This window comes from Lolium rigidum, chromosome 6 (genome assembly GCF_022539505.1).
Source record: "Lolium rigidum isolate FL_2022 chromosome 6, APGP_CSIRO_Lrig_0.1, whole genome shotgun sequence".
NCBI classification, from domain to species: Eukaryota; Viridiplantae; Streptophyta; class Magnoliopsida; order Poales; family Poaceae; genus Lolium; species Lolium rigidum.
In genome coordinates this window covers 307,024,716-307,096,648 of record NC_061513.1, presented here as the reverse complement: position 1 = coordinate 307,096,648, position 71,933 = coordinate 307,024,716, and the positions used below count along the sequence as shown (strand labels likewise).

Sequence of the window (71,933 nt, the reverse complement as noted above, 5' to 3'; positions counted from 1 at the left end):
GGCATAGATGCATGCTGGATAGCGGTCTATGTTCTTTGTTGTAATGCCCTAAGTAAATCTCATAGTATTCATCATGATATGTATGTGCATTGTTATGCCCTCTCTATTTGTCAATTGCCCAACTGTAATTTGTTCACCCAACATGCTATTTATCTTATTGGAGAGACACCACTAGTGAACTGTGGACCCCGGTCCATTCTTTTACATCTGAAATACAATCAACTGCAATCTCTGTTCTCTGTTGTTCTTCACAAGCAAACATCATTCTCCACACCATACGTTTAATCCTTTGTTTACAGCAAACCGGTGAGATTGACAACCTCACTGTTAAGTTGGGGCAAAGTATTATGATTGTGTTGTGCAGGTTCCACGTTGGCGCTGGAATCTCTGATGTTGCGCCGCACTACACTCCTTCACCAACAACCTTCACGTGGCCTTCATCTCCTACTGGTTCGATAAACCTTGGTTTCTTACTGAGGGAAACTTGCTGATGTACGCATCACACCTTCCTCTTGGGGTTCCCAACGGGCGTGTGCTTCACGCGTCATCACGGAGCTCGAGGCCGGGGGAGGTGGAGTGGGAGGTGAAGGTGGAGGTGGAGGCGCAGCAGCCCGGCCGCGTCCGGCGCTGCTCATGGCGGATCTGCTAGGGCTGAGCGAAGCGGCGCTACGGCAGCGGCGGCTAGGCTTTTGTGGGGAGGAGATGAGATGCTCGCGCCCCTGTTTATATAGGTCGGAAGCAGGGCGACGGCCGCGCCACGCGTGGCATCGCCATTACTATGTGCGCAGAGGTAGGGGACGGCCATGCGGCACGCGAGGCATCGCCATTAAAGCGGCCGCAGACTGCCGAAGCGACGCCCCGGCGCCAGTACTGGCGGAGAAGACGCATCGACGCTGCGTCACTGCCTGGTGGGCCAGACAAAACGTCCGCCAGACGCGAGTGGACACTTTCCGCGTCCGCCGAGCGTCCGCCAGAGACGCATCCCAGGCGCATATTTGGGTCAGGTTTGCATCTCCGCGGACGACCCGGTCACTTTGCGTCGTCCCGCTGGAGGTGGTGCCTGACGCATTTCCGGTCACGGCGGACGGAAACGATCGTTGAGCGACCGTTTGCGTCGCGCCGCTGGAGATGCCCTAAACTTCAGGTAGCCCACGGCCACATAGAGGGCATGCCGTTTTATTTCACTTAATGAAATAACCTAATCTTGAAAATTCATTACAAATTTGTTCATTTTCAAAATCATTACATAAACTAACATTTTCGCATGGGGTGAGCAACTACTTAATGCAAGAATTTGCCGGGCAACAAACTTCTTTCGAAAGTGCTTAACTGTTGAGAGGTGAGTCATTCCAACTCTAGAGTCACAACCCCTCGCGTCGCCTAACCTAGGCGACTCGGGGGCGATCTCCGCCGCCGGCCGCCTGCCATCCCCCTCCGCGCCCTCTCCCCCTCGCCGCCGCCGGAAGACCCGCGGGGCAAAGCCCTGGCGGCGACGGCGGCGGCGGGGGCTCCGTCCCTTGCGCGGCGGCGACTCCCCTGGTGGCGGCGGCGTGCGTCTCCGGCGGCTCCGACATCGAGCTGCCGTGGCTGTGCGGCGGCGTGGTCGTCTCCACGGTGGTGGATCGGCTTCCTGCGTGATGGGATCGCCCTCCTGGCGGCGGATCTTCGGACCGCCGGTGGTGGGGGCCCCTAGGGTCTCGGGAGGCGCTGCCGAGATGGTGGAGGCGGCGTCACGTCAATAAAGGTGCTGGAGCTCGGTCCCCATCTCGGCAAGGCCACGTGTGGCGGCGCCGGCGAGCTGCTGGCCTAGTTTCCTCTCGGATCGGTGGATGCGGGGAGCGTGGTCTCTCCGGGCGGGGTCGTCTCGTCGACTCGCCGTGGAGCTTTGGGAGTCGGAGTCGGAGGGCCGTTGTTACTCGCTGTCTTCCCCTCGGCCGGCCGTGGAGGCGAGGGAGTGGAAGGGGACGGTACAATCGCCTTCCTCGTTAGGGTTTTTAGGGTCTTTTTCTTGAGATGCGGCCGTCGCGTCGTGGAGCTTTCTCCGGCCGGCCATGGTGGCGGGGGGAGGAGGTGGCTTGACGTGGCGTCGATGGTTGGGACCTACCTGCTCGGGGTCCGTGGTTTGGAGGTTCTTCTTGGTCTCCACCGGCTCCCGCCTGCCCGATGGTCTGGAAAAGATTATTAGCTCTCACCCCTCGGGGTGGGCACTCCTGCGGTGTTCAAAGCCCAATGTGGCGAAGGTGGCGGCGGTGACTCGATGGTGTCTGAAGACGGGCGGCTTCCGGGTTCGGTCTCTGTACTTGGGTGGTGACGATGAGGACGATGGGCTTGATTGCGATTTGGGAGTACGGTGTGTGGTCGATCTTCTGGGTCCATATTGTATTTTCCTTTTTTTTGTGGAGTCGTTTGTAATCGGTTTCGCCATTGTTGAATACCATCGGTTGTTATCTCAAAAAAAAAAAACTGTTGAGAGGTAATATCGGGGAGTAGTAAACCGGTCTCACCTACTACCCCGTTGTTCGTAAAATCAGCCAAGTATCCTTAAATAAATGATAAATTATTATCGCTTTCTCCATGTACATGTTCAGCCGCATTCGTGGGGATCACTGCCAATCATCACTCTCTTCATTTCCTCTAACTGATTAATTGATCTACTAGATTCGAAAGATGAAGATAATGTTAGGGACTTAGGGTTTCTTATTCCACTAGCAAAATTAATAGGTCTTGCTTAGCCGGAACACCTAAGTGTACGTTTTGTAGTAGCTTGTACTTCAAGGGCATCAGATCATTGCAGGTTCATCTTCCTAGCAACGTTTGCTCACTTGAAAAATGTAGCATACCTAAGAAATGATTTATCTAACGAGTCAAATCCGTTCTGAAATAAGGAAATGTGTGGATCTCATCTTCTACCCTTCTCTTATTCGCATTTTCTGCTTACTATTGAAAGAAAAGAGCATGGCTCCTTAGACCATAGCATCATGCAAAAATATTATTTTTAAAATTACTTTCCAGAAAAAGTTTATTTTGTGTGAAACTTCTAAAAAGTAGTTTTGTGGAAATCGTCCACCGAGCTGGACGAGCAAGGCGAATTGAATTCCATGGGGTTCGGTGCTCTGCTGCTGTTGCATCGGCATGGCTCGTTGCAGGATTTGCTTAGCGTCTTGTCCCGTCATGCAGCGAGTGCATGCAGTTGTAGCTGTTGTGGGCAAAGCATGCGTGCCCTATCACTGCAAAGTACGAAGATATTTCTTTCGATCTCTTTTAATTAAGCCAGATTTAGTATAACTATATACTACATTTAAATTAATTAAAAAGGACAGGAGAGAGTAGCCTAGATACACAGTTCTCTACAGATGGTTGGGCTATAGCATCTGTGTTGAACGGTGTCGCGCATGATGTACCCACTAGGTTTAGAGCATCTCCACTCAACTTCGCAAAGAGCCAAAAACTTAGAAATAGGGGGTACCGACCATAAAAATTGGTTTCAGTCGCCGTCCCTTGGTCTTTTCACCGGCGCGGCCAAATTATCATGTGGCGACCCCAGGCCGAACACAATCCACGAGGGTTGGAGATGCGTCGGATGGACAAAATAACGCCGCGGGCCAGCCCTGTAGGTGAGATTAAAAGAAATTCCTCCTCACATCACTATTCCCACCTCGCGACGCCATCCTGCGACGCGGACCAAGACTGCAACCACCTCTCGCCCTCGCTAGCTGGTAGTCTCGCCCTTCCTACCTCGCGACACCCTTTTATTGTGATTCAAACTTGTTAAATTATTTGTGTGCTTTGTTAAGCTTAAATTATTTGTTTACTATGTTGAACTTATTGAATTATTTCTTTGATTTGCTAAATTTGTAATAGATTATTATAGTTCGTGGGCAGCCTGCTGTCGAGCGGCCTCTTCTGCCTTCGGCGCAGCTGCGAGGGCAGCTTGCTGTCGAGCGGCCTCTTTGTTGGCCGTCGGCTCGGCGACCTCGTCCGTCGTACGCTTCTCCATCTCGTACCACAACCGCCGCTCTTCCGCCATGAACTGGCGGCCGTGCTTCTCCAAGGCCACCGACCAGAAGAAGAACTCGACAATGGTGGGGTCGATGGGCTCCTCGTGTCCTCTGAGAACGCACTCCCGCGTGCTCTGGAGTGACTCGTGGAGAATGCGCTGCTCCGCCGTGGTGTGGGCGTGAAGATGGTCTTCGTCGGCGTCCTCGTCCTCCCAGCCCCCCATTAGTCCTTTCCGCTCACCACGGGACTCGCCGGGTATCTCTCAAGGGCGGCCTCACTGATTTGGGACCACGTGATGAGCGGGCAGTGGGAGGGGGAAGGAGGCGTCATGGTCTATGGATGTGTGGCCGTGCCCACGCGGTCAACAAGCTCATTTTATAGCGCGGCCACCTAGGCGGGAAAACGGTGGCGCGTGCATGAAGAACGCGGCGGGAAAACGGTGGCGCGGGCGAAAAGGACGCGGCCGTTTCCCGCGTGCACAACTGTTTCCCCGTGCGCCAGCTAAACTCCGGTTAAGGTCATAGAAGAGGTAGTAAGGCTAAAGCAATACATGGGAGCATCAAACAAAGTGTCGCCTAGGTAACTACCAAAAGAACCACTAAAGTGACTCAAACCTCATTTACAACAGGCTGAGATTCAAACACATGAGTACTATATGGGCATACTTATTGCCAGCGTGTGGAACGTGTGTGCACTAGGGCTGGACGGTGCACCGTGTATAGTGGGTTACGTTCGGTGTCCCCGTACACCGAGTACTAGGATAGGTTCAGTGTGCCCGTACTCCGAAATCGACAACGACCAATCTTTTTGGTGAAATACTACTAGATTTGACCAATAATTGAGCATTGCTTCTCATGAGACAGGGAAGAGCCTCCGTCCCGATCAGTGTCTACTACTATAAAACAATGTGACGAACGGAAGGCTGAGCGCGTGAACACAAACCCAGCTAGCTTGCTTGACACTATTTTTTCAGAGTAAAGGAGTATCACAAAGAAGACATCTTCGTTTTGTAGGATCATGGCGCGCCGCTCCCACTGCTCTTCTTCTTCGGCACGAACTCTGGCGCTTCTAGTCCTGGCTGCCCTTTTCATCTGCTGTTGCGTGCCAGGTAACAATATGTCCGGTCTAAGCTTAAGCTATGTAGTTTATTGGCCATGGACTCATGGGCACGCACAATAGCATCGTAGCAACTGGCTTCAAGTTTGACATTCGATGCAGTTGGTGTATACGGAAATCGCGGGGTATCGGCGCCACCGTCGCCCAATCCCGGGGGGTTGGTCAATTCGGATCCGTGTCCAGAGTGTGGGGGCCGACACTTCGTTCCTCCGCCGCCGCCGCCACCACCGACGGGCGCCCGTGCACCGCCGACGGGTGCAGCTCGGCAGGGACGTCGACTCCGTCTCTTGGCCATGAAATGAGAAGACCGGTGCGGCGGTGAGCAGGTGGACGCTGCCGTGCTGGTGTGTCGCGCTGCTTGCCATGCTTGACTGCGGCAGATCCGATGCTAAGGAACTGAAGAAATAATGGTCACCATCAAATGTATTATTCAGTATTATTTTGTAAGGCATCTATTATCTATCTATTATATACTAAAAGCAAGATACGGATGTCTAAAATAGAGACACTACGTTGATCCACATCATCGTAATTATTTTAACCATTAGATCTGTAATTTTAATGGACAAGATTTAAAAAAATTACGTACATGTACCAACATATATTTAATAGACTTACACGTTTGACACCTACGTGCGTCCATAGAAAAAAAAGTCTCAAGACATTACACATAAAGCACCAGGCTTTTATCCTCAAGAGAGAAAAAAAACGCCATCACGTATTCAACATGGAAAGGGAAACTGCAATTTCCTTTCCTGTTAGGATACTATAAGCACCCCGTCACGTTATTTTTGAACCTTTATAGCACATCACCCTTATTCATGTCAAAGGGAAAAAATTACGTACATCTACCAGCATATATTTAATAGACATACACTTCTAGCACCTATGTGCGTACATAGAAAAAAAAAGTCTTGAGAAATTACACATAAAGCACCAGCACCTATTAGGTTGTTACCCTCAAGAAAAAGAAAAAAAAAAACACCATCACATATTGGACATGGAAACAGGGACGGAGACAAGGGGGGGACGAGCTCCCCCCCCCCCCCCCCCCCCCCCATGCTTGTGATTTTCATTGAGAGATTATCCATGATAGCTGCTTATTTAAGCTAATTTAGCTAGCTTAGCCCCCCTCATTGAGATGTCACACTAGCTTTGCCTCCCCCAAGATTGGATTCTGGCTCCGTCCCTGCATGGAAGGGAAAATTGCAATTTTCTTTCCTGTTAGTATTCTATAAGCACCGTTACCTTATTTTTTGAAGTTTTCTAAGCACATCACGCTTATTGCATGTCGAAGGAAAAAAAAATTAGCTTCCGATTAATTAGAATATTAATCCAAACTAATTTTAGTAATTTAGCGGTAAAAAGTTATGAATTTTAATCAAAATGTAGAATGGCTAAAATATACAAATCCAATATCACTACTGCAGAAATGTTTAGGAAAAATGAACTGATCAATATGCAGTTATCCACGTATGGAAAACCAGAGCTATATCTGATCTTCGGTAGCCTTTCACTCTGCGCTCTTTTAGAAAAGCAGACAGATGACCCGATACATGTTGTTTGGAATCTAACAAAGTGGTTCAAATAAAATAATTTACAATCTTAGAATAGAAGTAATAATATCATATCTATCTTTGTATTTAGCTAGACTATAGAACTTTATATAAGGTAATGTCAATATCTTTGAAATAATTTATACTATCATAGATGTGCAATCACCTTATGTGGATATACAATCTTAGTTATTTTAAATTTGTGGGCACATGATTATTACATATTTTTGAAAATAACAAAATAATAACAATATTTTCGACTAGCACATATAACTAATGTCGAACTAATATTGCTGCCGGAATTTTTCGAAAAAATAAACTGCTCAATATGCGGTTGTCCACGTACGGAAAAAACCCAGCTGTATCCGATCTTTGTTAACCTTTCACTAAGCCCTCTTTTAAAAAAGCAGACAGATGGTACAACATAGGTTGATCATTGAAATATGATTGTACGTTCTTTCAAATCTAACAAAGTGATTCAAACAAAATAATTTACAATCTTAGAATAGAAGTCATAATAGTACATCTATCTTTGTATTTAGCTAGACTATAGAATTTTGTATAAGGTAATGTCAATATTTGAAATAATTTATACTATCGTGGATGTGCAATCACGTTATGTGGATATACAATCTAAGTTATTTTAAATTTGTGGCCACATGATTATTACATATTTTTCAAAATAATAGAATAATAACAAAACAAGATACGGAGGTCTAAAATAGAGACACTACGTTGATCCACATCATCGTAATTATTTTAACCATTAGATCTGTAATTTTAATGGACAAGATTTAAAAAAATTACGTACATGTACCAACATATATTTAATAGACTTACACGTTTCACACCTACGTACGTCCATAGAAAAAAAAAGTCTCAAGACATTACACATAAAGCACCAGGCTTTTATCCTCAAGAGAGGAAAAAAACACCATCACGTATTCAACATGGAAAGGGAAACTGCAATTTCCTTTCCTGTTAGGATACTATAAGCACCCCGTCACGTTATTTTTGAACCTTTATAGCACATCACCCTTATTCATGTCAAAGGGAAAAAATTACGTACATCTACCAGCATATATTTAATAGACATACACTTCTAGCACCTATGTGCGTACATAGAAAAAAAAAGTCTTGAGAAATTACACATAAAGCACCAGCACCTATTAGGTTGTTACCCTCAAGAAAAAGAAAAAAAAACACCATCACATATTGGACATGGAAGCAGGGACGGAGACAAGGGGGGGGACGAGCTACCCCCCCCCCCCCCCATGCTTGTGATTTTCATTGAGAGATTATCCATGATAGCTGCTTATTTAAGCTAATTTAGCTAGCCCCCCTCATTGAGATGTCACACTAGCTTTGCCCCCCCCCCCCCCAAGATTGGATTCTAGCTCCGTCCCTGCATGGAAGGGAAAATTGCAATTTTCTTTCCTGTTAGTATTCTATAAGCACCGTTACCTTATTTTTTGAAGTTTTCTAACCACATCACGCTTATTGCATGTCGAAGGAAAAAAAATAAAATTAGCTTCCGATTAATTAGAATATTAATCCAAACTAATTTTAGTAATTTAGCGGTAAAAAGTTATGAATTTTAATCAAAATGTAGAATGGCTAAAATATACAAATCCAATATCACTACTGCAGAAATGTTTAGGAAAAATGAACTGATCAATATGCAGTTATCCACGTATGGAAAACCGAGCTATATCTGATCTTCGGTAGCCTTTCACTCTGCGCTCTTTTAGAAAAGCAGACAGATGACCCGATACATGTTGTTTGGAATCTAACAAAGTGGTTCAAATAAAATAATTTACAATCTTAGAATAGAAGTAATAATATCATATCTATCTTTGTATTTAGCTAGACTAGAACTTTATATAAGGTAATGTCAATATCTTTGAAATAATTTATACTATCATGGATGTGCAATCACCTTATGTGGATATACAATCTTAGTTATTTTAAATTTGTGGGCACATGATTATTACATATTTTTGAAAATAACAAAATAATAACAATATTTTCGACTAGCACATATAACTAATGTCGAACTAATATTGCTGCCGGAATTTTTCGAAAAAACGAACTGCTCAATATGCGGTTGTCCACGTACGGAAAAAACCCAGCTGTATCCGATCTTTGTTAACCTTTCACTAAGCCCTCTTTTAGAAAAGCAGACAGATGGTACAACAAAGGTTGATCATTGAAATATGATTGTAGGTTCTTTCAAATCTAACAAAGTGATTCAAACAAAATAATTTACAATCTTAGAATAGAAGTCATAATAGTACATCTATCTTTGTATTTAGTTAGACTATAGAATTTTGTATAAGGTAATGTCAATATTTGAAATAATTTATACTATCGTGGATGTGCAATCACGTTATGTGGATATACAATCTAAGTTATTTTAAATTTGTGGCCACATGATTATTACATATTTTTCAAAATAATAGAATAATAACAATATTTTCGACTAGCACATATAACTAACGTCGAAAGGGAGTAAATGAGAGAATAAATTTTCAAATAATTTATGCTATCATGGATATTCAATCACGTTATGTGGATATACAATCTTAGTTATTTTAAATTTTTGGGCACATGATTATTACATAATTTTCAAATATCACAATAATAACAATATTTTTGAATGGTACATATAACTAACGTCGAAAGGGAGTAAATGTGAGAATACATTTTTCACAAAGTAACATAAGAACACTTACAGTTTTCCTTGGTTTCCAATTAACAATGATAATTTTTTATATCATTCGAAGAATACAATTGGTTTGTGTGTCCCATTCGAAAAATCAAACATCATCTGCCATTGATTAGTGGATCCTCATGATCACTAAGAGCACACCATATGGATTAGAAATGTTAACCTCACATAAGAGATGATGATCCTAATGATTACTAGGAGCACACCGTATGGATTAGAAGTGTAACCTCACCTAAAATATGATGATCCTAATGAGTACTAGGAGCACACCGGATGGATTAGAAGTGTTAACCTCACATAAGAGATGATGGCTTGCTCAGGTACAAAATTTAATTTTGTGCAGTGTTTTATTATGATGTATTGACATATATGTTGATTCCCTGCCCAAAATAATATCACAAAATGATAACTTATATGCCGTGTCCAATTGATAGTAAATTTAGCTTTGCATTTACATTATATGCACTAGTAGAAAAACGTCCATTCGTACCGGTTCCAGAGGAGCATTCGTACCGGTTTTGCAACCGGTACAAATTATTCGGCACTAAAGCCCCCCCTTTCGTACCGGTTGCTTACGAACCGGTATAAAACGGGCCTCCACGTGGGCCACCAGGAGAGCTCAGGGCTAAGGATCTTTGGTACCGGTTGATAATACGAACCGGTACCAAAGGTTCCCCCGCGGCGGGGAATTTGCCCAAATCTCGCCGCGGCAGAATTGGCTTTTTAGGGTTTTGGAGAGGTTTAGGGATATCGGTTTGATTCATATCGCGTCGATGCACCGGAAACGCGTTTGGGTTTAGGTAGTACATGAAGATCAAGATGATGCATAGCAAGTTGGTGCATATAATATAACACACATGTTATTGCATGAGATCGCAAATTAAGTAGCACTATGCATGAAGATCGATCTTCATGCATAGTGGTGCTCTCCGAGGCGTACTCTATATATGTCTATTACATGTAGCATAGTGGTACTCTTCGAGTCAACTATATATGTAACATGTACATCTTCATTCATAGTGGTGCTCTGCGAGTTGTGGTATGACGTCCCGAAGGAAAAATCCCGCCAATTCCTCGCCTATTGCTATGAAGCGGTCATCGATTGAGAGCTTGTTCCGCTTTCTTGCCAACTATAAAAGAATAAGATACAAATGAATACATGAAACAACTATTACTGAAACTCAGCACAACTTATGATAACGAAACAAATTTGTGAAGATTGTTTTTGTACCTCTTTATTTCTTTCATTATTCGTTCTCTCGTTGACAATTCTGCGGATGTACTCGCAAACGAAGAATCCACGAGAGATCGGTCCCCGGAGGTTGTTGCGGGCATTTCTTTACAAGAATATAATTCAATCAAACAATAGTCAAGTATGATAATTAAAAGGTGTGTGGACCTAGGTAGTACTACTTACTTTCGCACGCCATCGCAGCTTCGGTGTCCATTCACGGGACGTATCTTCCTTGATGAAAGTTTGCCATACGCTGCTCGACAAAAGAAAATGCATAAAAGAGTCATACGCTGCTCGACAAAATTAACGAAACAAACCGATAAGAATTAAAATTACCTTCTGAGCATTAAAAAACAAGACAAGTATAGATCCTTTTTTTTGCTTAGTGAGTCCAAGACTTCAACTTCTCCGATTTCCAAATTGATGACGAGAAGAATAAAGTGAAACCTACGCACGTTTCAATATGTAGTGTCATATATATAAGTCATTAGTTAAAATTTTGACATACGGTGAGCAAAATATAATGTGTTATAAGACAGTAAGACTCACTCGAAGTTGTAAGGCCAAAGTATTAGCTTTTTGTCACGTTGTCGCTTCAAAAACCTTAGCAAAGTCTGCGGTGTATCCTTGTTATAGAGGGGATTCTCTATGGTTTTGACATGCATTGTGTTCGGGTCAATGAACCCAATGTCCGTGATATCGTCCCTTTTGCATTCGAGCATCTTCGATCTGCATAATATAGCGCACAAAAGATTATAATCTGCAGACAATGAACGACTTCTCAAATTAAATAAATAAATCACTTACGGACAATAGCAAGCGATGATTGATTTGTCGAGGGCCCGGAGATTGTATAACCGAAAGAGTTCGGCGAAGTCAACGTTCACACGAGTACTCCTGGAAGTAGTGCTCTTCCCTAACTCGCACCATGATAGTCTCGATCCCTTCCTTTGAGGCCTTAAGGTACCACGAATGCAAGTTACGCATACATGTTGGTACCTTCCCGAGATTCTCGACCAAATCTTTCCCTTGAACAAACCGATATGCTGGTTCAGCTAAGGCGTAATCGAGTTGCGTCTTGTCGAGAACTTTGAACGGTCTTCCCGTCAAACACCTTGAGAGGGGCGACCGATTGAACGGGTTGTTGTCCGAGCTGGTAGACACTTGTGTATCCCTTTTATCTCCACGATACCCGATTGAACGGGTTTTGTCGCCTCGATCATCTTGTCATACGACCTTTCAATAGAACGCGCATAGTCAGATGGCAGCGATGGTACAGGGTCATATAGATTGTCAACGGTACGCACAACTTTCTCCCGATCTAGTGTCTTCTCGAAAGGTATCTCTGGCACTTTCGGTGCAAAAAATTTCTTCACCTCGGCCTGAACGGCCTCCGCGTTTTCCTCCGGAGTTTTTTCCCAAGGTAACTTCTCAGGAGGCGGCAGTTGTTTCTCCTTTCTAGCTTTCTTCCTAGGCGGCGTACCGTTCCGCTTAACGGACGCTGTCTTACGCAGAGGATCTCGAGATGGTGGACTCACGCTGGGGTCCCTCTCAGGTAGGTGTGGACTTGGCTGCTCACCAGGACTGCCACCGGGAGGAGTCGATGGCATTTGCTGCTCATGTGTAGGAGTCGGTGGCCTTTGCAAAAGGACGACGTACTTCTTCGGCCATAGGGCGAAACCGTGCTTGACATCGGCCGGTGTCCTCTCATCTTCACCTCTAGGAATATCAAGCTCCACTTTTTCAAAACCCGAAACAACTTCATCCACCCCGACACGAACACAACCAGGTGGAATGGGCATATGATGGTGCATTGCTCCATCTTCACTTGGGTACACATAGCCGACAGCCACCTTAACGAGACGCGGTCCGATTAACATATGTAGCTCGCAATCTGTCTTCTCCGTGACATAATCCACGGGGTAGCTTCCTCCACATCCGTCAAGATGCGAGGAACCGACACCGCTTCTTCGGCTGAGATGGGGCAGCATCGGCTTGTGGATCCTGTAGAAACACCGGCTGATCAGGTGCCCTCTGATTTCTCTCAAGAGCCTCCACCCTAGATAACAACTCCGTTACAATGTCGGCGTCCTTCTTCTTCTTTCGCGAACGGCTTCTATAAGTGTCGCGCGCTGTCCGGCCACGCTTCCTTCATGGTGAGACCTGGGCGAGCTCGTACCCGTCCAACATGTTCGGGGTTCCCCGGAAGCGAGTGTCGGCTCGTCATTCTCTCGATCGGGAATGTACTCTCCCTTTCGACCTTTTCAATTGCATCTACAAGCTTCGGTACAATTGCCTCAATTTTTTCCTTCCATTTCCCTTCGCAACGATCAACCCTGTCTTTGGGTCCAACCCTGCCCCATGAGCGAACAACCGAACTTGGACCGTTCGGGCCAGTCCCATGTCACGTGGAGTGATTCCATGATCCATCAGTTTATTCTCAAACGCTGTCCACTTCGGAATGGCACTCTTGTAGCCACCTGACCCCAAATGATGCGGAAGTTTTTTCTTTGCAGCATTTTCGGTATTTTTCTTCGATCGGGACACAAAAGTAGACGATTTCTTATACTCCTTAAATGCGGCCCAGTGATCTTTTAGCTTCACAAGATTATCATCGAATACTGGATCTTCATTCTTATATTTGTCCCATAAATTTTTCTTGAAGCTGCGGAATTGTATGGCCATCTTCTTCCATGTCCATTCCTTGACTTTATTCTTCGGCCTTCCGTCATGTCTTCCGGTAGGCTGAACTTTGTCATGAGCGTGTCCCAAAGAAATTTTTTCATCGCGTCGTTGACATAACTAGCACCACTCTCCGGGTTCTTCGGCTTATGCCACTCTTGAATGCTTGATCGGTACATGGTCCCTAACAATAACTCCGGATTGACTTGTAAATTTGCGGCAAAACTCCTTGGGCTCCACCGGTTCACCATTATCCTTGAATGCCGTGAGGGCTAACCTGCCCTCGCACTTTAGCACCCGCGTCGGGCCTCGTTTTGATCTAACGGACTTGCTCGATGATCCGGAAGGCTAAAAGAAAAAATTATTCGTTAATAAGTGCAATACAAATAAATGAATGCATCTAGGGATGAACATATAGACTAATTGATACATAGATATACACCTCGCCGGAGTTTGTGATGGACACTTCGTTGTCTCTTCTAACTTGTTCAGACTCAAGTCCCTCGCCAAAATCATTCAGAAAGTCTTGGAAATCGTTGTCATCTCCATCGTCGGGTTCCGGACCACGGGCACTCTCATAGATCAATTGCTGCACCGCTCCTTCCCCCTCCTCATCTCGGACGAAGGTGCCGTCCTCCATACCTCAATGTCACTGCAAAATTAAGAAAGCAATTGTATTTCATTCATCATGTCATGATCATATAACGGATTGCTAGATGGATAACAATTGAAATGAAGAAAGCAAAAAAACCCTAACGGACCGCCACGGCCACGGACACGGTGTTCCCCCTCCTCCTCTCGCTCTTCTCTCTTTTTCTCGACCCTAACCCTAACACTCGGCGCTCCTCCTCTCGCTCTTCTCTCTATGTCGCGGCGGCACCGCCACGGACTCGGCACCGCTACGGACCCTAACCCTAACACTCGGCGCTCCTCCTCTCGCTCTTCTCTCTATGCCGCGGCGGCAATTGGTGGTCTTGGTTTGCAATTTGGAGTTGGTTTGTGAATATTCCAAAATTTGGGGCAATCTAAAATTTGTTTCAAAGTTGCCACTTTGCATGCTTATATTAAGAGTTTGACTTTGAATCAGCGAGGGGAGCGGCTGCCGGCGAGGCACCGCGGCAGCGGCGGCGGCGAGGGCAGCGGCAGGGGCGGGGGCAGCGGCGGCGGCAGGGCGGCGGCGGCGGCGGGGCGGGGGCGGCACCGCGGCAGCGGCGGCAGCGGCGGCGGCGGGGGGCAGGGCGGGCGCGCTAGCTGGTGGCGGCGCGGCGCGGCTTTCCTCGAACACCCTGCGGGCGTGCGTGAGGGAGGCCGGCGGCGACCGTGGCGCGGCAGCCCGACGCGCGCGCGGGCTCCTCCTGGCGAGGCGCGCCGGCCGGGGAGGCGAGGGAGGCGAGGGAGGCGAGGGAGGGAGAGGAGGGGCCGGGTGCTCACCTCGGTGAGGGCGACGGCGGCGGGGAGAGGTGGAGCGGCGCGGGCGACGCGGCGACGACGGCGGCGGCTTCAGTGAGGTCGACGGCGGCGGCTACGGCGAGGGCGGCCGCTACGGCGACGGCGACGCGGCGACGGCGGCGGCTACGGCTACGGCGAGGGCGAGGGCGACGGAGCTCTGCGAGGTTGGCGCGCGCGCGGAAGAAGAAAGTTGCGAATTTTTGCCTGCGGCTAAGTCTTTACTAGGGGAAATACCTTTGGTACCGGTTGGTACCACCAACCGGTACGAAAGGTCTTTCGTACCGGTTGGTGGTACCAACCAGTACCAAAGGTTTTGTTTTGTTTTTCTTTTGCTGTTTCTTTTGTTTTTCTTTTTCTTTTCTTTTTCTTTCTGTTTCTTTTGCTTTGTTTCTGTTTCTTTTCTTTTTATTTTCTGTTTCTTTTCTTTTGCTTTTCTATTTCTTTTTTCTATTGCTTTTTTTTTTCTGTTTCTTTTCTATTCCTGTTTCTTTTTCTTTATTTTCTATTTATTTTTTCTATTACTTTTCTTTTTCCTTTCTTTTCTATTTCTTTTCTATTTATTTTTTCCATTGCTTTTGTTTTTCTTTTCTATTTCTTTTCTATTTCTTTTCTCTATTCTATTTCTTTTCTTTACTCTCGCCACGACGCCGTCCGCACAGGAAACTTTCCCGTCCCGACGTCGCGCGGGAAACTTTCCGGCCACGACGCCGCGCGGGAAAGAAAGGGCGGGAATGAAATTTTATTACGATTGAACTCGAATTAAAAGTACATAGCTTAACTGAAAATTAAAGATACATGACCAAATTCTACTGGAGTCATTCGGTCATACTCGTGCCTAGCCCTGTAGTAGTCGCCACCTTGTAGTCGTCGTAGTCGCCGTCATCATCGTCGGCGGCATCGGGGTCGCGGTACTCGAACGTCGGCGGGTGAGCACGCGTGGGCTGGGACCGAGGGTAGCGCGGGCGGGGGCCACGGTAGGCCATGACGCCTCGGAGAGTCCGGCCGCGCCACCACGGCCGACGGCCGGCCTCGTTGAAGTTCGGAGGAGGCGGGCCGCCCTCCTCGTGCACGGCAAGCGCCCTCTCACGCCGATTGATGAAGAAGCTTTCCCAAGTCGGGCTGTAGTCGGGATGCCACTCGGGGATTCCTCCGCTGCTCCGGCGTGAGCTCGAAGTAGTAGTGGTTCGTGATGGCCATCTCGCGCGCCACACCTAGAGGGACTGGAGGGACCGGTACGCCTCCGACGCTTAGCAACCAGCCGGTCGGGACGCGGTAGCCCGGCGGGCGAGGGGTAGTTCGAGGCGCAAAGCGCCTCCGCCTCCCGGGGGTTAGAGATGCGATGGAAGCCATGGGAGAGAATGATGAGGTTTGCGAGATATGAGTCTAGATGTGATATGTAAATGGTGGCCAAGCCTACATATATATAGTGAAAAAATGGCGGGAAGACGGAGGCGGGATCCGGTGGAAAGCGCGGGAAGAAAATAGGCGGGAAGACGGATCGAGGCAAACCTTTAGTACCGGTTGGTGGGTGCAACCGGTACTAAAGCTGTCGGCAGGATAAGGACGCGTGGGTAACCTTTAGTACCGGTTGGTGGGTGCAACCGGTACTAAAGCTGTCGGCGGGATAAGGACGCCCTGCTCGATGAGATAAAGTATGTAGCGCACGACGCCCTGTCGGTGGGATAAGGACGCGTGGGTAACCTTTAGTACCGGTTGGTGTACGCAACCGGTACTAAAGCTGTCGGCGGGATAAGGACGCCCTGCTTCGATGAGATAAAGTATGTAGCGCACGACGCCCTGTCGGTGGGATAAGGACGCGTGGGTAACCTTTAGTACCGGTTGGTGTACGCAACCGGTACTAAAGGCTGTCGGCGGGATAAGGACGCTCTGCCTATAAAAGGAGCATCGATAGACCATGGGAAGCAGCTCAACAAGCCAACATGGATGGAGAGTTTCATCACCATGGATGGAAGAAAGGGTTGGGAAATCTCCCGTGGCGGAACTTGTCGAAGATGCCCTTGGTGCACACGCCCTATGGCATCTTCGGAAGTTCCGCCTCGGAAAAATTTCCACTGCAAGCCCGTGGAAGACTCCATCTCCTCTAACAATGTTGGGGAAAGGGTTGGGAAATCTCCCGTGGCGGAACTTGTCGAAGATGCCCTTGGTGCACACGCCCTATGGCATCTTCGGAAGTTCCGCCTCGGAAAAATTTCCACTGCAAGCCCGTGGAAGACTCCATCTCCTCTAACAATGTTGCGGAAAGGGTTGGGAAATCACCCGTGGCGGAACTTCTCGAATATGCCCTTGGTGCACATGCCCTATATATGGCATATTCGGAAGTTCCGCCTCGAAAAATTTCCTGCAAGCCCGTGACTTAACTAGTAAAACAAGCCAACCATCTCCATTGTTAATATCTTACATACGAGTAACATCATTACACAAAAGTGATTTCCATATTGAGATACACAAGTTATACTCCATCTCCTCTAGTCTTCGAGTTTTCTTCGCCCGTTTCCCTTTCTTCTTACTTGCTGACGCAACCATGGACAATCTTCATTGTTTAAGATGATGCTTGGGTCAATTTTTACCTTGAAGGGTGGAATATCGTCAAACTTATTATAATCTTCGACATGTCTGTCTTGTCCTCTACTCCCACGATGTTTCTTTTTCTGAAAGAACCATGTGCCGCTTTGGCTCATCGTATGATGTGTCCTCTTGCCTTTCTTTTCTTTTTTTCGGTTTGCTAGACATATCCTTCACATAAAAAACCTGAGCCACTTCACTGGCTAGGACGAATGGTTCGGTGTCGTACCCAAGATTCTTGAAATCCACTGTAGTCATTCCGTATTGCGGGTCTACTGTACCCGTCTTTCGGGTTGAACCATTTACACCGGAACAAAGGGACCTTGAAATTAGGTCCATAGTCAAGTTCCCATATCTCCTCTATGTACCCATAATATGTGACCTTGTTCCCATTGCCATCTTCTGCATCAAAGCGGACACCGCTTGTTTTGGTTGGTGCTCTTTTTGTCTTGGGCGAAAGTGTAAAATGTGTTCCCATTAATCTCGTACCCTTGAAAAGTCGATATAGTAGAAGATGGTTGCTTGGCCAACAAGTACAGCTGCTCGTCATCGGTGACATTCATGAGACGTGTTTGCAACCAACCGCCGAAAGTCTTCATGTGTTCTCCATCAATCCAATCTTCACGTTGCTCCGGGTATTTAGAGCGTAAGATCTCCTTGTGTTCCTCTTTGTACGGAGCCACCAAGATGGAATTAAGTAGAACTGTGTAGTGTGCTTGAGTGAAAGAATGTCCAGTCCATACACGTTGTTGATTTCTTTCCTAGCGTGCCTTTTCCACGCGGTCTCCCCTCATAGCGCGATTCGGGAACACCGATCGGCTTAAGGTCGAGAATAAAGTCAACACAAAACTCAATGACCTCCTCTGTTCCATAGCCCTTGGAGATGCTTCCTTACGGCCTAGCACGGTTATGAACGTACTTCTTTAAGACTCCCATGAATCTCTCAAAGGGGAACATGTTGTGTAGAAATACGGGACCGAGAACGCCAATCTCTTCGACCGGAGTGAACTAGGAGATGTGTCATAATATTGAAGAAGGATGGTGGGAACACCAACTCGAAGCTGACTAGACATTGGACCACATCCTTCGTAAATTTTGTAGAGTAAGTGGATTGATCACCTTACGAGAAATTGCATTGAGGAACGCACATAGCTTCACAATGGGTACTCGAACATTTTCCGGCGAAGCCCCCTCAATGCAACGGAAGTAATTGTGTCATAATCACGTGGCGAGTCATGAGACTTTAGGTTTTGAAACTTTTTCTCCGACATGTTTATTATTCCCTTTATATTCGACGAGAAGCCGGACGGGACCTTGATGCTACTCGGGACTTCAAAAAATATCTCCTTCTCCTCTTTGGTAAGAGCATAGGCAGCGGGACCTTGATACTTCTCTGGATTCGGGTTGTTTCCTTCGTGGATACTTTGCTGGTCCTGCCGTGCATCCGGTGTATCTTTTGTCTTCCCATACACGCCCAAGAAGTTTAGCAGGTTCACGCAAAGATTTTTCGTCACGTGCATCACGTCGATTGCGAGTGAACCTCTAAGAATTTCCGATGGGGTAGCTCCCAAAATATCGACTTCTTCTTCCACATGGGTACGTGTCCGTCAACATCATGCGGAACGGATTGTCCGCCGGGACCCTTTCCAAAGATCACTTCTAAATCCTTGACCATATCATATATAACTTCCCCATTAGGGCGGGTAGGCTTCGTTCGGTTATCTGCCTCACCTCCGAAATGCTTTCCTCTCTTTCTTACGTGATGTTGTTTTGGAAGAAATCGACGATGCCCCAGGTACACATTCTTGTTTCCCAAATAATTACTATCAGTCTCACCTAAACAGTGTGTGCATGCATTGTATCCCTTGTTTGAGCTGCCACTGAAATGTTACCAAGAGCAGGCCAATCATTGATGGTTACAAATAACAACGCTCGTAGGTTAAATTCCTTTTGTTCGTGCTCATCCCACACGGAGTACACCTTCGTCACGCCACAACTCTAAAAGTTCTTCAACCAATGGCCTCGGGTACACATCAATGTCGTTGCCGGGTTGCTTCGGGCCTGGATGAGCAACGGCATCATAATGAACTTCCGCTTCATGCACAACCAAGGAGGAAGGTTATAGATACATAGAGTCAACGGCCGAGGTGCTATGGTGGAGCTATGCTTCCCGAAAGGATTAAAGCCATCTGTACTTAGACCAAATCTTAAGTTCCTTGCGTCATCTGAAAAAATGACTTGAACTCTCTATCGATTTTTCTCCACTGCGACCCGTCAGCGCGGTGTCTCGGCATCACATCTTTCTTACGGTCCTCTTTGTGCCATCGCAACAACTTGGCATGCTCTTTGTTTTGAAACAAACGTTTCAACTGTGGTATTATAGGAGCATACCACATCACCTTCGCGGGAACCCTCTTCCTGGGGGTGGACTCACCCTCAACATCGCCGGAGTCATCTCGCCTGATCTTATACCTCAATGCACTACATACCGGGCATGCATTCAAATTCTCGTACTCCCCGCGGTAGAGGATGCGGTCATTGATGCATGCATGTATCTTCGCACCTCTAATCCTAGAGGGCAGACAACCTTCTTTGCTTCGTACGTGCTAGAGGGCAACACGTTCTCCCCTGGAAGCATCTTCTTTATTATTTTCAGCAACTTTTCAAATCCCTTGTCGGAAGTACCATTCTCTGCCTTCCACTTGCAGCAATTCCGGCGTGGTACCCGGCTTTTCTGACCATTTTCGCAATTTGGGTACAACGGTTTGTTGTGATCCTCTAACATTTTCTCCAACTTCAACCTCTCCTTTTCATTTCCGCAGTTCATCTTCGCATCAAGAATGGCCCGACCCAAATCGTCATCCGGGTCATCAAAAATCGGCTCATCGAAAATGAGCTCTTCTTCGACTTCGTCTTCCCCCATTCTACTACCACCGTCTTCGGTGAATAAGGGATAGTTGTCACTATCCTCTTCTTCTTCGTTGTCTTCCAATATAACCCCTCTTTCTCCGTGCTTGGTCCAACAATTATAGGCTGGGCATGAAACCATTCTCCAGCGAGGTGGACGTGAAGGGTCTTCGAGGTAGAGTAATCCTTCATATTCTTACGGGAACTACATGGACAATACATGAAACCATTCGACTGCTGTTTGCCTCAGCCACGTTGAGAAAATAATGCATGCCGAGTAATGAACTCGGGATGGCACCGGTCACCGTACATCCATTGTCGACTCATCTGCATTTTATATGTATATCAAAAATCATTAAGTACACAACATCATGGATATATGAGTGACCAACTTAATTAATATTCAAGTTCATCACATAAAACTAAGTTTTTTTATAAAAAAGAAGAGGCTCACGAGGTTGTACGGTGCTGGCTAGGGGACGACGCTAGCGATCGACGGCGGTGAGGACGGGGATGATACTAATTAAAACCTACAAAATATACCATAATTTCAGCTCAAATTGATTATAAAAAAAGTAAAATCCCTAACTTAGGCATTTCATCAAACACCTTGCTAGCACTAGAAAAATAGTACGAGTTAAACTACCAAAGAAATGAGCTAAATTAGGAACGCCGGAAGAAAGGATGATATTGCTAACCCTTGGATCGATGGAGGTCGTTAATCTTGTTAAAATGGTGGAGAAAAATAAAGATTATTGGAGTGTGAGAGGTGGAGAAAAATTTAGAGTGTGAGGAAGAAGAGAAAAATGAGAGCCACGAGCGGGGGCTCGGGCGATCTGAGGCGATTTGATATGGCTGGGTACCCTTTGGTACCGGTTCGTGTTACGAACCGGTACCAAAGGTCCAACCGGAGCCCCACCACGCGTCTGAATTTTGGCCAAAGACCTTTCGTACCGGTTCCTAACACGAGCCGGTGCGAAAGCCCTCCCAAACCGGTACCAAAGCTCCTCGCCCACCTGAGCCCTCAAACCGGTACAAATGGCCCCTTTAGTACCGGTTCGTAAGGGAACCGGTACCAATGGCTTAGATGGATGAGAGGTTTTCTACTAGTGATGACTGTATATACAATGTGAATACCCGCATAATTCTAAATTTATTTCAATATTTTTATCATCACACAAAAAATGACGCCCTTGCATTTGCAAGGGCCACGTTGCTAGTTATCATAAATGTGAGAAAAGATATTCTATATTTTTTATGTTGCAATCTGCAGTCATATGCTTAGGAAACATACCGGCATAACACCAGGGAGCGACCATATGACGTCACATGCATCGCCTTGCCTTGTTCTTATGTAGTGTTACCAAAATAAAATCCCTATTTCGCTCCCCACGGGACTTGGAGGGCACCTCTCGAGGAAGGCCTCGCTGATCTATGGGGTGCCATGCCTCCGGGGAGCTCATTTTATAGCGCATCTGGCTGGGTCAGGAAAATGGTGGCCCGAGTTGGGAGGACGTGGCCGTTTCCCGCGCTCTGGCTAAACTTTGCTTGGCAGCAATGGCGGCCATTACCATTTGTTAAGATCGAGTGCGGACGGGGACGCTGCCACATGAATATGAACCGAGGCCTGTCTATGTCCGTGGATCGCCGTATCTGAACTGGTCCAGACCGAAAAGTGGTATGTTTTGCGGATATTGTTGAATATGGCCTAAAAGCATCTCCAGTCGTGTCCTCCAAAGCGACCCCAAAATAACGTAGGATCTGATCGTTTGGGGAACGTGTTTTCTTCGTGTCGCGTTTAGGAGACGTCGCTCTCCAGTCACGTCATTCAAACGCGCTCCCAAATAAATAAAAGTGCACGAAAATAAAGGTGTTCATTCAAATTTGATTATATTTTACAAGTTCGAATGAAAACAGCTAGATTTTATCTAACCCTACCCTACTGGACGCTCGGTGGTGCGTTCGACGACCTCACCCCATCGTCGCATCCCATCGCCGCAGCTCTTGCACCGTGCGCCGCCTCTCCCTACGGAGGGTGACGAGAAGACGCCGGTGCTCCATCAGTGCGTCGTCGCCTGGCCTCCCCTGCCGCGCCGCCTAGAGGGAGAGTTCGACGGCGCGACGAATATGCGCGTCTTCGCGGGCATGGCGTCATTCTGCAACATCTTCTGCGACTCAAACGACTCGACTAGCGCTCGTTGTTGATCCGCCGCCTCGTCCGGGTCTGGCCCGTCGTCGTCGGACAGTCGAAGCCGTCGTCGTCGTCCTCCTCCTCCTCCGCCGCCTCCGCCCCGTCCTCATCCTCCTCCTCCATTTGCGCCGCCACAGCCGCCACCAACGCATCCGCCTGAGCCCCCGTTGTCGCCGCCTCCTCCCGCAACAGGTGCTCCACCGCCTCCCGCCGTCGCTACTCAATCGCCTCCCGCTGCTCACGGTACTGGAGATCCCGCTCCATGTGCCGGCGCTCCCGCTCTGCACGCCACTGCTCACCCATCTCCTTCGCTCGGCACGTGGAGGCGTCGAACATCGTTGTGGTGTACACCAGCGCCGCCTCCTCCCACGCTTCATTCTCCGCAGCTTCCGGGTTGACATCGAACTGCGGTGCTGGAGGTGGTGGAGGTGTTGGTGGAGACGGTGGTGGAGGGAACTGACCGGCGCCGGCGCGGTTCATCATTGCGCAAGTGGTGTGTATGCAACGAGAGATGTGCTTGCGGTGGAGAAAGGGGTGCCGGCGGCTGTGGTGGCTACAATTGAGCGGGGGACGCCTTTTATAGACACCTACGTCGCCCAAAGAGGCGGGAATATAGCGCGGGAAGAGGGTAGAAGCGGCAGCGTGCGAACGCCGGCGACGTGTGGAGCCTGCGCAACGCTGGCGAGATGTCTCGCCTGCCTCTGTCGCCATTTAGGCAAAGCTACGACTTTTCGTTCGTGTGTCGCTGACTCGTCGGGCTTCTTCTTCTCACCTCGCATTTCGTTGCGTCCGGAGTGCCCGGAGCGTCTCCTATGAACCGGGGATGGGCTCGGGGCGCCGAACACCGTAATAGACCGCGCCAAATAAAAAAGATCTTTAGAGCATCTCCAGCCGCGTCCCCCAAACCGTCCCCCAAAGCGCGCCGGATTGAGCGTTTGGGGGACGTGTTTTGTTCGTGCCGCGTTTGGGGGACGTCGCTCCCCAGCCGCGTCCCCCAAACGCCGCCCCCAAACATTTAAAATAATTTTTTAACACATAAACCATTTATATCAAATGTAGCATATGAAAAAAATGTTTTCGAGGATTGTTTTCAAATTAAATTACAACAAACAATAAAACAAGTAATCAAATATAATAAAAAGGGCTAGATGATACATCAAGGTGCCACGGTATTTCCTTTGATCCTCCACAAATGCTCAACGAGATCAGCTTGAAGTTGCTCATGCACATTGCTGTCACGGATCTCTGCGTGCATGACCACAAAATCAGCAAAATCTGCAGGCACCTCATGATCAACCTCCGCGAGAGGTCCTTGACACTCATAGGGACCAACATGTGACCTAACATGATTCTTGCGGTCATCCTCGATGATCATGTTGTGCATGATCACACAAGCCTGCATCACCTCCCACATTTGGTCGTGAGACCAGCTTAGAGCAGGGTACCGGACAATGGCAAATTGTGCTTGAAGCACACCAAATGCCCGCTCGACATCCTTCCTGCAAGCCTCCTGTCGTGTAGCAAAGTGAGAATTCTTCAGACCTAATGGATTCGAGATTGTTTTGACAAAAGTGGCCCATTTTGGATATATACCATCGGCTAGATGGCTAGATAATAGCCTTTGGTATATTGGTGGCCATTGATCTCATAGTTGCATGGTGGAGCATGCCCTTCCACTAGTCTGCTGAACACCGGAGACCGCTGCAACACGTTGATGTCATTGTGTGATCCCGCCATGCCAAAGAAAGAATGCCAAATCCACGAGGTCATAATCTGCCACAGCTTCAAGCACCACCACTGCAATATCCATGACGCCCTTTGTATATACCTTGCCAAGCAAACGGGCAGTTCTTCCATGCCCGGTGCATGCAATCGATGCTTCCAAGCATTTCAGGAAATCCTCCGGCAGCATTTTGTGCCATGATCCTTGCGAGTCTCTTTCTCGGTTGGCCCTCTCAAGTAGTATTTGCCAAACTTTCCCACCACAGCTCGGCAAAACTTGTACATGCACTCAATGGCAGTAGACTCACTCATGCGAAGGTAGTCGTCCCGTGTATCGGCAGGTGCTCCGTATGCAAGCATCCTCATGGCGGCGGTGCACTTCGAATGGATGAGAACCCGAGAACGCCTACGGCGTCGAGCTTGAGCTTGAAGTAGGGGTCGAACTCTCGAACGCCGTGGAGGATATTCATGAACAGGCCCTTGCTCATCCTGTACCGGCGCCGAAAATTGTCGGCATGTGTTGCCCCGTCGGCGAAGTAGTCGTTGTGCGGCATGGCATGCCCCTCCATCCTCCGACGGGGCTTCGACTTCCTTCTTCCCGGCCTTGATCCTCCGCGGCGCGGCCTCTTCCTCTTCTCCGCCTCGGCGTCAAGCATGTCCTGGAGGGACGCGATGATCGAGCAAATGCTCCCGCAGGTCGTCGTCGAACGCTTGCTCGTCCTCCAGCGGCAGGGCAACCATCTCATCGTCGGCTGTCCATGGCTAAAGCAAAATCAATGGTTAAAATTGCGCCGAGGCGAGACGACGCAACAAACGGCGACCAATCGCGCCTGCCCGGCAAGTCGTCGAGCACCTTACGTGCGCGGAGGTGGGGCGGATTTGACGGCGCGTTCGGGAGGCGCTGGCGACGCGGCGGCGGCGGCACGACCGGCGGGAGCCCCAGCCGCGACAACGGTGCTGACTCGCAGCACAAATCAGACGCCCAAACGGCCGGGAAATCCAGCGGCGACGGTGGGGTGGGAGGCGCGGGAAAGAAGGAGCGACGAGAAAAGAGGCGCGAACCAACAGTTTATGCAAATAGTCGCCGACATGTGGGAGCCCGCCTCGCTTTTCGCTGTGTCCGGCGTCCCCGGTGCGTCCCCTGTGGGACGGGGACGGGCTCGGGGCGCCGGACACCGTATCGGGACGCGCCGGACAAAAAAGGGCTTTGGGGGACGCGGCTGGAACGCTTTTTTTGTCCGGCGCGCCCCAAATCGCTTTGGGGGACGGTTTGGGGGACGCGACTGGAGATGCTCTTAGAGCGCGCGGCGGTGAACGGAAAAATGTCCGATCTCGTGGAGATGCTCTAAGATCCACCCAGTGACCAAACGTACAATATGCCCAAGCCTGACAAACGCGTGCTGAAAAGGTGCGAAAGCCGAGTTAAATCTTCAGCGTAAGGTGTCATTCAAACACCTGAGTAGTGAGTACTCTGGGCATGCTGATTGCCAGCGTGTGGAACGTGTGTGCACCAGGGCTGGACGGTGCACCGTATAGTGGGTTGCGTTCGGTGTCCCCGTACACCGAGTATTAGGAATTTAGGATAGGTTCAGTGTGCCCGTACTCCGAGATCGAGGGAGGACAATGACCAATTTCTTGTGTGAAATAGTACTAGATTTGACCAATAATTGAGCATTGCTTCCCATGAGACATGAGACAGGAAAGAGCCTCCGTCCCGATCAGTGGCTACTATAAATGTGACCAATGAAAGGCTGAGCGCGTGAACTAAGGCTTAAGTCTGGTGCTAAGAGCAATTCCAATAGTGTAGCCAGCTGCTAGCTATAAGCCAAGTGCCATGTCATCTATAGCTAACTTAGAGCCAATATATACAATAGTGAGCTATAAAAGTGTAGTACTTTTACAATACATGGCCCACTTTTTAGTCTCACATAGTGCCTAGGAGCACGTCTTAGAAGTTGGCTACAAGATAAGAGCCCACTCCTCTTCTCTCTCCTAATCTCTCTCTTCCAACTAAGCAAATTTATAATATTTTATCTCTTATAGCCAGCTGACTATACCTTATTGTACTTGCTCTAATGCACCACACCACTATAGTCTGCCATGTCAGCTTTTTTTTTTCACTCTCACCCCACTCTCATCTCACGGTGCCAGTGCAGAGGCTATAGTGCCAGCTCTTACTTCTCTCTCCTCCATATCATCATATTTTTTTCAGATTAAGTTATTTCACTCGATTTTTTTTAGACATTCAAAATAATGCAAGAAAATTATTTTATTCAATAAAATGTTACCGATTACATAATAATTAATAAAATTGCATAATAAATTTTAAAAATTACATAATAAATAAAAATTCTACTCCTCTTCCTCTTCTTCCTGCTCCTCCTCCTCGTCATCATCTTCCAGACCAAGCTCTTTTTTCACCATCTTGATGACCTTCGCATGTTTGCGTTTTTCTGCTTCGTTCATGTCGTCGGTTGATCGGTCTTTCATTTTGTTCCATTGCTTGAATAGCTTAGCCTTCACTAAACCCTTCATCATGTTCCTCATCGCGAAGGATTTACTTCCTACCTCACTGCTTGATGAGGATTCCTTCCCCTTCCTCCTACCCTTGATGAGGGTATGAACCATATGGTTCCGGAGGTGGAGCGTATGGCCCATATGGCCCCGGAGATGGTGTGCCGGAGGAGTATAAAACTCGGGGAAGCGGCGAAGAACCGACATTGGAGCGACGATGGGTCGGAGAGACATCATCTAGGTGTATTGGTGACCCGTCGGGCTGCAACAGATCCGTGAACGTGGTCAAATCTGGTGGAGTCCAACCGGACATGGTGGAGAAGATTTGAGAGAGTGAAGGAGATGAATGAGATGAAATGGGTGTGGAGTGAGTGAAACCATATGGGGGGTATTTATAGGGGGTGGGGATGAAATTTTAGGGTTTTTTGGCTTTTTTCGGATTTTTTGAACCAGCAACGGCTACCCCAACGGCTAGCTGACGTGGACGAATCAGATCGCGCCACATCAGCTAGCCGTTACACCCTCTCGCCCGCCAGTCGCCTCTCTCTCGCCCGCCTCTCGCCTCCCTCTCGCCCCCAGCGCTACCGCCCCGTGCTGCCAACGCTGCCGCCCCACTCTCGCCCGCCTCTCGCCTCCCTCTCGCCCCCAGCGCGGGCGGTAGCCGGGCGGTAGCGGGCGATACCGCCCCGCGCTCTCGTCTCGCCCCGCTGTCGCCCGCCTCTCGCCCCGCCTCGGGCGGTACCGCCCTGCCTACCGCCTGCGTTGGCACCAGCCTAAGGCGAGGCTAAACACAAACCCATCTAGTTGCTTGACACTGGTTTTGCGGCCGAGCATGGAGTACGTCGTATGGAGCCACCACGACATTGTTGTGGTGGAGAGGAGAGGATGGCGATGCTACGGTGGTGCAGGTGAGAGGATAGCGCCGCGGCGGTGGATGGCGTACGTACTAAATAGGGGTGCCAACTACCCACGCCTCAGCTTCTACGTCGCATTTACGTCGTGTGGCCAGTCGCGTCACTCGTCGCCGCCTCGGTTTACGGGCGGGGTACCATTAACGCCGATGACCAACCTTTCCGCATCGTTTCGAACGCGAACCTTCGCGTCCTCTCGCTGCCAAGGCGGCCCCACCCGCGAAAACCGACGTGCCGCGAGGCGCCGGCGCGCCCGATTCGCGCCCTTCGCGAAGGTTCCAACATGGGGTTACCAGCGCTTCAATTTGGCTCGAAAACTAACCGGCGCCTTTAAAAGCGCGCTGGTGCTAGTCCATATTCGATGCCGCCACCTAAAATGCTATTGGTCCGCTATCGTGGCCACCGGTGGAGATGCTCTTAGAGGCATAGGTGTAAGTTTTGCAGGTGCTTTGCTTCCACTCTCTCACTTAACCTTCTTCACACTTTCTTGGCACTGTCATCCCTGGTAGCATGGTGATAACCTTGGTGGCCATCGTCGTCGGTGACAGCATGGTGGTAATCGCCATGGCCGTGATTATTGGTGGCAGCATGGTGCCCTGCTTCGTGGACAACAGCATGGTAGGTAAGATGTGAGAGGTTAAGATCATGAAGAGATGGCGCTAAAGGAAAACATGTGAGTACCAAAACAAAGTGATATCGAGGTAACTATCAAACAAAATATCAAAAATAGCTCCAACCTTATGTACAAAAGATTAAGGGCATCTTCAATGGGGCGACCGCTTGTGTGGTTGAAAAATGCGTCAGGATCCTTACTCCACCGGGGCGACGCATAGTGATCAGACCGTTCGCGACGACGCAAACCTGACTCAAATATGCGTCTTGGATGCGTCTCTGCGGACGTTGCACGGACGCGCAAAGTGTTCACTCACGTCTATCGGACGTTTCGTCGGGCCCGCCAGGCAGCGACGCTGGCTTGATGCGTCTTCTCAGGCGTGCGAGTGACTAGCGCTGCTGCGTCGCTTCGACAGTCTGCGCCTCGCCTGCTGAGCGGCCGCCGCCCACCTCCGACAATGAAGGAATGGCGATGTCACGCGTGTCGCGCCCACCGCCTGCCTCCGGCCTATATAAATAGGGTGCACGCTCTTCTTGCTCATCCTCTCCTCCACACAAACCCTAGCCGCTACAAGCTCCACCGTAGCGCCACCTAGCTCTTCCTGCGACGCAACCAACGCCGCGAGGAAGTCCATGGCTAGTCCAGGTGGCCGGCGAGGCGGTCGAGGCCACGGGGGTGGCCGCCCCCGCGACCGGGGCCGCCGAGGTGGAGCAGCTACGGCCCCACGGTCACTGTTGCCTGCGCCATCGTCGTCTTTGCAGGAGAAGTGCTGCTTCGAGTTCCTCCTCCGCATCGACGATGACCCCCGCGGAATCAAGCTGCTCCCGGACAAGTTCACCGAGTTCGTCGATGGCGTCGAGCCAACACAGTTGCAGCTACAGGAAGCCAGATGCAACTTCTGCCGGTGGCATGATGAGGTATTGTTCGACGGGCAGGGCAAGATGTACCTACACACGGGATGGGACAAGTTCGCCCGCGACCTCATGCTCGAGCCCGACTGCCAGCTCACCTTCCACTACGATGGGGATGTTGAGATGATCGTCAAAGTGTTCGACGACACATCCCGCCGCAGGCACTACCACACCGGCGAGTGCGGCTCGAACACCAACAGTTAAAATTGTCAAAGTGTTCTTTCTTTGTGGCGAATATGGCCACTGTCCAATTGAAACCACTAGTGACGGTTTCTAGATGTTTTCCTCGAAAGAACCAAAAGGACTATCATTGTCAGCTGGGTTTCTAGTCTAGGTGACTGAGAGTGCCTGAGAGTGTTTTTTCTTGGCAGCGAACATACGAAATCTGCAAAGCTGACACTAGTTAGGTTTTCTTATTTGTAATGTTTTAACTATGTATTAGTTTGTGTAAACCATGTGCCAAACTATGTGTTAGTTTGTGTAAAACTATGTTCTCAATTATATATTAGTTTGTGTAATGTTTGCAACTATGTTTAAATGAAAAAGAGAAATCAAGTGGAGAAAAAATATGCGTCTAGGCCCGCTGGAGCTACCCAGGCGCACACGGATGTGCAAACAAAAATGATCATTTTAGACGTTTGAAATGCATCGTCCCACTAGAGATGTTCTAGCATTCACAGAGGCAGGTTGGCCCAAACGTAAAACTTGCCCAAGGCTGACAAACGCGTGCTGAAAAGGAGGGAAAGCCGAGTTCAATCTTGTCGTTCAAACACCTGAGTACTCTGGGCATACTTATTGCCAGCCTGTGGAACGTGTGTTAACCCGGGCTGGACGGTGCACCGTGTAGTGGGTTACGTTCGGTGTCCCCGTACACCGAGTACTAGGATAGGTTCAGTGTGCCCGTACTCCGAGATGGAGGGACGACAATGACCAATTTCATGTGTGAAACATAAGATTTGATCAATAATTGAGCATTGATTCCAATGAGACATGAGACAGGGAAGAGCCTCCGTCCCGATCAGTGGCTACTATAAAACAATGTGACCAATGGAAAGGCTGAGCGCGTGAACTAAGGCGAGGCTAGTTGCTTGACACCGCTCCCACTGCTCTTCGTCTTCGTCATCGTCTTCTTCGGCGCGAAGTCGGGCGCTCCTAGTCCTGGCTGCTCTTTTCATCTGCTGTTCCGTGCCAGGTAACACTACGTCCGATCTAAGCTTAAGCTATGTACTAGTTTATTCGTCATTGCTTCATGGGCATGCAGAATAGCATCGTAGCAACGACTACTTGATTAACATAGCGTACATTAAGATGCAAATATGTGCTTCACGTTTGACATTGCGATGCAGTTGGTGTATACGGAAAGCGCGAGGGATCGGTGCCACCGCCGCCGCATGCCGGGGGGTCGAAAAATCCGTGTCCAGGGTGCGGGCGCCGACACTTGGTTCCGCTGCCGCCGCCGTCGGCACCACCGATGGGCACCCGTGCACCACAAGACCCTGCAGATCGGCAGGGACGTCGACGCCGCGTCTCGTGGCCATGAATTAGAGCACCGATGCGGCGGTGAGCCGGTGGACGCTGCCATGCTTGACTTCGGCAGCTCCGATGCTAAAGAACTGAAGAAATAATGGTCACCAACTGTACTACTACTACTCAATACTGGAGTATTATTTTGTAAGTCATTTTATTAGCACAGAGAAGTGAGAACGGGCAAAAATCCACTAAAACGCACTCAGTTTCCCCCAAAAGTGAAAGAGAAGCAATTTCCGGCACATCGGAAAAATGACACAAACACGAGGCTCCCTACAGCAAAAGGGAGCTCGGAGTTGAGATCCTCTTTTGTTTTCCATGTTTTCAGGACAAGAACTAATCACTCGACAGAGTAGTTTCTTGTATATGAACTCACCGAAGTACATACGGTAAAAAAAACGAACTATCTACTCTCAAGCAATAAAACATCGAACTATGACAGAGGGAAGGAGAGTACAAGATTTGCCATCATTTTTGCTTGCGAGTTGTTAAAACCCATAAATTTGCACTAGCAGCCAGCTACTACCCCCAAACTTGCTGGCCAAAACTATATGAAGGGCTAGCAACTTAGCAAGTGGTGGCTCACACACCGGAAAACAGCTGAAAGGACACAAGCCAAGGAAGGAGCGCCTGGGAATCATTGGAGTGGATGGCATAGGAAAGCCGCAGACCGTGCCGAGATCCACGGCCGGCCGGCGACGTGCTTTCTCTACACACCCATTCCAACGACCCCCAGGGGGTCGGCTTCCTTAGCTCTCCCTCCACGAAACTCAAGTCTACTAACACTGGCGCCATTTCTTGCTCAGAAGAGAGAGGATAGCTAGAGTGGGCTGGATGCATCTCGTGGTATGCTCCTCCTCCGTTTCATAGCCAGGCAGCTTAAGGAGAACGGCGCGTTTTATAGGCGGCTTGGGGAGGAAGACGAGACGAGCCGGAGCTGGTGGTGGTAGTAAAATGGAAGTGGGTGAATGCAATGAATTTTTACTGCACAGTTCAGTTCGTGCATTGTCACGTCAAGCATCTGTGGCAGCAACACCGAGTCGCAGCACGTCAAGCATGCGTGCCCCAACACGGCACATAAACACACTGACACCGGCATCCACGGCACGGGCGCTGCTCCATATCGCAGGGCCATGCCATGGCAATGTCCTACCAGCCGTCCAGTCCTACGCGCCTAGCTAGCTAGTACGTCGACCAGCTAGATGGCAGCCTTTTGTTTTGCAAAACAATTGGATGACACCGACCAGGCAAGCTACGGCTATAGACAGCAGACTCTGCGGCTATGCCTACGAGTATATTGCTAGGATCTCTTTATTTTGCATATCTTGAATTTCCTAAATGATGGAAAATATGTTTTGTCCTCTAGAATCCACAAGGAAAAATATTTTATACCCCTCGCTTGATTGTGTATCTCATTTTACTTTCCTATAAGATACTTATATGTATTAAGAAAAAACTCAATTACGATTGAAACTTTGGATCATCAAAGCATCTCCACCGGCGGCGCCGATAGCGTTTTGGGGCCTGGAGCGAAAATGGGCTCGCACCAGTGCGCCTCAAACGGCGCTGGCTATTTTTCGAGCCCAATAGAATCGCCAGCAACCCCCTGTCGGCCCTTTCGACAAGGACGCGAACCAGGCGCGCCAGCGCCTCGCGGAACTACAGTTTTCGCGGCTGGGCGCCTTGTCAGCGAGACGACGCGGCAGTTCGCATCGGAAACGACGCGGGGAGGTTGGTCATCGGCGTTAATGACCTCCCGCGCGGAAACCCAAACGGTGAGGGCGGCGACTGGCCACACTACGTCCACCTACCTTATCCACGTGCCTTCAATGCGCGTCCGTCGCCTCCCTTAAAACCCCACCGGCGCGCACTTCTCGATTTTCCCCGTCGTCCAACCCTAGCCGCCGCCGTCCAACCTCCGCGCGAATCTCCCACGCACCCCGCCGACGATGGCGCACAACGACCAGGCCGGCAGCGGCGGCGTGCTCCGCTCGACGCAGCTTACCTTCGATGAGGTCGACGTACTGTACTGGCACCGGTGCCATTACAGTACAAGTTGCCGCACGGATGGCACGTCTCCAATGGCGGCTTCGCCGTGCTGCCGCCGCCACCGCCAGGAGCACAGACGCGGGCCCTCGCCAGGGAACGGCGGGGGCAGATGTCGTCGGATGAGAGGAGCCTGCCGAGCAACGGCCTCGATAGCCCCACCTAGGCACGGCGTTTCGAAGACGAGCGTGCCGTCGAGCTCGCGCGGACGAACAACCGCTCGGGCGGCCGCTTCAACAACATGGGCTGTCGTGCCTAGTGGTACGGCCGCGACGTCGACGACACGCTCCGCCAGTACGGCTTCCGTCTGCGCGTCCGCGGGCAACGGGAGCCGGTGTACTTCCCGCAGGCGGTGAGCATGGCACCGGCACCGACCCTGCAGAGGGCGCCGGAAAGGACCGCGGCGTCCGGAAGCTCCCGCAGCGGATCGTCGTCTGTCGTCGCGCGCACGCGCTCGGCCGCGCCTCCTTCCGGAGGTGTCGTCATCCGTGACGAGGCGAGGCGCGCGTCCTCTGCTCCGGCCCGTCGGACGACGGGGTCGGGCCACCGCTCCCGCGTCAAGGAGGAGGACGCCTCGCTACCACTTCCGCCGATGAAGAAGCAATGGTGGGAGAAGGAGACCGAGGCGCAGGCGGCTCTCCGTGGCGACGGCGACGAGGAGGAGTTCCCCGCCCTACAGTACATTGTCGGCCGCTCTGTCGATGAAGACTACCGGCATATCGCGATCGACCCGCGGCAGGCCGCAGTGTGGTCCGCCAGGGACCACGAAACCAACTACGTCGACCTCGCCGGACCATCCGAGCTGCCGGTGCCAAAGGAGGAGAAGGCCGACGAAGAGATGGCCGACGAGGACGACCTAGACTTCAGCGTCTTCGACTCCCAGCGCCGCTAGATGTTTTTTTTAGTTTGAATTCGCTTTAAATTTGTACAAATTTCGTTCAAACTTCGTATGAATATCATTTTAAAAAATTGAATTTGACTTTCTAAATCTATCGAAGCCGACGGTGGGGGGCGCCGGTGTGGAAGCAGCATCCCCAAATAGAGGATGCTCTGCCCGGTGCCCCTGCCGGCGCCTATTTGGGGGTGCCGGTAGAGATGCTCTCACATAGTAATGGACCAAGTGTATGTTAATGCAGGGCATTTTTTTTTTTTGAACAAAATGCAGGGCATTCTAATCCTGTATTTTTCGGCCAAGTGTTGTTACCTCCAAAAAATACACGGGAGCAGACTGTTTTTTTTTAGCTTCATTTATTTTTTTTCCGTTTTATCTATCATATCAATAAAATTATTTATATTCAAAGTACTCACTTAGTATGATTTATTTATTTAATTATATGTCACACACAATTACTAACCCTAGCTTATATATTCTCTCTACGGGTCTACCGCAATCTCTCATATCAACCAGTTTCTAAACAATTAATGCTTCCGTTTCGAATACAGATGCAGAACACACAGACAACACAAGCAATCACTTACCAAATTTATTCCAGTGCTCAAAATTTTAGCAGTAGCTGCATGAATCCAAAATGTTGAACACAACTATAATCGTGCTGGTTTAATGTTCAATCTCTAGCCACATTTCGCAATTTTCAACCCATTAACCTAGTCAAATCCTAAGCATCTAACGAAGATCATAGCAGATTCTTCTGAGCAAGTAAAACCCCTGCTGTTGTGCATACAACGAGAGAGAGAAGGCCATCCCTTGACATCAACCGCTCCTTCCATGTCAATGGACCTGAAACTTGCTTCAGCACTTCCTGGAATTGTTGTTTCGTGTCATCCAGGGAGCCGGAATTGTTGATCACTATGTCGGCTTCGGACTTCTTCCAGTCCAGCGCAAGCTGCGCGTTGATCCGGTTCTGAGCTTGTTCTTCGCTGCACCCGTCTCTTGACATGAGCCTCTCCATCTGTGTTTTGGGATCCACCCATACAACAACGACAGGGTTCGTCCATCGGTCCATCTTTGTCTCAAACAAGAGTGGGATGTCGACGACGATAACAGTGCATCCGTTTGCCCACAGTTTTAGTATCTCCCAAAATATACCAAATGAAATATTTGGTGCCAAAAGACTGAAAATAGCCACAATTAAGAAACCAAAATGTAGTCAGGATACAAGCATAATTTTGACAAACAAGTATCCTTGATATCTCAAGGAAAAATTATAAGAATGCAACAGAATGTAAATCGGTATCATATTATATAATCTTACTGCAGTGTTATAAATAAAATAAAATAATTAGTATTGTTAATGGTAAACTTCATCAAAGTTCATCATCAGTATATGAAACATAACTTAAAAAACTATGAGCACAGTTAATGTGAACTGAATGGGCAGCAAACTTATGACATTTTTTTTCTAGAAATCAGAACAAGATGAGATATGCGAGAATAAATAGGTGTTTTCAAAAGTAGTAATCATGTAGTGGTTGTCACTCAAATAAATAGAATTTAAAAAAAAATATGAAATATGTATGTTAACAGAAACTATACCTGTTTAGAAGTTTTCGTTTCACTGGGTCAGAGAAAACAATCTGACCTAAGCGAGCTCTGTCAATTTCTCCATTTTCCAACAAAATGTCATTCCCAAAAGATTTCACAACCTTCTTCCAGCCTCCAGTACCTTTCTGCACAACATTCTGTAAATACATGTATCCATAATCAGCATAAATGTCATACCAAAATCAAGTCACTCATCACAGCGTCTAGGGAGATCTCATAACACATAATAAGTCTATACAGTGATAAGCCTGCGTTGCAGTCTGTAGTCAAGAAACTAATTCTTAAATCATGAAAAGTGCTGTATATGCTCAGCTGGTGAAAGCACCAACTCTAACATAATTAAACTCACATCTTACTAGCCTTACCAGGAATTATGGTAATGTGGTGCTGTTGATTTTTTTTGTCATCCCATAGACATTAATGATAAGTGATGACAATAATGCAAACATAATTACCTCAGAACATGTTCGCTCAATTGACGGTGGTTTCCGATGCAGGTAATACCTTAAAACACTGTCACGCATGACAAGCAATACATCAGACCTAAACCTTCCTATCTTAGGATTTGTTAGTTTCCTTAATTTGCAAATATTAGAGTTCATTTAGAATAATACAGCAGATCTAAACCTTCCTATCTTAAGATTTGATAAGTTTCTTAATTTGGAAGTATTAGAATACGTTTAGAATCAGGAGTCCTAGTTGAATCGGTTTCTATCTCTTATCAGCTGGCTGTTATATAAGCGAGGGAGTACTTGTGTAATGGTTATCAAAGAAATAAACAGAGAGAAAAGGGGAGGTTTCACCTCCAGTACGATCTATCCCTGGCTCCCAAGCCTAAACTCCCTCACCCCCGTCCTCCCACCTCGCACCTCTCGCGGCTATCCATGGCTTCCCCATCACCAACATCCATGGATTTCCTCGCTGAACTCAACTCCTTCTTTGAAATACAACGTAAACTAGAAAGCAACTGTAGCAGCTCCGGTATCTGTTAATTTTGCTCCTTCTAACATATCGAGTAAATAATGAATTTTGTTTCGTGCTTTTTCTTCCCATTCTATCTTCATGTATCGCCTTGCTTAAAGAGGTTTCGTAAAAACCGCCTGTGTCTTGTTTTGAGGAAGCAATGATCTCCAAGCTGCTTGATGAGAAGCTCGAGACCAAACTTGTTGCTGCAAGGAAGGAGATCATAGAGGGCCTGCAGAGTACCTTCCTCCACAAGATTGAGGCGGACATTGCAGATCTCAAGGAGCAGCAACAGCCAACCAGGTTGCCATTGCCGACCTCAAGGAGCAGGCCACAGCCAACCAGGTTGCCATTGCACGCCTGGAGAAAGGCAGCTCTAGTCAGACCTGCAACAAGGAGGATCCTGCTCAGGACTTGAAGAACCATCGCAGAAGTCTCTCCTATGATCCAGAGGGTATCAGCGAGTGGAAACCGAAATTTCATAAGCTGGAATTCCCCATTTTTGATGGATCAGCAGATGTGCTGCCATAGCTCACTCATGTTGAGCAATTCTTTGATGGGCAGGGCACACCGGAAAGTGGCAAGGTGTGGCTCGCATCCTATCATCTGGCTGGGCGAGCATCGCTATGGTTCCGCCGTTTCAAGCTTGCGCACGGCGCACCGCCCTGGGATGAGTTCAGTTCATTGCTGAACCGGTGTTTTGGGCCTAAAATCCAGAACACCCAGCTGGCGGCGATCAAGAACTTGCATCAAATCGGGTTTGTCGACGACTACGAGGAGAACTTCTTAACCCGCCGTCTACTCCAGAACTCACAGCTCCTCCCAAGTCCGAAGGAGACAGTGGCATTGCCAAATAGGTGGCCAATAATGCGGCTATCGCCAGTTGAGATGCCGAAGAGGAGACGCCTGATCTGCTGGAAACAAGCACCGCTTCCTGAGTCTTCTTGGGCAAACTAGTCCTCTTTCCAGCTAGTTGCTTGTCGAAGGGGGGAGTGATGTCACGCATGGCAAACAATACATCAGATCCAAACCTTCCGAACTTAGGATTTGTTAGTTTCCTTAATTTGCAAGTTTTAGAATAAATTTAGAATAATACAGCAGATCTAAACCTTCCTATCTTAGGATTTGATAGTTTGCTTAATTTGGAAGTATTAGAATACGTTTAGAATCAGGAGTCCTAGTTGACTCGGTTTCGATCTCTTGTCGGCTGGCTGTTATATAAGCCAGGGAGTACTCGTGTAATGGCTATCAAAGAAATAAACAGAGAGAAAAGGGGAGGTTTCACCTACAGTACGATCTACCCCTGGCTCCCAAGCCTAAACTCCCTCACCCCCCATCCTCCCACCTCCCACAACTATCTCCTCCGCAATCTGGGTTGTGGCAACACGTATTTTATAATGACAGCTTTCACATTCATATATCCCCATGAAGACCCGATGTCTGACATGATCAATATAACGCCATATTAGTCATGGTGCTAATGTTGTTTCATTTACTTTTGTTCCAGACGTATCACAGTTATGGTAAGACATTCATGATACCAGATTCCGAGTACGTATTAGACCGAATGGATTTGGAATTTAAGGCCTTAACTTGCTGCTCCGCCCGCTGTATTTCTGGACCACTGCAATGCATGGCCTGAATCCTGGCTTGTTATATTTTTCCCTCTTCTGATCCTACGCTAGCAAATCACGAGCTTGTTTTATCCATATACAGCGACAAAATGAGAAGACCTATTTTCTCGACATCTACTATTTTTTGGCTACAGCATGCACACCTTATTACATGTACTGAAGCCAGGATCAGATTCTGAATTCCTATCACATAATCCAACAGTGCATAACAAAGAACGCATCTCTTAACAGGCTGACATAACCTCCCAGCTCTGATTTTTGTTAGTGCGAGTCCCTGAGTATTACTAGGGATAAACAAAACTCCTACGTGAGACATAGTATCTGCCCTTTGCCTTCCATATAAGGATAAGATGAGTTGTTTGTTCTATGTTGTAAAACTCCGCTACAAAGTTAGATGAGTAGCACGTGTTTTCTTCAATCCATTATCAGGGCAAGGAGAAGATCTAATATCACCGCAATAAAATGTGTATTGATGTGGAATTATCTACTGAGCACAGTCCGTAAGTTGACTAGAATGAGGATGGGTTAACTCTTCTTTTCATCATGGTATATAAAAAGCTGTATTACAGGAATAAATAAACTTGCTACATCTATACTATTGTAAATACTACCATAGTTGCGACTGAATCAAGTAGAACATCAACATTGCTTGCAAAGGCACGACAGAGAATCAATCAAGATCACCGTGTATAGATCAATAGAGCTTACCCGAGCCACGATGTCCGCGTCGACGACAGGGACGCCGGCGGATTTGAAGAGGCTGGACACGGTGCTCTTCCCCGACGCGATCCCGCCCGTCAAGCCGACCAGCCTCATCTGAAATTTCGTTTGCGCGAGAAAGTTTAGGGGGAGGCCCTCGGAGATGAGCCCATCACATGTGTTGTGCCACGCTCGGATTGGTCGAGGGGTGAGAAATCACGAGCGTAAGGGGCAATCGAGGGGGGGAGGGTGGTGGGTGATACATACCTTGCGATCTGGAGGCCGGTGCCGTCAGTGGTGCCGCTGATGGCGTTCGACGGAAGCGGCGTCGCGCCCTGGTCCGCAAGACTCCGCGCCGCCGCTGCGCTGCAAGCCTCTTCGTCGCCGATTCGCTTCTACACCCACCTAGCCGCCGCTGTGCAAAAGCAAAAGAGTCGCGAGAGAGTCAAAAAGAGATAAGGGCCCGTCTACCCTTTTCGTCGTTAAGAAAAAAAAAACGACCCTACTCGCTCGGGTTCCTTCCCCTGGAACCGATCCACGCTGCCTCCTCTCCCTAGCATCGCCTCGGGTCGCTATACGGCTCCAGGTCCGAGCTCTGCACCGCCTGGTCGCCGGCTATTTCGGGGGCTGGGTCTGCAGGAGCTTCGATGGCGAAAGGGGAGATGGATCCGTGGGGGGAGGGAGGAGGGGGCTGCCGCTGTTAGAGCATGTCTAACAGATCCCGTATTTTTTCGTCCTGAAAAACGTAAATAGAGGTCCTGTATCTGGTTTTCACGGGCCGAAAACTCGGACGAGCTAGCAGAACCCGTATCCCTAAACTGTAAAAAGGCATATTCAATGTTGTTTCTTTTTTCCTCTTCTTCTTCCTCTCCTTCTTCCTCCTCCAGCCACTGCCCCAGGTCCTGCCCCGCCCTGGCTGGCCGCCGCCCCTGCCGCCGTCCCTGCGCGTCGCCACCAGTCGTGGGCCGGCCGCCCCCGCCCGCCACGGCCCTCGTCGCGCGATGGCGCCCCGCCCCCCTGCCCTGCCCCGGAGATCCTGCTTGCGCATAGCTAGAGATGACGTCTTCAAGACTGATTTGCATCCATGCGGTGCGCGTCGCCCGCATATGTGTGTCCCTTTGTTTACTTCATGAATCATTAGCCGGGCCCTCGGATTGGAATTAGCATGCATCATCTCTCTATGGGTCTGAACTTCGTGTTGCAATTTAATGGTGTTCTTGCTGTGGAGGAGCTAGTACGTAGATGTGCACACGCATTCGCTAGTTAGACGGATTCGCGCGCGGCCGGGGTTCGCATGCAGTAGCTTTGTTTCATCAAAATTTTCTTCTCGTTCGTGCGCAACTGCAGATCGACAGCGGCGTGCAGTTGCGATTTCCTGAAAGTTCAGCGCGCCACGAGTGAGGGATTGGCCCTGTATTCAGCCTCCCGCCCCGTACAAGTAGGGCTGGATTTCGAGCCGAGCCGAGCCAGCTCGGCTTGACTCGCTAAAGCTCGGTCAACATTCGAGTTAGCTCGACTCGACTCGTTTTACAATCGAATCCGGATTTGAAACTTAGCTCGACTCACAAAGCTCGCGAGTAACTCACGAGTAGCTCGTTTAAAACTGTCAAATAGAACGTGTAAAATGTACAATGCATTTTCCCCGAATACTTGGGCATAAATGATGAAAAACAAGCATTAGGACTATGGTACCACAAAAATATAAACCACAACGATAACTATAGATCAATATATTATCAGCATAAGATTTCTAAGTTGAGAAACCACAAATATACTTGCGCATTTTAGTGGGCTTGGGCCGAATTCATTTTTTCCGAGCTAAACGAGCTACTCGCGAGTTCAATGAACTCGGCTCGTTTAGCTTGAACTCGTTTAACGACAAAATATGAAACTCGGCTTGACTCGTTATACACCGAGTTTGAGCCGAGACGAGTCGAGTCACGAGTTACTCGTTTAGCTCGCGAGTTTCGAGTTTTAATTCCAGGCCTACGTACAAGTAAGGGGCCAAAAGCCACCCCTTAGCCAAAACTGTAAAAAATCGACGCGGGGTCCTGTTTTACGGGGTGTGCTAGACGGCCGGGTAGAGCCCTACCCCGTATATCAGCAGTTATTTTACGGGTTTGGGCCATTTAAGGGGTCTGTTAGACATGCTCTTAGTTGGTCACCGCAGAGGCAGCGAGCGTGGCTTGCGGAGTGCGGACTATGGCTATGCCAAGCCGTCCAGGAGAGGTGCTCCATCCGCTGAGGAAGAGATTGCAGGAGGTGCGCGCCATATTTGGGCGGTGGAGAGCATCTGAAGTCGCATCCCCTAAACCATCTCCAAACTATGTCGGATTGAACGTTTGGGGACGTGTTTTGTTTATGCCGCATTTGTGGGATGTCAAACAAAATTTCGAAAATTTAAAACTTGAGCGAGATTCTATTAATCCAAACTTGACACATATTACATAGATTCTAGATTCGAACGAGATTCCACTAAATTTAAACTAAAACTAATCTACAAGTATTTGGGGCTGCCGGAGACGTCGTAGTACTGGTGGAAGTTGTACATGTCGTCGGTGACGACCTCCTGTTTGACGCGCTCGTCGGGCTCGTCGACGGGCTCGTCCTTCACCATGCCGCTTGGTCCTGCCTCGCCGTCGTCGGTGAGATTCATCTTCCAGCTTCCGCTGCTTGGCAGGCGCATGTCCGGCGGGACGGGATATCCCGTGCGGTACAGCGCCCACGCCTCCTTCACGGTGAGGCTGCCGCGGCCGAAGCCGTTCGCCCCGGCGATCTTGCGGGAGGACGACGACATTGGTTGGAGCGGCGAGGAGAAGATCTGGGAGCGACGAGGAGAAGATCTGGGAGCGGCGAGAGATTGGGATGAACCGCAGGGCCTCTTAATGTACAGCGGCGGCAGGCGAAGCGGCAGCGGGTCGTTGAATGCAATAACGCCGGTGCAGACGACCACGCGGCCATGCACGACGAGACGCGTCCCTGCATCGTCTGGTAAAACTGGGACGCCATTAACGTCGCTTGACCAAAGATAGGCGACGAGGTTTTAGTCTTCCGAGCCACTGACGCATCGGTCTAGCCACACCCCGCCTCGCTTTTCGTTGTGTCCGGCGTGCCCGGAGCGTCCCATCTGGGGCGGGGACGGGCTCAGGGCGCCGGACACCATAACGGGCCGCGCCGGACAAAAAAACGGGTTTGGGGGATGCGGCTGGGAATGTTTTTTTTTGTCCGGCACGCCCCAAATCCCTCTGGAGGACGCGACTGGAGATGCTCTAAACGTTTCGCTGTGACCGTGTTGTATAACCCGGGTCTGCGCAGTGTTTTCCTCTACCGGAAGCACTAAACTGCAGTGCGGGCGCGGGTGTAAAAAATGTGTTGTATAACTATACCGCGCTCTCTCCACCGAACGCTCCGAACTAAAGCGCGCAGCGCTGGCGGAAACAACTATCACACACTACTATGCATTCAACAAGATCAAATAAGCTTCACAAATTCACGAATAAATGCAGGGACGGAGACAAGGGGGACGAGGGGGGCATAGCTCCCCTATGCTCATGATTTTCCTTTGAACACAAGCCATGACAGCTCCTTATTTGTGTGATTTTAGCTAGTTCTGTCCCCTCATACTAAGATTGCTCCCCTTATACTTCATTCCTAGCTCCGTCCCTGAATAAATGCACTATTTATTATTACAATACAAGAATACAACAAGTACACCAAATTATTCATAACAAATACAACAAGTACATCAAATTATTAACAACAAATACAACAAGTTTATGGATCAACAATAAAACATAGTTTTCAAACAATACAACAGATATGCAACAAGTTTAGAAGTAGGCACTATTGTCGTCCATGCCAATTCCATCATTTTTCCATGAGATCTTTTTGGAGCTCATCATGTGTTTTGTCGGAACGAGTGAAATTATACGAGGCAATAAATCGGGCAATTCTATGTGCGGACCTCCTCACTTGTACGGAAACCCCCATCAACTCGTAGTAGGTATGATCCACATTTTTTCCACGATCATCCTCTATAATCATGTTATGCATGATGACACAAACAGTTATGATATACCAAAGACACTCTTGGTCCCAAAATCTAGCCGACCCCTCACAATGGCAAATTGGGCTTGCAAACGATGGCGGAGATCAAAAACACATAAACAAAGAGTCGGCAGGCCGCAGCCGGCGAAGATCGGAGGGGGGAAACGCTGTTGGAATCACCTCTGGTGGACTCCAGCCCCTTCTGGTGTGGTCATCTTCATCAACATCATCATCTGCATCACCATTCTACCTCTATAATATCTTTGCAAACATGATGTACGATGCAATATATTGTTTTCCCATGATCTATTGTATCTCTATGTTGATGTTTGAGTAGTAAATTGTTCTTGGCAATTGTGATATAGTTTGTTGTTGGTTGCATACAAGTTTATGTTATCTTCATTGATGATCGCGTTGTACTAGCATATGAGTGCACACATATGTTGGAGGATGCACAAGGTTGTCACTGATGCATGTTGATATGATGAGGGATAGTCGGAATTTGACAGAAACCGAATCTCAATTTTTAGATTCATGTTGTATTAATTCATGGTTAATCAACGAGGGGTATAACTATGGGGGCATTTAAACTTACAGCGGTGGTTGGACTTTATGTCTTAATAATTCTCTTGTTTGCTATTAACTGACTTGGGATCAATCACTAGGGGTGAATTTGCTCATATATATGGCTTCACCTATCTATGACTCCTCTCTAGAAGAAATTATAAAAAGACTATACTAACATTCACTAATTATTACAACCACACAAATAAAGTAGCAACTTGCTAGAACACTTACTCCCTTGAGTTACTCCACTTTAATTCAATTCATCTCATTTTACTTTATTGCTCTTTACTTTTCTTGCATTAGTTTTACTTATTGCATTTTAATTTCAGCACATATGGTTTTATAGTAGAAACCTCTTCACACACACAAACACACCATATTTCCTCGCTTTGCATAGAAGGCTATATAAGTGGGTGTTATGTCTTTAGAGAATAGATAGTTTACCTTCAGCTCCTCGTGGACTCGACACTCAAATACTTATTGAATTGTACTGATCCCATGCACTTGGGGATTATCAGCTGCACACATCCGAGGCGAGGACAGGAACAAGAAGTTGGGGCCAAGGGGGATACATTGGTGGAGGAGAAGGGGAAACAGCGACCGGCGTTAGTGGCGGAGGCCAACGAGGGTGACGGCGCTAGCATCACTCTTCAAATCTAGCACGAGCAGAGAACTATACGTGCATGTTCCTATGTGATAGTGAGCAAAGGAACAAATCACGTGGAGCTTCCCAGTTTTGCGGTGGGCTCATGGTGGCTGGCTCGTGAGCCTTACGAGCTGAGCCTCGAGCCCACTTTTCAGCCTCTTATTTGCAGCAAGTCAAGCCATGTCTCGGCTCGAAGTCCATAGCCTCAAGCTAGCTCGGCTTAGCTCGATTTCACCCCATTTCAAAGTACCGAAAGCTTCATTTATTTTTGCTAGTGGAATTAAAACTTACATATAGGGATTCAACGGAATATACAATTATAACAAAGCCCTATTATTTTGCACAGAAGATCTTACAATAAAAATTAGAAAAGCATTCAATGCCTGCTCCTTCTCCACCGTGAATCACCAACTCAACGCACTCACCATTGATGTTGCCGGAGACGAAACAACTTGGAACGGGGAGGCAGGAGCCCACTGCATTGTAGGCACAGGGCCTTTGATATTGTTTTACAACCTAGAGGTTGCGGATGGCCATCTGATGCCGGTAGGACGAAGAAACCGATACCGAAGGTAGGAGTGGACACCATTCAACTTTGAAGGACGACGATGACATGGGCATACCCTTCGCGTACCCATTATTAGTATACCTGGCTCGGCCCAATATGGAGAAGGCCAAATATGGAGAAGGCCCAACAAGACAACCCGAAGAAGTAGTCGACTAGGACTCTTGTAAAACCCTAGGCTGGTTGCATATATAAAGCTAGCCAGGGCACCCGAAATAAGGAGGCCAACAGGTAGACAGAATATAGACAACATAGCTCCACCTATGGCGACACGATGTAAACATATTATGCTCATATACTGGATTGCTAGCAGCACGTAGGGATCCTCCACCGAGGGGACCCGAAGCTGGGTACGTCGTGTGCCTAATCTCACTCCCGGAATCTCCATCGTCGCTCTCTCCCGAAACCCAAGTCTACAATACGGCATTGCCGAGGTGATCCCTCGTCAATTGACGCCGTCTGTGGAAATCACGACGACTGGATTTTGTCATCCGGGCGAAATCATTCTTCATCAACATTCTTCATCAACGGCGCGCACATCGCGTCCGGCTTTATCTTCTACTGCTGTCAATTCAAATTCAACGATCCAGCTACACGGCCAGGAAATTTCGCGAGATCCCGATCTACAGGGCAAAATCATCGGCATGTGTGCGATCCACCGTATTGCAGCGCCAGGATCCAAGCTAGATTGGATTTTCACGGCACGCACGCACGAGGAAGCAACAAGAAGTCTTGTCCAAACACGGCAGATGCAAACAAAGATGAACACACTTGGTCAAACTTTGCCCTCTGTGGCGATTGTGGCGATTTGCCAGCGATTGGCGTGATGCCATTCTAATCTCTCTTGGTTCCTTCTCAAACTGTCTTGAATCCATCTAATCTCCACTTGTTTCTGGTTCTTACCTTCCTGATCCGATTCTCCCTTTCGCCAAGACCACTCTCATGTTCAAGGAAAGCTAATCTCATGCCCACAGATCTGAATCCCTAGTTCTTTCTCCTCCTTAATCACTCCATTTCTTTTCCTAGCGAGCCATAATCCTGATTTTCCCCTTCTGATCCCGCCCTAAATCTGATTCCCTACTGTATCTTCCCCTTGACTATATCTGTACAATCACGATCTATTCCCTGAACCTTATTCCTCCCTTTTTCCCTAATAAGCCACGATCCAAAAATCTTCAATTCTCCCCTTCTTCCTCCCGCTGAGTGAGTAAGATTTGTTCTGTTCTTCCAGTTCGGGATCAAGGGAGAGTCCTCATAGTGGAGCCTGAAAAAACAACGGGACACTGTGCTTCTCCTCCACCGACGAAGGCGGACGCTATCAAAAAAAAAAAAATCTTACTGTGTCTGCTGCTGTGGGAGCTCCTTCTATAGCTCCATCCCATCAAGGAAATTCGGGAGGAATCAACTCCCGGTACCTAGTACCAGTAGCAGTTTGAAGGCCATTTAGGAAGTGGCGTCAGGCCTTTATGCGCCATTGAAGCCATGAAGCTCATCGGCTGGAATTGTCAAGGTAAAGGAAAGGACCTAGTCAACTCTACCAAAATGATGTACCTTGACAGACTCATGAACTCAACAGGTGCACATCTAATTTTTGTTTCTGAAACCAGATCATCTAGGTGCACTTCTTCCCAGCTTAATACTCGTTTTAATATTGCTGATAGTTTTGTAGTTCCATCGATTGGTCTCTCTGGTGGTCTTTGGTTGCTGTGGACAGATGAAATGCAAGTCTATGTCAAGTTCTCTAACCGCTACATTATTTTAGCAATAGTTGAACATGTACCTACTAATATTAAGTTTTTGTTGGCTTGTGTTTATGGGGATCCCCATCATCGCCACACCAAGATAATTTGGGACCATATTTTTACCTTTGTGCATGATAATCTAGGAAAGCCATTAGTATGCTTAGGAGATCTAAATAATATCATGTGTGATTTGGATACCACTTCGGCTAATATAAATCACTATCGTATGCGTACTTTCAATGGCTATGTCAAACAATGTGGTCTCCTTGATCTCGGTTTCAGTGGTCCTGCTTATACTTGGACAAATAAACGTTTCTCTTCTACGCCGGTGTTTGAACGTCTTGATCGTTGTCTTGCGAATGCTGAATGGTGTGATTTATATCCAAATACAAATGTTTTTAATCTTCCTATCATGTTTGGTGATCATGCTCCTATTCTTGTGACAACCGAATCTAAATATCGCAGACCAAAGCTAAAATTTAAATTTGAGAACTGGTGGATTATGGAGGAGGACTTCCAGAATGTTGCTAAAACTGCTTGGGACTTGTCTATTAATAAACCCTTCCATTCTAGAACGACTAACCTTGCAGGTACTCTAAAAAAATGGTGCAAGAAGAAAAAACCGATTCAGCAGCAACTTGACACGCTTCAACAACAAATCAACACCATCCAGATGCAACCTATTCAGGACCAAGACCATTCCATTGAGGTAAAACTTATAGCTCAATATGAAGAAAACATGACTAAACTTACTGAGTTTTACAGGCAAAGAGCGAAAAAACATTGGGCGACTGAAGGAGACAGGAACACATCTTTCTTTCATAATGCGGTTCTCAAGCGAAAGCGACGCAATCGTATTGTCTCCATTAAAGATGCTCATGGAAATAATCTTTTTCACCCCGAAGACATTGCCCATGAATTTGTTGACTATTTCAAAAATATTTTCCACTCCTTGTCTTCTAACAATGACAGGCTATTCTTGAATACCTCTCATCCCCAAGATGCACATGATTTTACAAACTCAATTCCGTACAAGCAAGAAGTGTGGGAAATTCTCAAATCCATGAGAAAGAATGCTTCACCAGGACCTGATGGATTCAATGTTGGTTTTTACATTTCGGCTTGGAGTTGGATTGGAGAAGATGTTACTAAGCTGGTTAGAAATTTCTACATCACAGGTAATATCCCTCCTCGTCTTAATGAAACTCAGATTGCTCTTATACCAAAAAAGCTTGTTTGCCATGTTCCTTCGGACTTTAGACCAATCAGCCTTTGCAATGTTGTTTATAAAATAATTGCAAAATCTTTGGCGAATAGATTAAAACCACACTTACCAGATTACATCCATCCCTCGCAACAGGCTTTTATTGAAGGTAGGCGTATTAGCAATAATATTATTGTAGCTCAGGAAATCGCTCACTCCTTCTCTCTTAATTCTTGGGATGGCATTGACTTCATGCTTAAAATTGATTTAGCCAAAGCTTTTGATAGACTAGAATGGCATTTCATTGTGTCGGCTCTCGCACGCAAAGGGCTCCATGTCCATTTTATTAATTTAATCTATGCTTGCATATCTTCTCCAACTTTTTCAGTTATTATTAATGGCCAATCCTTTGCCCAATTCAAAAGTAGCAGAGGCATAAGGCAAGGATGCCCTTTGTCTCCTTCTCTTTTTGTTCTTGCAGTGAATGAGCTTTCACTCACACTACAGGACGAGTTGCAGGTAAATCATCTCTCCGGCATTTCTCTGGGACCGAATTGCCCCCCTATTCACTCTCTTATGTTTGCGGATGATCTGTTAGTCTGTGGAAAAGCTAATGTGCAGGAGGCTACTACTATATCCCATATTTTAGCACAATTCTGTCAACAATCAGGGCAACTTCCAAACTGGAACAAATCAGGTATAATGTTTAGTAAAAAGTTAACTTGCAGAGTTAGACAAAGCATTAAGCAAATATTTCCAGTCCCGGACATCGACAAAAACACTATTCATTTGGGGCACCCTCTCATGCTTCCAGCAAAAGACAGATCAGCAGCTTACAACTTTGTCTATGATAAATTCAGATCAAAACTGAGTGCTTACAAAGCCAATAGATTATCACATGCAGCAAGACTAACTCTCATAAAATCTGTCTTTTCCTCTATCCCTGTTTACTATATGTCTAATATTCTTTTTTCAAAGAAATTCCTAGCAAAAATCATAGCTATCATTAGGAATTTCTGGTGGACAGGTATTAAGGAGGAACAAACTACAAGAACCATGTGTCTTAGGGCCTGGGCAGACATTTGTGTAGAGAAGAAAATGGGAGGACTTGGTGTTAGAAATATGCAGGCCTTAAATCAAGGACTGATTCTTTCGGCGGCATGGAGATTAGCAAAAGAACCCCAAAGCCACCTAGCTCTCATCCTTAAGGCAAAGTATCACAATGGCACATCTATTTGGAGAGCAACATCAAATGTTGCAAAATCGGCGTTTTGGGCAGCAATTCTCAAGGTGAGACCTCTCTTAATTTCAGCCTCTTTTAATCAGATTGTGGATGGAAGTAGTTCTATTTGGAGTTCGCCTTGGTTCTCCATGTGGAAAAATATTTATGACAATCTTATAATCCAACAACCCCCCTTTGTTTATCCTGCCACGGTCAAGGATCTTTGGATCCCTAACCAGAAAATGTGGAATGCAGATTTAATAAAATCTCTGTTCACACCTGAAACTGCTGCTGCTATTATTGAGACACCCATTGTCAATATTGATGGGCAAGATACTCTTGTTTGGAAACTAACCCCTTCGGGCGTATGGTCCTCTAAAAGCGCTTACAAACACTGTTTTAACAATCTTTCTTTGCCTGCTAATCAAAGACCAAAAGTTGTGCCTCCACCTATTGTAAATCTTCTTAATCAGGTATGGCAAGCAAAGCAAATGGCTCCAAGGGTGCAGACTTTTGCTTGGCGGCTGCTGCGTCGAGCTCTTCCCACAGGTAAGAGAGCTAGCAAATTTTCAAAGCACATCAGACAAGAGTGCTGCAGATGTGGTGTTGTGGAGGACGAGATGCACATGTTTTTTCTTTGCACTTTTTCAAAAGCGGCCTGGTTTTCTAATCCTTGGTTTATCAGAACTGAGATACTAGCTCAAAATCATGGATCGGTCTCCCAGATGATCCAAGCTTTACTCTCCTCGGGTCATCCTCATATTAATATTCCTAATTTATACACATTCTTGTGGTGTCTTTGGAAGGCTAGGAATGATGCACTTTTTAATAGAAAATCTACTAATCCTCGCCAAGTTTATCCTGCTGCAAATGCAATCTTGCAGGGATCTAGACTTGAAAATAATATCTCCAAACAAGAGCATCAAAGGATCAACTTGCCAGAACAACGAATGGAACCACAGCAAGATCCTTATTCTCTTGCAGGTAACATTATCTGTTGCGATGCGGCATGGAAGAGTACAGACAATCAAGTTCCAACTCCGGCTGGAATAGGTATCGTCATTCAACTCGAAGGAAATCATCATTGCAAGCAAATACACATTGCAGCCTTGTCTCCACCAGCTCACTCTCCTCTTCAGGCAGAAGCTTTTGGATTGTTGTTAGCATTAAAGGTTGCAGACTTGCTCAACATACATGATCCCCAAGTCTTCACAGATTGCTCCACCCTGGCATCAGCAGCAAAAGCCACCTCGATTCTCCGTGCTCCAGGTCATTGGGTCATCAGACCAACCTTGGCTGAAATCCAAACAACGAGCGTCTTTCACTCAAGCAGAATAGCTCATATTAACAGATGCTATAATGTCAAGGCTCATCATCAAGCTAGACTAGGTCTCAGACTGAGTTCTTCTTCTCTAGCATTTAGATGTCTCTCATCTAGCGCAGGACAATGCTTATTCAGAGATGTATTCTCCATGTATAGTGTGAATCCTTTCACACTTCTTTCTGTAAAATGTTGCTGATATGAATAAAAAGTTTTAATGTTCAAAAAAAAAAAAAAAAAAAAAACACGGCAGATGCTTGAGCAGGCAATAAAGCAAAGGCAGTTTCGACGGGATCCGTGGAGATGTCCGGGTTGGCTTCCACTTTTCTATCTCTGGTCATAGTTGGTTTGAATCAGCGTCGCAGCACTTTTCTATCACGGTTATTTCCAATCTGGGCCAGTCTCCACTTTTCTATCATGTCTCATGGCCACAATATACAAGACTGGATGAGCGCACCAATTTCTATGAAGCAGCATCACAAATATACATGGACAGAGATCCGGTGCCTCGCCTTAAGAGCATCCCCACTCGTTGGCGCTCCCCACGCCCAAATCCGGTGAAATTTTCGTCCGGATTGGAGGAAGATTTGGCGTGGGGAGTAGTAGTTTCCCAGCCGCGTGCCCAGGCGAAGTCGACGATGCGAATTTAAAAAACGGAAACTTGACAAACTACGGCTAAAAACGGGTGAATATAGACTAAATTTAATGATATTTATTACATTACGGGTGGAGTTCATACATAGAGGCCGAATTCAACTATATTTCGAATTCGGCTAGGGGAATTCAAACGCTAATTTTAAAACACGGCGCTCTACATGCCGAAATGGCGGTAGAACACCGTGTAGTCGCCGCCGTCGTCGTCGGAGCCGTCGTCGTTGGCCTTCGGCTGCGCGGCCTGGCTGCTGCTGCCCTGGCCGGCGTCTCCCCACCCCGGGGATGGCTTGTACCCGTCGTCGTCGGAGGACTCGAGGTCGACGACGGGGACGAGCGACGCCGGATGGAGGTGTCGCAGGACGGCGGTACCGCGCGACATCGTCGTTGGCGGTTGGAGCGGCGCGGGCGGCGAGTTGGCGTGCGGCGGCCGAGTCCAGGCAGCCGCCGCCGCCGCTCCGCCTCCTCGCGCTCCCGGTCCGCGCCGGCCCGGTCCGGTGCGGCGTCGTCCGCGCGCTTCTCCTCCTCCATGTCGTGCAGCGACCCGGCGATCGCCTCCGCCATCGCGGCGTCCTCCGCGCGCTTCGCCTCCTCCTCGGCGAGCTGGCTTGCGGCGGCCTCTTTCTTCGTCTTCTTCCGGCCGCTCGCGGCGCGGAAGGCTGTTCTCGGATGACGAGGGCGCCGCTACTGCGCCCTCTGGTCGCCGGCGGAGACGCCGGCTCCTTCTTGACGCGCACCGGCGTCGAAGGCGACGTCGCCTCCTCCCTCTTCACCGGCGCCAAGGATGACCTTGACGCCGATCCGGAAGACGACGAGGCTGGCAGCCATGCGCCGTGGCTGCCAGACGCTTCCCCGACGGCGGCTCGCCGATGCCCTCGATGCCGATGGAGGGGGCATCGTGAGCACCGGGAAGTTGCCGCCCTCGATGTGCGCGAGGACGTTCGCCAACGTCCTTTCCGGCGCGCTCCACCACCGTCGGCGGCCCGCGGCGTTGTTGCGCGCAGGCGGAGGCGGCGGGCCGTCGTAGGCCGCCAGCTCCCGCTCCCACCGCCGGAGGAAGTAGGAGTTCCACCGCGTGTAGTTCTCGGGGTGGTGGCGCGGGTCGGCGCGCTCCTCGTCGGTCATCGTCATCCTCGCCTCCTCGATGGCGACGTCGAGGGCATGGCCCGCGGCGGCGGCGGGATTGGAACGCCGCCGGCACTTAGCCGCCGGCCGCCTCCGGGAGGCCTCGTGTCCGGCGGGCAGGGGTACCCCGCTCGGTGGAGGAGGTGCCCCTCCCACGCGTGGAGCGACCGGCGGGGAAGCCGTTGTTGGCTGCGCCGTCGTCGTCGTAGAACGCCATCTTGAGAGTAGAGGGAGAGTGGAGGGAGAGTGGAGCACGGGGGTGCGCCTCGCGGCGAGCGGACCGGCGTATATAGGCGTGGCCGGCGCGGGGATTAAATGCCGCGTGGATTGCGACGCGTCCGCGGCGAGCTGGACCGGCGGCAGCCTTTAGTGCGCGCGGAAGACGATGCGTGCGCGGAAGACGACGACATTAACTCGCCGCGTGGCCGGCGAATGCAGACCGGCGGCAGGCTTTACAGCGCGCGGAAGACGATGCGATGAGGACGACGATCGGTTTCTCTCGCCGACAAGTTGGGGCCACCAGACGCGCGGGAAGTTTCCTCGCCGTTTCGCGCGCTTTCGTTTCGTCCGGAGTCCCCGAGCGCTCCCCGGGGGGCCGGGGATGGCGTGGGATCGCCGGATGAATTTATGCCCAAATCCGGACGAAAACGAGGAACCGGGGGCGCGACTGGGCCGAATTACGCCGTCCAGATGGAAAAAACGCTCGCCGGGGACCTGTTCGGGGGGACGAGTGGAGATGCTCTAAGCAAGGCACGCAGCGCCTTGAGGCCTCGCATCCACCATCCATTTGCATCCAACGGACAACGGTGCAAAATGCGGATCAGTCCCGAGTCAACGCATCCATCCTCACATGCGCGCAAGGCAGATGAGCAACGCGGGCAGCTTTCCCCAGCCAAAGGTCTGCCGCCTCCCGCCGGCGACGTCCACCTCCGCCCTGCTTGCTGCTCCTCCGCACACCTCCGTCTGCTCGCTCGGCCTCTGCAGCTGCCCCTCAGTCTCCGTCCGAGACGGCTCGCGTCCGCCCCTCCGACGGCCGCCGACGGCTCGCTCCGCCCCTCCGATGGCCGCCGGCGAGCGCATCCGGCGCCCAGTTCTGCTCCCTCAACGACCTTGCAGACCCTTCAAAACATCGGCCGTCCTTGTTGTTGTTTTTCTGAACTGGAACTAGCCAGATGTTCTGCCGTTTGCGTGTTAAACTGTTAATAACTAAACATAATTCAGTTTCTTTGTTCTGCGGATGTTCGTTTGGAAAAAGACGTGTTGTGCGATCGATCTTGATTCTTGAGCTAGTGGCTACCAGTGGCAAGGAATGGGGGCATCAGAAAGCAGTCCAAGGCTCCATTGGAGGTGGAAGAAGCGAGCGGCCGGACCGGCGTGGGTCACCTACAGATCTCCGTCGTTGCCGGAGGTGGGTGCAGCGGCGGCGGTCGCAGGTGGGCGGAGGGAGACGGCGGGTAACCTCCAGAGCTCCTTCATTGCCGGAGGTGAGCGCAGCGGCGGCGGCCGGACCAGCAAGCTCCGCCCCAAGAGCTGCCCGACCTCCTATCTGAAAGTTGTCCTCGTTTGGCTTGAGCGCGTGTGAGGACGGAGGTGATGACTCAGCACGGACCCACGCCTTGCGCTCCTGTCCGTTGGATGTAGATGAAGGGTGGATATGAGGCCTCAAGGCGCTGTGTACCTTGCTTAAGGCGAGGCACCGGATCTCAGTCCAATATACATCAATCGTCACTGGCAGCTAATCCATCTAAAAGGATATCGTTTGTTCAAAGTTTTCAAAAGCTACGCTTTGTTACTGCTATACTATTACGTCACGTGAAGACTCGGCATTGCGGACTCAACACACTCGGGTATTCGCCTGTCACGGAGCTGCACATCGGCTGCGGCCTCTTCATTGATTGCTACTTCCTTACATGGATCAAGCCATCAAGTTCATCGGCGATAAACATCCAATACAACAATAATCAGGTGCTACATTCCCAATTTATTTTATTTCGCCAAAAATTTTTTTCCAGCTCGTACTATTATTTGCGCGTAGGCTTTTTGCGCCGTAATATAACTGCAGATCAGAAACAAACTTCGACTACTTTGCTGTGTTGACCTCGTTCGCCATCACGCGTCCGCTGTCGCGCACCCGACATCGTGCCCTTGTCACGCTCGGGGACTCGCCCGCCGTTAACCCAACAACGCGCACTCGCCTCGCCCGGGGTTTCGCCGCCGCAAACTCGATGATTCTCTCCTCCATGCCGACTACTTCCATCGTGTCAAATATTTTCGGTTAAACGCCGCACGGCTCCGCTGCATCAAGCACATCCGCTTCGTCGACTCCATCTTCCGGACGGCCTACTTCCACCTCGACTTCACCGCATCCAACAATAAAGCTAAGTGTTCCTATCCCAAGAGTCAATTATTATTTATTTTCGCCACACCCGAATACTTGGGGGCTGTGCGCTATTACATTATTACAGCAAATTCACCCAAACACTGGGGGCTGCGCCATTACTTCATTACCACAAATATACTCGGTTATTTGGTGAATTTCTCTTCTTCGGCTCTGGATATATCTTCTCCGGCTCAGTGAAATTATTTTCTTCGGCTCAGTGGAATTATTTTCTTTGACTTAGTGGCTTTATGTTCTTCGGCTCAGTAGATTTATTTTCTTCGGGTTACTGGATTGGTTTTCTTTGGGTTATTATTGGTTCACTTATACAATATTACCTGATGCGTTTTCGGGTCAATGGATTTATCTTCTATGATTACTACTGTATTGTTCGGGTCAATTGATATCAGCGGATTCATCTTCTATGGTTACTACTGGATTCTTCGGGTCAATGGATTCATCCTCTATGATATCAGCGGATTCATCTTCTATGGTTACTACTGTATTATTCGGGTCAATGGATTTATCTCTATGATATCAGCGGATTCATCTTCTATGGTTACTACTGTATTCTTCGGGTCAATTGATTCATCCTCTATGATATCAGCAGATTCATCTTCAGTATATGATTCATATTTGATGGTGTAATCTTTAATATGAAGTGATTTCAAGTACTTCATCTCGGATTCATCTTCAGTATTTCATCCTTAATGGCCTTCTTTCGGCGACACGGATAATACTCTGGGGCTCGACAACAACTTCGCCCCGAGTAACAACTGTGACACGGCGTCTAAGCAACAATCATGACATCACCCCAGCAGTGCTCGGGGGCTCGGCTATCTCTTCATCAACAATTTGGTGGTATCCACTTTCGTTAATTCGGTGGTTTCTACTTCGGCTCGACTTTTTCGTTGCACTCGAAGACCTCATCGTGCATCGACTCCGTCGTGCCCAATAAGCTAAGTGTTCCTTTATTTCACATAAAGTTGATTATCATTTAATTTTGCCGCACCCGACGCTCGGGGGCTGCGCGGCGTATATTCACTTTACATATCATCGAATCCGAGCATCTGACACCGCATGCGAAAAAGAGAGTCAAGGAAAAGATAGAAAAAGTTTGTTTATTTGTGCAGGAGATAGCAAATTTCAAAGTATATAAGAGAGAACCCGACGAAATTGTCTACAGGGAGAACTCGACGAAATTGTCTTCAAGAAAGAGCAGGACCCGACAAAATTTTCCTGAAGGAGGAACCCGAAGAATTGTCCTCAAGGAGGACCCGAAGAATTGTCCTCAAGGAGGAACTCGACGAAATTATCATCAAGGAGGAACCAAAAAAAAAAGAAGAAGAGGATAGACAAATCTTCGGGTCCATTGACTCGTCATTCGTTCTGAGCAAGAGCATTGGCGATGTGCCTGACGACACTATAGAAGAACCCAATATATTCGGCTGTCTCATCACGCCCGAGAAAAATATAGAAGAACCCGCAAAATGGGTCATTGCATCAGCCGAACAAGGCACTCGACAATATATTCTCAGAGCGCTAAAAGTCGCGAATAATCTCTGAATGCCGCAAAACTCTGCGAAGGTAAGATCCCGGATCCGTTCTGAGCGGCGTGGCACCGTCTCTAACGTCGGTTTGCTACTTTTTTCCGTATCAACAGATACGAAGAAAAATCCTAACGGACGCGTTAGGTACCCGATAAAACATGACTGGGACTCGACAGAATGGTAAGACCTTAAGCGGCACTCGTCGAGTTAACACCAGTATCTCGGGATCACGTCCGGGGACGTGATCTTGAAGTAGGTTTTTGCGGATTGCCACTAGAGCAGTTAACTAGTACCTGATCCGTCAGATGAACTAGCCCCAATTACCATTATCCCTGTACAATATAGATATGGATGTCAAATAAAAATAGCAACGGCCTGAAGTCGATAAAAAGAGGGGCTGCGCCAAGTTGTTTATCGAGTAGTACAACTTAAGCCTATGCCTAGGTGCAAGCACCTGCTCATAGGCTCGGGGGCTACTCTTATCGAGAGTATTGTTCACCCTCCCGATAAGATACAAGAAAGAGGAAAAATTGTGGAGTCAATTACAAGCAAGTTGAGCCTACACCCAAGTGCAAACACTTGGCCGTAGCCTCGGGGGCTACTCCCATCGGGAGCGCTGATCGCGCACCCGATAGAAAATAGCTTCGACAGCATCTACGACAATCAAGGTTTGTAGACTCAACTCGATTCTACGACTCGAGTGGAGCCTACTCCCATCGGGAGTGCTGGATTTCATTAAGTCCTCTAACAGGAGTCGATAAAAAGAGGGGCTGCGCCCAGAAGTACAGTCAAATTCTTCATCGAGTAGTACAACTTGAGTCTATGCCCAAGTGCAAGCGCTTGCCCATAAACTCTGGGGCTACTCCCATCGGGAGCACTGCCGTGCACCCGATAATTTCAAGAATCGTCGACATCATCTACGCTACACATGATCTACGACATGGACCTCGCCTTGTACTTCTTCGACTTCGGAGATGGTTATGCTTGGAGTTTCTACGCAAGTCTTCGACTTCCCTATAAACTCGGGGGCTACTGACATGGACATACCCTTCGCGTACCCATTATTAGTATACCTGACTCGGCCCAATATGGAGAAGACCAAATATGGAGAAGGCCCAACAATGCAACCCGAAGAAGTAGTCGACTAGGACTCTTGTAAAACCCTAGGCTGGTTGCATATATAAAGCTAGCCAGGGCACCCGAAATAAGGAGGCCAACAGGTAGACAGAATATAGACAACATAGCTCCACCTATGGCGACACGATGTAAACATATTATGCTCATATACTGGATTGCTAGCGACACGTAGGGATCCTCCACCGAGGGGACCCGAAGCTGGGTACGTCGTGTGCCTAATCTCGCTCCCGGAATCTCCATCGTCGCTCTCTCCCGAAACCCAAGTCTACAATACGTAGGCATTGCCGAGGCGATCCCTCGTCAGACGATGGTTTTGTCGTTGTGATGAAAATCCCAAGAGAAGCAGCACTACTCCCCGCTCCGACCAACAAAAGTGACAGGCACGCGAACTCCCTCCTTCGTCGCGAGCATGTCGAAGAACAAGGAATTTGGAACCCTTAATTTGGCCGCATAAACCACCAGAAACTTTGCCCAATCCTTGGAAAGTTTCACCTCGTCCCTTCTTCCGCCACCTCGGCGGCCAGAACGAACATGATCGGAGAAATCCAGGGCTCCACCTTTATTAAAAGAAGAGAAAGGGAAGAGCTTGGGAGCGACCGCTACCGAAGTTGCATGTCATCATTGGTCGAGCCGAAATGTCCTATTATAAGAGACACCACTAACCCATCTCCATCCTCCGCCTCGTTGCCAAAAGCTTGAGGGTGAGAAAATTGAGGAAGGATTGAGGCAGTTCTGATTCAGATGCCAAATTATTTGCATAGGTAAACTAAGAAAAAAGCAATCCTACAACTACATAAAAATAGGTTTGGGTACATACAAACCTTAAAAATTATGACTCACTTAATTTGGACCTAGGAAGTACATGATTTCGGACCGGGCCAGGCCAGGCCAAAAAATCCCGAAGCTGAAAGTCTAGGCCCAAGCCCTACCCGGCCCGACCGTTGGGCTGAGAATTTAGGCCTAAGCCTGGCCCAAATCCTGAAAACCTCAGTACATCACGTGCATTGGGTCACCGCATAGACTCATCATGAAGGGTTGTTTGCTCCGGGGAAAATCCTAGGTCTAGATTTCACTGAGTGGAAAATGGCGGGACCACCCCCATTGTAGAGCTTGTTGTAAGAGTGTGAAGAAAGTGTGTCTTCACAGCATGAGGCGGTCAAGTATTTCAGCTTAGTTCAGACCAGGAATAGTATGGCAGGGTAGAGGTGGCTTGACTCCAGGATATTTTCACACTATTAGCTAATACCTACCGTAGCAGTTTGTAGTAGTATAAATACTACACTATGTATCAGTTCAAGGCAATGCAATAAGATGCATTCAGTCTTCAACTCTCTTTCTCTCCCGTGAAGAACACCCAGCTCGTGTGCGGGTGTTTCCTGAGTCTCAGCAACAACAGCCTTGCAAATACATATTGCAAATACAGACATATACGTGATGGGAATACATATCCTGTCAGCCACGCGTTGCTATCTAATTGGATACGTTTTCATCCTTGCCCGCACCTGGGTTCCGTTCAGCATTTTCGTATGAATCAGTCTCTTTATTTCAACAAATTTCGAAGCAATCAAACGAGCAATTTCCACTTTTAAGGTATACGGGGCAATAATGTTATCCATTGCGAATCAAGGTTCAGATCAAAAGACAACACAAGCAAGCACTTGCACAACCTATTTCACTGCTCAAAATATCAGCACTTGTTGCATGACTCCGAAACATTGAACAGAATTATAACGGTTCTTGTCCAGTGCTATCCAGCTATACTTTGCAATTTTAAACCCATTAACCTGGTTCCGTCCTAAGCTAGTATAATGAAGATCATAGCAGATTCTTCTGAGCAAGTAAAACCCCAGCAGTTGTGCATAGGAGGATAGAGAGAAGGCCATCCCTCGACAACATGCGCTCCTTCCATGTCAAGGGACCAGAAACCTGCTTCAGCACTTCATGGAACTGTTCTTTCATGTCATCCATAGAACCGGAATTGTTGATGACTATGTCTGCTTCAGACTTCTTCCAGTCCAGTGCAAGCTGCGCGTTGATCCGGCTCTGAGCTTGTTCCTCGCTGCACCCGTCTCTTGACATGAGCCTCTCAATTTGTGTTTTGGGATCCACCCATACAACAATGACAGGGTGTGTCCATCGGTCCATCTTTGTCTCAAACAAGAGCGGGATGTCAACAACGATAGCTGTGCATCCGTTCACCCAGAGTTTTAGTACCTCCCAGAATATACCAAATGAAATATGTGGGGCAAGAAGACTGAAAGTAACCACAATTAAGAGACAAAAATGTAGTCAGTATCGAGCCATAATGTTGACAAACAAGAATCCTTAATATGTCATGGACAAATTATAAGCATAAACAGCTTGTAAACCGGTATCATATTATACAACCTTTACTGAAGTATTCTATTTTCTAAAATATAAAACTAATTAGTATTATTAATGGTAATTTTATTACAGTTCATCATCAGCATATGAAGCAAAACCTATGCAAATAGTTAATGTGAACTGAATATGCAAGACAAAAGTGTTTCTTGATGCAGTAATCATGTAGTAATCGCCAAAAAATAAACGGAATCAAAAATCTATCGACAAACCAGCAGAAGAAGAAATTAAGATGAAATATTTATGTCAACAGAAGTTGTACCGGTTCAGAAGTTTGCGTTTCACTGGGTCAGCGAAAACAATCTGACCTAAGCGAGCTCTGTCAATTTCTCCATTTTCCAACAAAATGTCATTCCCAAAAGCTTTTACAATCTTCTTCCAACCTCCAGTACCTTTCTGCACCACGTTCTGCAAATGCATGTATCCATAATCAGCATAAAGCTCATAACGAAGACAAGCAAGTCACTAGTCATTGCATCTGGCAAGATCTCATAACACATAATGAGTCTAAACAATGATAAGCCCTGCTTTGTGGTTCAAGCTCAAGAAACTAATTGCTAAATCATGAAGCACCAAATCCAACATGATTAATCTCACACCATCTTACCAGGAGATGTGCCAATTTGGTGCTGTTGATGTTTGGCATCCAAGATAAGTTGATGACAATAATGCATACATAATTACCTCAGATCATGTTCGCTCAATTGACATTGGTTTCCAATGCAGGTAATACCTTAAAACACCGTATTAATAACTCGTCAGTGTTTACATTCACACATCCCCATGAAGACCTGAAGTCTGACATGATCAATATAACACCATACCAGTCAGTGTGCTAATGTTGTTTCAGTTACTTTTATTCCAGATGTATTCCAGATATGGCAAGATATTTGTGATACCAGATTCCGAGTACCAATTAGACAGAATGGATTTGAGCAAGGGATTGGGAATTTAAGACCTTAACTTCCACTGCCCCACCCGCTGTATTTCTGGGCCTCTACTGCCTGAATGCTGGCTTGTTAGTTTGTTTTCCTTTCTTTTTCCCTCTTCTGATCCTATGCTCGCAGATTGCAAGCTTCTTTTAACCATATAGCAACACAATGAGAAGAATTATTTTCTAAGCAGCTAGTATTTTTGGCTAGAGCATGCACACCTTATATTTACTGAAGCCAAGATTAGATTCTGAATTCCTATCAAATAATCCTCACTGAATAACAAATAACACATTTCTTAAAAGGCCGACATAACCCCTAGCTCTATTTCTTGTTAGTGTGAATCCCTGAATATTAGTAAGGAGAAAACTACGATGTGAGACACAGTATTTGCCCTTTGCCCCCCACATAAAGATAAGCTGGGCAGTTAGCTCTATGTTATAAGACTCTGCTACAAAGTTAAATTGATACCAAGTGTTGCCTTCAATTTTCAGGGAGAGGAGAACAAGTACTATCAACGCAATAAAATGTACTGTATGTTGGTATTATCTACTGAGCACAGTGCGTAAGTTGATTAGAACGAGGATAGATTTCTGTTTACAAACTGTAGTACAAAGAATCTAGATCCCCGTATACAGATCAATACTGCTTACCCGAGCGACGATATCCGCGTCGACAACAGGGACGCCGGCGGATTTGAAGAGGCTGGACACGGTGCTCTTCCCCGACGCAATCCCGCCCGTCAAGCCGACCAGCCTCATCTGAAATTTCGTTTGCACGAGAAAATTTTAAAGCCCTCGGAAATCAGCCCCATGTGTTCTGCTTCTCTCACATTGGGGGTAAAAGAAAACTAAATCTGATAACAGGTCGAGCAGACGCGAAATCACAGAGAATTGAAAGGGGGATTGGCCGAAGGGAAGCCGCGGTGTTCGTCTCGAATTCTTCCGGGAGATAGATACCTTGCGATCTGGAGGCCGATGCCGTTAGTGGCGCCGCCGGTGGCTTTCAACGGAAGCGGCGTCGTCGCCTGGTCCGCAGTCCGCACGCTGCAAGACGACTCCTCCTCGCCTCACCGCCGCTGCGCCGCCAGCCTCTTCGTCGCCGATTCGCTTCTACAACCACCAGCCGCCGTCGTCAGGTGACGGCGTGCAACGAGCTAAATTCGCAAAACAGGAAGAAAAGAAAGCTTGCCTTTCCTTGTGGAAGCAAAGTAGGGCTGCCGGCTGATGATAGGAAGAAGACTCGGCAACACCGGCCAGGTGCGGACAGATGGGGGATGCTCGCCGGACGAGGTGGAGATGGGGGAGGACGGGAAGGGGGAGCGGGGGGAGCCGCGGCGGAGCGGCCAAGCGCGGCTGACAGGCGTGGAGAGGGGCGGCCGGCGGCACGACTAGGTCGGGGTCGAGCGGAAGGGAAAAAACGTCACAGCGTCCTGACTCGGGGGTAATTTATTATTTGCACTCGTTTACTTTGCCACTTTACATTTTTTCGAAACACAGTACAAATTTAGACGTTCATATATACATACATACAAACACTCTTATATAAACGCATGCGTACATACCCTATTTCCGATTTCGGGAGTGGTGTTTTGGAACATGGGTGCATATGCTCCCTATAATTTGAAATGCATATTACACATATTTTAAATTTCAAAAAAATTGAAACAAAAAATTGGTACGTACATCTTCACGTGCTACGCGCTCACAAAGTCGTTTCATAAAAAATCGACTTATCATGTGACGTATGTTAAAAAGATAAAATTCGGTGCTAAAAATAATGCTTTTCACATGATAAAGTTTCTCCTTTTTACATAGACCACAAAAAATATTGTATTTTCGTGAAACTTGACGAATGCACATACATAATGAAGATGTACATGTAGAATTTTTTGTCCAAATTTTTTGACATTTCGAAATATATTTTTTTGGTAGAGGGAGCATACGCACCCGGGAGCCGAATTGAATTTCCGATTTCTATGGGCACCTCTGAGAGACTGCCTCCAAGAATCTTTATCTGAGGGTCTTGAGATTAACTAACTCACCACACGCGTCTCGCTGTCGACGGGAACGTGGCTTGTACTGAATAATATTCTGCCTTTAATGAGACATCAAAGTGTCAAACTAAGGTTTAAACTCTGATTGGCTAAGGGGTGCCACTGCCCCTCATAACCACCCAACCACAGGTTGGTTCTCTTTGCCACTTTACACTCCACTACATTGAACTTTTTTTTTGCCACACTACATCTCCAGTCGCGTCCCCAAAACAGCGTCGGATCGAGCATTTGGGGACTTTTTTTTCCGTGCCGCATTTGAGGGACGTCGCTGTCCAGTCGTGGCCCCCAAATGCGTCCCCAAACTTGTTTTTACATTAAAATAATTTTTTGGCATTTTCATTTCTATACAGAGGAGAAACATTACACAAACTAATAGATAATTGGAACATTGTTCAACGTTGCAAAATGAGGAAACCTAACTAGTATTGGACTCGCAGATTTCGTATGTTCGCTGTCAAGAAAGAACACTCTCGGACACTCCCAGAAATCCAGCTGGCAATGACAGCTCTGTTGGTCCTACACAGGGAGAACATAAAGAAACCTCCGTGACCATTTTCGCTACGAAGAAAGAATAGTCGGCGTGTTCAATCGTCGCCCTCATCGTCGTTACTGTGGTAGCAAAACAGGAAGAAAAGAAAGCTTGCCTTTCCTTGTGGAAGCAAAGGAGGGCTGTCGGCTGATGATAGGAAGAAGACTCGGCAACACCGGCCAGGTGCGGACAGATGGGGGATGCTCGCCGGACGAGGTGGAGATGGGGGAGGACGGGAAGGGGGACGGGGCGGGGGAAGATGCGGCGGAGCGGCCAACCGCGGCTTACACGCGTGGAGAGGGGCGGCCGGCGGCACGACTCAGTCGGGGAAAGAACCTCACAGCCTCCTGACTCGGGGGCAATTTATTATTTGCCCTCATTTACTTTGCCACTTTACTTTTTGCCCTCCACTACATTGAACTCTTTTTTTTTGCCACACTTTACATTGACACTTATGATTTGCCCTTTAAAATTATTTTCTTTTTATATGAGGACATATGACAGATTTGTAGGACAAAAGTACGCTGGTTGCACAACAAAAGAAACCAAAAGGGTTTTAGCCATTTTCCCATGTTTAGAATACGGCCTCGAAGAACCCTAGCTCAGGCATTAGCTGCCCGCGCCGCCGCTCGGCGTTGTAGCTGGCCTAACACCCTTTGCACCTCCACCGCTAGGTCGGTGCCGTTGCTTGCCGATGCATATGTCGTGGAGTTTCCATCCGCCGACGCCGCTTCAGGTGGAAGTGTGCGGTATGGGCCACCGGCTCAACACGGAAGCGGCCGCGGGCCTTCCGTGGAGTGCACCCCTAACCCGAGGTGCCGGACGTGCTCATCGTGCTCCACAAGGTCTTCAGGAAGGTGGTGCTCCCTACAGAGAGAGCAAGGAAGAGCGCTCTGACTGCGCATGGATGATGAACTTGATGAGTTGGTGCTACAGTCGCGGGAGCTCGCAGGCGAGGCTGTGGAGCGGCGGCGCTCCTCCTGATGTGGATGTGGAGTATGTACCTGCCAAATTGGCGCAACCGACAAACTTCCTCTTCTCAGGGCCAGCCAGGCTGCTGTGTTCATGATGAACCGGGTATGTGGTAGACAGAACGAATGGTTAGGCCAAACAATAAAGTCCCCCCCCCCCCCCCCCCCCACTCGCAAACAATTGACATGACGAGAGTAGATCATATTTATGATTCATAACTTAGTGATGAGGTAAACTGATAAAAGGTGATCATCATCAACAATTAACAAAATTGGGGAGCTTGTGAGGAGGGCATGCCAACAAAAGGGTGTATGATCAAACAGGTGAGCGGTTAAAAACTTAAAATCAATTCCCCCCACCATAGAGGTCATCCCAAAACTTGGTTAGCACAAGTGGGATAAATGGGTAATGAAGGGAAGGCCCCATTGGTAGAAAAAAAAACCCCACAACCCTTATTGGTAGAAAATAATATCCATAACTCATGAGGTTATCATGTGCTTGGAAGCAAAATAGGAAAAGAAAAAAATATTGCGATAGTTTTATGTAACTAGAAATATAGAAAATTGAATTATTAAAATTTTCAATAATGTGCTGGCGAACAATGGGAATTGAACCCACGCATGGTGGATTCACAATCCACTTGGCTACATCCACCCTTATCCAGCTAAAGCATTGTTTTTCACTCATCATTATTCTACTCATTTTGACATTCATACTTCGATCAAGATATTGGACATAGAATGCTTTGATGGCTAGGTATAAAATAGAATTATTTTCATTTAAGATCTAATAATGGCCCCTATCTAGTTTTGAATGACATGTTTTGGCTTTCTTGGTTGGTATGTTGTGGCAGATTTGTGTTTCTCTTCGAGCAACCTCTTGTATATTTCATAGAAACAGATTTACTATTTGCCACAGATTCCAGGACAAGTAATTTGGATCGGAGCGATTTCTTGGTTCCTGTCAAGGTCCACCTCCATTCTCTAGGCCATCGGTTTTACTTTGTCTGATCATCTTACTTTTTTTTGCGTGGAGTCATCTTCCACTGTAAAATAATTCAAGGCGCAAAAACATGTACATAATACTTGTCAGATCCAGTTTTAATTTTGCATTTAATTTATGATAGCTGAGACGTGTTCTGCACGGTTGCTGAATATGCTGCGATCAATTTCACCATGTACAATACCTTAGGCAAAAAGAAATAAGCATATACAGAGGACGATCTAGATACTGTATTTGTCATGCAGTGATTTATTTGTTACGCTGCCGCAATAGTTGCACGTTTCATTCTTTTACACGGAAGATTTGAAATAAGCTTGGCTTTAAATTAACGAAGTCAACAACCGATCAGAATTACAAACAACACAACCAATAATTAAAGGAAGAAAGAAAAACTGGGAGACCAGCTAGAGATGCAAGCACATATTTGAAATGCTAAAGACAAAGAGAAAGAGAGCAAGGCTACACGTGAAACACAAGTCTTCACCTAACAACTGGCGGCTCTAGTTGAATCTTCAAGCACCGAGATGTCACACCAACTACATGAAATTTGATGTACGCCGACGGCCCATACCCTACGCGGACGACAGTTTATCAGGGCCGTCGACGTAACTCTCGAGAAGGGGAGCCTAGAAGTCCGGTCGTCGACGAAGAAAAACCGTAGGTACCGAGGAACTGCACCAGATCGGACCAACACCACTTCACATCTTAGCACGCAGAGGACCACTAACACCCGGAACATCATCTAACCTCACCCGAATGGCAGTGATACAGAGAGTTACTCAAAATTAAGGAAGTAATTAACTTGATTGATTGCCCCGATGCCCTAAATTGCTCCAGACCCGTCCTGACGATCTAAAGCAAATGCAAAACGGAAAGTTTCTTTAGCTCTTGAGCACCAATGCTCCTTGCTGTTTAAAAAAAATAAAAAACATACACATTTTTTCTTAAAAAATTTGAAAATAAATCTGCCCATAGTAAATGACGTAACGTACCTGTGTGTAAAATGTTAATATGAAATTCTAAATTGTAGGCTACACAAAAAAGATAATATATATTGAAATTTAGAGATTTGAAATATGCATACCCAGATCCACACGTTTGTTATTTTTGTGTAGCCCAAAATACAAAATATTTGAAATGAAATTTTTGTGGGATAAATCATTGGCTACACCATGATTTTTTTCTAATTTTTTAAAAACTCACAAGTGTGATGTTTATTTTTTAAAAAATAGCAAATATTTAGTTATCAGAGCCAGGTTTCGATCCTGGGACCTGTGGGTTATGGGCCCACCACGCTTCCGCTGCGCCACTCTGATTCTTCTTGTTAACGTACACCAAAAGACTAAAACAGCCCTGTGCTTCTTAAGATCTGCACACTTCCTTTTACAAACAAAGACAGTGAGAGGATGTATCTGAAGATGGCTAAAGAGATCTACGCATATTGGAGGTGGAAGGACATATCTCCATAAGCGTATGAAGGAGCAAGGTAAGCTTACACGGCACATGTCCCAACCCTATATTTTACACCGCGAGGCAGCTTTGCTTGACCTGTTCAAGCATACGACTAGGATCGACTTAGAAGATCATTTGGCTGTCTCCGTATCATGATCCGAGAAGACAACGTACAGAGACGACTTTGCCCACTTGACTTGGAATCTACTAGCCTACAAACCACAATTCGGGAGTGCCGTAGAACTGACGCGACACCAGTGCCACTACCATTTGGTAGCTCAGCCTTGACAGTTGACACAGCTGTACGTAGGGGTATCCCACACATAAGTCAAATTATTTCTTCAGAAGCTGGGCATCATGAAGCGATCTTTTACTTCGTCGATCTCCCTCGCACTCGCCGTGGTGATCTTGGCTATCATATGCTGCTCCCTGCCATGCTCTGCGCTCGAAGGTAACTACCCGCAGCGCGCTCGCGCTTACATTTTAGATGTTGATATGTTCATGCATGTTAGCTAGTGCTAGTTGTGTGTACGCTTGATAAGTTGAGAGATGGCGTCAATGTATATGCAGCCGGCCAGAAGACTCAGGACGGTGAGGACCAACGAAGCCGTCCAGGAGGGTGGAAGCCTCCGCCGCCGATCCCGCATCCGCCGTTCGGCTTGAGAAATCCTCCGGGCTACGGCCGTGAAGACGCTCTGCCACCGCCGCCAGCGACTGCTGCCATGGCAGTAGTCACGCTGCACCGCAAGTGCCTGCATTTCGGCAGGAACTGAACGCCGTCTCAGTTAAGCTGATGTGCGAAATGAAACTATCGATCCAATGAGCCAATCTGGTGATCGCCGTTTATTTGTTTGTTTGTTCATTTGTGCTACTTCCGCCAGCTGGTTCTTAATTATACCGACGAAACATGATCATCGTCAACAGTGTTACTTAACGTTCCAGCGCGTGTGCCAATCTTGAGTCTCAGCAATTTTTCATTACTTGCTCGGAACTGAATGCCGTCTTAATCAAGATGATGCACCCAATAAAAACTACTGATTCCACGAGCCGATCCGGTGACCGCTCCTGTCCTTGTTTTAATGTATTTGTGCTACTTCTGGTTGCTGGTGCTGATTTACTAAAAAAATTCTGCGACAATTGCACTCCCTTCGATCCAAAATAAGCGTGGGGAACTTGGTACGAAAGTTGTACTAACTTAGTACACAACTTCCGACACTTATTATAGATCGGAGGGAGTACTACTTTCTGTTTTTAACTTAGTACAAAATTTCCGAAATTTTTTATGGATCGGAGAGAGTACCACTTTCTGTTCTTGTTCGCGTGCCATTCTTCAGTCTTGGGAATTTTATCCTGATGCCTGCACTTGCTGATTGGAACGACCATTTTTTTGTTTTGTGAAACACAATACGGGTGGATACTATGATCGACAACGACGACCCCAGAAAACCAAAGTCCACCTAGGCCCCATGTCACCACCATCGAAACAGGAACCGAGCCGGAGCAAAAAACTCATTGTCGAGTTAATGTCACTGGGAGTCACACAACTTGTTCCGTATATGCAGATAAGTCACGAAACTTGTGAAACGTACAAACCAGTCATATAACTTTACCGTCGCGTGCACGCGAGGTCACAAAACGGTTTGCCGCCCGGTTCGTACCAAAAACCGGACATGTGCGTTACACGTGAGTTGGAGAGAGACAGAAAATTTGCAACAACCCCCTTGCGTATGCTTGCCAATGAAAAAAATAGCGCGCTATTTCACGCTAATAGCGGCGCTATAGCGTATTTGCGAGTTGGACGCTATGCTATGCATTCTAGGCACGCTATGACGCTACACGCGCTAAAGACGCGCTATTTCACGCTATTTAGCGCTATTCGCTATTCCGCATAGCACGCTATTTTGTAGAGTAGTTTTTTAGTAGCTCATTCCATATTTTGACCCACTTGTGTATCCTAAATTCCTAATCCATGCAATCTTAGACTAAGAAACTCAGATCGCGCACTCCCCAACTCCTTGTCACCTGCTCTGCCCGGCAGGCGACGACGTGACGGCGCAGCTCCGCCCCCTTCTTCTCTGTCAATTGGTGGTAAGCGGCCACGCCTAGCTTCACCTTCACGCCTTCACCCCGTGCCTCCTTTCCCCTCCTTCAATCTTTCTAGTTCGGGACAATGTGAATATGAACTATGGTTTGTGATTCTGAGACTATGTCATATCAAGTTATGGACTATGTGAACTATCTCTGGTTGATGTTTGGCTGTAAAATATCATATCCGAGATTTTATAGCTGCAGAGTGCTATATCTATTATTATATATATGCTGAAATCCAGAATTTTCATATTTTTTTGTTAAGCGCTATTTTGAAAAATAGCACGCTATTAGCACGCTATAGCGTCTATAGCGTTTTTCTGAAGCCCACGCTATTTATGTTAGCGCGCTATTTTTTTCATTGATGCTTGCCCAGTTCAGAGTTCATGGCGGAAACGAACGCGGCCTTAGCGGCCACCGCGAGTTCGTCGCCGGCACCGCCGCCGGCTGCAGAGAAGACGCCGGCCGATGATGCTCCTCATCTCAGGCTTGATTGGCAGGAGACCCCGGTCCACGGTAAGTTCAATTTCGTCCCCCATTAGCTAGGGTTTGTGCATCCGCCGATTCTGATTGTGGCAGATTCCGTCGCTTCGCTGTTAGTAGATGTAGGGGATTGTTAAGGGAGTAGATGCACGGGATTTCTCTAGTTCAAAGATCTAATTTTGCTCCGATTTGAGCCGAATTTTTGTCAAGTTCATCACGGGAGTAGATGCAGGCCGGGGTCTGTTTTGCTGACTGGAACGTATAAATGTCTAGTGTGTCGTTTTTAACTGAATTTAGGTTGTACTGCTAACTCAACTTAACTGAATATTCACGGTATCTATAACTGAATTTTATTCTCCTTTTTGTAGGTATGGAGTCAAGTAAGTTTAGTGTGCAAGTTCACCATGGTGGATATTTTGTGGGATCTGGAGAGACTGTTAGCTACACGGATGAGAAAGGAATTGCATGGTTTGACAACTTGGACAGAAACAACTTTAAAATGGACACTATAGACCTCATGATCGATCAGTTATGCTATACTAGTAGGTAGCACGTGCTTTGCACGTTGAAAGACACAATATAAGCATACAATTTTTTAATACAAATGTCATTTACTACATGTATATTTAAGCTAAATTTCATTTCCTTTAAGCTTTAAAGAAAACACTCTAACAATTGACATACTCATAGCGGTATAAAGTTACCTTGTTACATTTTTATCTTCACAATATTCAACAGAAGAAGTAACTATTTCTCGATCGATTTATACATAGTTTTCTCTTGGTTATTGTCAATGGTATTCCATAAAATTTATGTGTGACATATACTACTTTTATTTGGTAGTAACATGACTTGATTTAGAAAAAAAATGGAATGAAAAAATTAAAGCTCCATGAATACATTCATCTGTATGTAACAGAGTGGTTATTCCTCAGTCAACTTACTCTCAACCAACAGTTATAGCCGCATGAGATCTTATCATCTATTTGAAATTTCATAGATCCCAATATTTAGATCACATGGTTATTAACGTTGACTTAAAACCAGTTATTTTTTTGGTTTTCAAGAGAATAGCGAAACCTAAAAAAATGCAAGATTAACAATGTATATGTTCATGAAATGTAGGATTTTAATAGCCAATTCACGCACTATTAATTTCCGTAAAAACACGTTCTAGATCAAGCTAAATGGGAGTACATACAAATTAATTTTTGTAGGAATGGCTAAAAATAAGTTTGCGCTTCTTGAAATAAAAGTGTCAATAGTACTTTTTATATGTACATACCCGCATAGGTGTGGGTATTTCCGCCACCATCCGTTTTACCTTGAGATTTGGATATAAGGAGGAGAGAGATAGCGCTACTTTTTCATCTACCATAGTGAGGAATTTCGTGGAATTAATCGACGGTGATGGAAAACCCACACCCATGCCGTGTGTGCAAAATCAATTCCATGGTTGACATTCTGTCACGTGAGGTACATTTCACTATCCAAATTCTTTCACACGTGTTAAATAAATATTGATGACATTATATGTGTGTCTAAATAGGGGCCTGCACAAGCAATGCCCCTATCTGGGAGAGCACTAGGATCAAGAGGAACTAGAGGGGGAAGAGGAGCAAGAGGAGCAAAAGCAGTTTAAGTTATCTATATATGGCAGTTTAATTGTGATGGCAATGTCTTAATACTGCTCACTTTTGATGTTATAATAGACCATGAATACAATTATATTATGTACACTGGCTGTGACAAGTTTATTGTGATGGCAATTTCACTATGCCATTTTGATGTAAAATATGATGTTGATTTTCTTTTAGGGAAAACATGATGTTGAATTTGTGTCAATAGATGCTGTCAAAAGTTTGGACAAAAACGCTGTCAAAAATCTGGACGGAACTGCTGTCGAAAACATGTTATTTTTCTATCAAAACTAAATATGCTGGATATTCCAGTCCTAAAATAACTGCAGCAGGGGGTGAAGTGCAATAAAACAGCCCCTCTCCATCTCACGCACGTGTCTGGTTTTTGGCATGAACCAGGCAGCAGACCGTTTTGTGACCTCGTGTGCACACGAGAGTAAAGTTATGTGACTAGTTTGCACGTTTCGCAACTTTCGTGACTTATCTGCACATACGGGACAAGTTGTGTGACCTCCAGTGCCATTAACTCCTCATTGTCAGCTCAAATCTTGATTTTGTATCTGCATACTAGATAGTTTTCTTTCGTTCTACATTAGTTCATAGGGTCTAGGACAGTATCTAGTTGGTGAAGATTTAGGTGTGTGTGCGCGAAGGAGGCGAGATGCGAGGCTGCTGCTGTGCGATGCGGTGTGCATGGTGTGATGCTATGGTGCTGTGTGATACACTGGAGTCGTGAGAAATGGCAAGGCACAAGATAAGCTGAAGCCAGTGTCCTGCACGAGTGTCATGCACAAGTTTGTTAGCTGTATTGTGACGCAGTCATGTGTTCGTCGCCTGACTTTTTTTTGTGGGGTGTTTGTGGCCTGATCGATCTAGTGCGTGAGTGGCCCACGCGCACTTTTGGAATCTGGGTGCGCCCGCACACAGTTTTTTAAAAAGTAAAAAAGTGCTATTTAAAAGTTTCAAAATATATTGAAATAAAATAATGCATGTACCTATTATGTTGACACATACTCGTGCAAGTTTTCACGAAAAAATATGATCAAGGTGCATGACAACTGTGTTTCCAAAAAAAAGGCGCATGACAACTGCCAGTGGGCTTCTCAGGCGGCCCGCATAAGATGTAAGGGAGTGTAGGTGTCGCAGTTCAGGATGGTGGGGACTGTTGAGACATGCCAGTGGAGGACCTAGTGGCGGTGGCGGGAATTCCAGAAACCATTCGGGGGAATATCTGGAGTGGGATAATGGAAAGTTTTGATTGAACATGGCACATGGTGTTTTGCTCATAGAGTCATAGGTCCAAATGCACCTATTATGGAAAATGCATTTGAGATGCAGTTTAAAATGTCCAAAAATTCTGAAGAAATCCCTAGATGTTCATCCGAACATGTTGTCTTTTTTACACACCTCACAAAAGTTGTCATTTCACCGTGAGAGTTGGTTGGGCTTACTGCGAGTTTTTTTTGGCTCCTGTGCTATTTTGAGCAGAGCTAGGCCTGGTCACGGTCCTAGAGGGCCAACTTGGCTCCCGGCGAATACCTATTAGGCCAAAGCTAGGCCCGGACAAAACCTAAAAACTCTTTTGTAGTGTCCAGACCTAACTATAAACCACACAACTAATTCAACACTGACTATGATACAATCAAAGTATAATCCCTCAATTTTATTTGAATCTACAAAAAAATTAGAAAACTTAGCACTGCATTTATTAGTATTACTAGGTCACACATGCGCATAAATTAAAACTATGGT

The 71,933-nt window shown here is 47.5% G+C and overlaps 2 protein-coding genes, 1 long non-coding RNA gene and 1 other non-coding gene across 4 annotated transcripts; 1 reads left to right on the top strand and 3 right to left on the bottom strand.

Moving 5' to 3' along the window:
• Positions 1 to 34,090: 34,090 nt before the first annotated feature.
• Positions 34,091 to 61,004, bottom strand: LOC124661953 (dephospho-CoA kinase-like). Its single transcript, XM_047199842.1, has 4 exons — positions 60,919 to 61,004; positions 38,501 to 38,608; positions 35,187 to 35,332; positions 34,091 to 34,765 (listed from the first exon to the last, which is right to left on the bottom strand). The coding sequence occupies exons 2-4, from the start codon at positions 38,606 to 38,608 to the stop codon at positions 34,327 to 34,329; spliced, it is 693 nt and encodes a 230-aa protein (XP_047055798.1). The 5' UTR covers positions 60,919 to 61,004; the 3' UTR covers positions 34,091 to 34,326.
• Positions 58,239 to 61,030, bottom strand: LOC124661952 (dephospho-CoA kinase). Its single transcript, XM_047199841.1, has 4 exons — positions 60,919 to 61,030; positions 60,613 to 60,720; positions 59,290 to 59,435; positions 58,239 to 58,899 (listed from the first exon to the last, which is right to left on the bottom strand). Exons 2-4 carry the CDS (start codon positions 60,718 to 60,720, stop codon positions 58,461 to 58,463), a joined length of 693 nt encoding a protein of 230 aa, XP_047055797.1. The 5' UTR covers positions 60,919 to 61,030; the 3' UTR covers positions 58,239 to 58,460.
• A 4,732-nt stretch (positions 61,031 to 65,762) lies between these two features.
• TRNAM-CAU lies at positions 65,763 to 65,834 on the bottom strand. The gene has a single exon. It is a non-coding gene; the product is annotated as a tRNA-Met (tRNA).
• A 2,662-nt stretch (positions 65,835 to 68,496) lies between these two features.
• Positions 68,497 to 70,272, top strand: LOC124668100. Its single transcript, XR_006991555.1, has 3 exons — positions 68,497 to 68,574; positions 68,910 to 70,017; positions 70,091 to 70,272. It is a non-coding gene; the product is annotated as an uncharacterized LOC124668100 (long non-coding RNA).
• The last annotated feature ends 1,661 nt before the right edge of the window (positions 70,273 to 71,933 follow it).

Excerpts from the sequence above, each read along its gene's own strand:
- LOC124661953 (XM_047199842.1), bottom strand. The coding sequence starts at position 38,608 with ATGAGGCTGGTCGGCTTGACGGGCGGGATCGCGTCGGGGAAGAGCACC. Across the intron at positions 35,333-38,500 it reads ACGCGGACATCGTGGCTCGG|AATGTTGTGCAGAAAGGTAC; the intron begins GTAAGCTCTATT and ends ATGTATTTACAG. Across the intron at positions 34,766-35,186 it reads AAACGAAAACTTCTAAACAG|TCTTTTGGCACCAAATATTT; the intron begins GTATAGTTTCTG and ends GGCTATTTTCAG.
- LOC124661952 (XM_047199841.1), bottom strand. The coding sequence starts at position 60,720 with ATGAGGCTGGTCGGCTTGACGGGCGGGATTGCGTCGGGGAAGAGCACC. Across the intron at positions 59,436-60,612 it reads ACGCGGATATCGTCGCTCGG|AACGTGGTGCAGAAAGGTAC; the intron begins GTAAGCAGTATT and ends ATGCATTTGCAG. Across the intron at positions 58,900-59,289 it reads AAACGCAAACTTCTGAACCG|TCTTCTTGCCCCACATATTT; the intron begins GTACAACTTCTG and ends GGTTACTTTCAG.